The 69,362-nt window shown below is 51.6% G+C and overlaps 2 protein-coding genes across 4 annotated transcripts; both read left to right on the top strand.

Moving 5' to 3' along the window:
* The first annotated feature begins 16,413 nt into the window (after window positions 1-16,413).
* FAM20B (FAM20B glycosaminoglycan xylosylkinase) lies at window positions 16,414-48,264 on the top strand. Of its 3 annotated transcripts, none has more exons than XM_054587714.1 (8): window positions 16,414-16,442; window positions 28,708-29,214; window positions 34,682-34,768; window positions 37,875-37,984; window positions 39,017-39,188; window positions 39,383-39,574; window positions 41,691-41,750; window positions 44,434-48,264. In XM_054587714.1, the coding sequence occupies exons 2-8, from the start codon at window positions 28,838-28,840 to the stop codon at window positions 44,663-44,665; spliced, it is 1,230 nt and encodes a 409-aa protein (XP_054443689.1). In that variant the 5' UTR covers window positions 16,414-16,442; window positions 28,708-28,837; the 3' UTR covers window positions 44,666-48,264. The 3 variants fall into 3 exon arrangements, with proteins under 3 accessions (XP_054443689.1, XP_054443687.1, XP_054443688.1); XM_054587712.1 differs by lacking the exon at window positions 16,414-16,442 and adding an exon at window positions 16,541-16,652; XM_054587713.1 differs by lacking the exon at window positions 16,414-16,442 and adding an exon at window positions 17,216-17,440.
* Window positions 48,265-52,537: 4,273 nt separating this feature from the next.
* TOR3A (torsin family 3 member A) lies at window positions 52,538-63,968 on the top strand. Its single transcript, XM_054587711.1, has 6 exons — window positions 52,538-52,812; window positions 53,811-53,924; window positions 54,574-54,839; window positions 56,332-56,510; window positions 62,560-62,684; window positions 63,131-63,968. Exons 1-6 carry the CDS (start codon window positions 52,560-52,562, stop codon window positions 63,379-63,381), a joined length of 1,188 nt encoding a protein of 395 aa, XP_054443686.1. The 5' UTR covers window positions 52,538-52,559; the 3' UTR covers window positions 63,382-63,968.
* Window positions 63,969-69,362: the final 5,394 nt, after the last annotated feature.

Raw genomic sequence — 69,362 nt, 5'->3', positions numbered from 1 at the left:
AAGGGGATAGTGGGGGGTATCCCAGGCAAGGGAGGATTTGGCGTGAAGCTAAGGAATCTGGGGCTTCCGGACCCCTCGCTTGCAAGGATCTGTGCAACCGATCCTTCCTGGGAAGGGCCCTTAGCGATTGCTTAAAATTCGTGAAAGTTGGCAAAGTGACATATATTAACTATAATCAATGAAGACTTCAGCCTCCCCACTCTGCTGTCCCTTGGACAGTCACCCTTCCTTTGGTGTCAGGTGGTGCTTGGAATGGCTGTGGACATTTTAAAAAATGTATTGGGCTGAGAGGAATTAAATCGAAAGTGCATTTATATGCGCGATTCGCGGTCACTTCCTAGTAAAGTAATTTTTAGCGCTGTTTCCCGAGCGTAGAAGCAGCTTCTAGGAATATCCTTAGAAATGTGTTCCCTGTGCTGACTCACGACCAAAGGTTCTATTGCAATATGAATGTGGCCTATGGCAGCTGGCACTGGAAGTAGGTGGCAAGTGGAAGAGAAATAAGGCTCAAAATGTGCCGAGTTGGGAGCTAGTTTGTGGGAGATTTTTCCGTCGTCGTCCATGTAAGAGGCAGGGGTCGGCTCCCGTCAGTGTTCACGTTCTCTTCTGCCCGCAGTTTCTCTCCTTCGGGAATACACTTAATGCAACGTACACAATCATAAACACACCCTGTTTTCCCCCTCTTCGTTGGGATTGACAAAATAGAATGCATGATCCCGAGGGGCATGGCACCCCATCTTCCTACACCTGAATCTTCCCTGTCCCGGCAGACCTTCCTGCCAACCCCAGGTCGGTGCAAATGACGGAGTGCATGCAGTTTCTGAGCTGGTCAGCGTGGAGCCTGCCAGGGCGCGCATCCGGGCAAGGCCCCTGGCTGTTCTCAGTGAAACAGTGTGACTGGAAGAAATCGGCTGTTCTTCCTCCTCGCCCGGACCGCTGGGGCTAATGGGCCACGTGGCTCTCGGCCTTAGGGGAGACTTTCGCAATGAGCCAGAACTCTGCAGAAAGACAGCAAGGCGCAGCTGTGGGGTCCAGCTGCGCCAACCGAAGTATGAAAGGACACTGACCCCGTGTGGCCGCTTCTGGAAGTGCAGTGCCGTGAGAGCGGTGTCGGCACCAGTGCTCTTTGACCTCAGCCAGATGACCCCTTCACACCCTCCTTGACCACCCGGGCTTTGTCCCTACTCATAGCAGAGGCCCCCTGGGGAGCGAACTGGTCCTCTCAAATCCGCTGACTTCTCTGGTGACCTGCCTTTGTCAGGCGCTCTCAGCTCCGTGCCGTCCTTGGACGGGGGCTTCTGAACCATCTGAGCTCAGCATGGGCAGGGAAGGTACCGCGGGGGGACAGGCATGGGCCCAAAGTGCAGGAAGCACGTTGTGGGGAGGAGAGTGCCGTTTCTCACCCACCCTCGGGCCCCCAAAGCGCAGCGCACAGGGTCCCGAACGCGGTGAGTGCTCACGCAGTAATGGCGGAACACACGGACGCTCCTGTGCCCCAGGTGAGGTGTAGGCCCTGAGCAGAGGGAGGTGGGCAGGGATGGGGGCCTGCCTGGCGGCTTGGCCAGTGGTGCTGCCTCTCGAAGAAGGTTCCAGGTTGGGGGGAGCATTGGCGTGAATTCTCTATAGACTCTGAGTCCCCAGCCCCGATCCTGTGCTCTTCCCCGACCACAGAATTTTCTGGAAGGGAAGGGGCCCCCATGCTGCAACCTGGAATTGAGGAAAGGCTGAGTGTTCAGCCAGGCAGCTGTAGCATTTCTGATTCCACTTAGGTTCTAGCTCTAGACACTCATTCTTCCTTGCCACTGTGATCGAGGTCCCATGAAAGGAAAGTGCTGTGCTTGGGACAGACGAGGACAGAGAGGCTCAGAAAAGTTAAATGGTTATGTGTCAAGCCAAAGCCACTCCATTGGGAAGAAGCGAAGCTGAGGTTTGACCAACACAGTAAAAGCGTGGCACAGGCAAGGCCGCGGGGCTCCCGAGTCCACGCGCAGCTGCCTGCACCCTGCAGCTTCTAAGGGAACAAAGTCCGCTGGTTTCCGGGGCGCCTGTCTCTTCCACCTCAGCCCACTCTCTCCACTGCAGCTAAGTCGCTGTCCAAAGGCAAATCTGGTCACATCACACCATGCTCAAAGCTGTCACGGCTCTTCTCTCTGTCAGCGTGAAGTGGAGCACTGGTCTTGGCTTTGCAGGCCTTCCTAACCTTGTCCTCTGCCCTGGCCACGTCGCCGTTGCCTCCTTTCCCTGTCCTTCTCCGGTCACATTTACCTGACCGCTCACCCTCCTCCTCCAGGCCTCAGTTTAGGTGCCACTGCCCCTCCCCGCAAGCTCTCCTGTCCTTCCCCTCCATCGAGACCGGCTGGGGCACGCCTCATCTGTTAGAACTGCAGAGAGAGGTCTGCAGTGGGTGGAACGGTGATGCCTGAGATCAGTTTTTAATAGAAGCAAGAGAAGAGAAGAGAAAATGGGGCTAGATGAAATAAGAATAGCAGGATATTGTTACAATAGTTGAAGTTCGGTGATGGATACACGGGGTCTGTTGTACTGTCCTTGCAGCATTTGTGTATGTTTGGAAGTTTCCAGAAGAAGTTTTAGAAAACAAGCCTGGGTGAGGAGCCTCTCCCGTGTGCCTCCTTGCACCTGTCGCTGCCTGTCCCCACCTGTCCCCACCCCGACTCTAACACTTACTCCACTGCATTGTGAGTTGCATTGTTTTTTTAAGGGCTGAGGTTGTACAGTGTTTTGTTCACTTCGGTACACTGGCTTCTAGCATAGTAATTGACACAGTAAATCTCAACATATTTTTATTGCGTGATAGAAGGGAAATCTCTCCAGGTTGTATTAGGTAGCAGAAAAGCACATCATTGAAAATACATGGTGAAACAAAAACACAGAACAATGCCTATTGTCCTGCCTTACATAGAGCTGCGCTGCATCTGCTCCTGGAACCCTCTCGGAAGGTCACAGCATCCAGGAAAGGTTTGATGGCACTTGAGAAAAACAATGTATATGGTGAAGGAGAAAGCAGATGTAGACACTGGAACATCTTCAGTGCTTAAGGGAGAAGGGTGAATGGGTATGTGATTTAAAGCTGCTGGAACATAAATGCAATTTATGTTGATTCATTCATTCAATCACCAAATATAAGTTCCGTGTCTGAGTGTCCGAAATGTCTGCCACGTTGGAGACGCTGCTTCTCGCATGAGCTTGTATAAATGAGAATGTTAAAAAACAAAATGCAGTTTAATAAATTTTGAAGATCTTCTTGGCTCTATTCAAGCGTCCAACCTCGCAGACAGGAAGGAGCTCTGAGGAGCCAGACACAACGAAAGGCTTTTATACGCAGAGGGGGTGGGACAAGGAGCCCACACTAGGCAAAACGAAAGGGGGTCGGTTAGCACAAAGCAACTTTCCTTTCCGGATGCAGGGGTCTAACCAGCGTTGGTCAGGCACTCTCTGATTGGCTGGTTTAAGATGCCATTTCTGGGAGAAATCAAAGTGCAATTTATTTAGGTCTCCGTTTGATGACATCGGGCTTAGACTAGGCAACTCCATTTTGGGCCTGTTTTCTTGTTTTTAACAGAAGCTTGTGTTTGCTGGCCAAAGAAAAGGGCCAGACTGTTTTGTTTTGTTTTGGAGGGGGAAGGAGTGTTTTTCGGGGGGTTCTTTTTTTGAGAGGGAGAAGGACATTTAAAAAAAGAGAGAAAACAGGGCAGCAGACGGGATGGTGAGATCTCTGGGCCCCGCCCAGTAGGGCTAACAGAGTGGTTCAGGCAGGAGGATAGAGAGCTGTCTTTGTAGGACCCTGGGCTTCGACACAGCCGTCTCTGCACTTCATTTTCTCCCCCATCTGCTCAGACCCATCCTGCCTTAGCGCTCTGAAGTCTCAGGGTGGCCATTAGCAGCAGGGGGCAGGAGAGAAGCGTCCGCTCTGAGGCGGACAACAAGAAAGGCAACAAAGTTCCTTGTCGGCACATCTTTCACCCAGCAAGGCAAAAGCCACCCACCGAGGATCTCGTGGTCAGAACCGACCGGCTTCCGCTAAGCCATTCAATTTTTAAGGCCAAGCCCAATGTCTTTATTCATTTCTGCATGACTCTCCCCAGCCCAGTGTGTAGCTCAAAGTAGGCACTGAATCAATGTTTGAAAAATCAATGAATGAAATGAATGTGCTCAGAATGGTGTTGATTTTTCCCTCCGCCCCCAAGCTAGAATGGCCGCTCAAGCTCGGTCACGTTACGTGTTGTTATAATTATCTTGGTTACTGAGTTTACAGAGCGTTTAAGAACGCCCTTGTTCTCCCAAACTTGGGGGAAATTGAAGCTCCAGTAATGAGGGAAGTGTTTGTTCACTTGATTGTTTTCTGTGGGAGGCCAGCCTCAGCTCCCATCTGGCGGCCTCGTGAAGTCCCGTAGCTAATGGGGTTTTGTGTTTTTCCTTCTGCCTGCTAGATCGGGACCTCAGGGAAACAGACTCTCCCTATCTTCCCATGAAGGGGAAGTTCAGTCTCATCTCAGACTCCCTCTGGTTAGGGCCTGATTTTGGGTGGACAAGAACAGCCTTTGGAAAAGTCGGCAGAGTGGACAGAGGCCCCTGCTGTTTGGGCCAGGCTAGTTTTGCAGGGAGGGGGGGTCCCTGGGGCTAGAGGAGGAGGGACGTTAGCTGCAAACTTCGCCTTGGAGGCCTTACCTGTCTGGAATCTATCCAACAGGGACGTCCGGTTGGCCTCACCAGCTACTTAGTCTTTCTTCCCAGCTCCGTCCAGAGGCCTCTGGTCCACGTTTGCTCCCATTCTTCTCCGGACTCCTCCCCTGCTCTTCCACCCCCAGCCGCGTTCCCTGCACCCCACATACGGGACTGGGGCTTTCAACTTGTAAGCGGTGGCTGACTGTTGCCCTTTAAGCAACGTTCGTTCATTGAGGAAACATCAAGTCCCCAGCAGGTATCAAGCACTATTCTAAGCCTTGGGAACATAACAATAAACAAAGCAGGCAAAATTCCTGACCTCAAATAGCTTCTAGTCCAATGCGGGGGAGAGATGCTGTGCTGTTGCTAAATGAAGAAACATGCCCAGAACTTTCTGAGCACCTTGTGTGCATCCAACACCCCTCTCACTGTCCTGCAAGTTTAAACAGCTAAAGCCCAGTCCGCACAAACTGCTCTAACAATAACCACGACTGTGTCTGCCACGGAGGGACGGGCTTTCTGAGCACTGGACAGGCCCCTCGCGCGCTCTGCCTTCAGGCCCCCCGGGGCACAGCCACGGACCCAAGTGTTCAACTCCCTCCAGGGTGTCTCACTGCGTTAGAGGAGCAGTTGTGTCACTGGACAGCAGCCCGTCTCAGTCTGCCCACCGGAACAGTGCTCACTCAATAAAGGGCCTGGCTGGTTGTGCAGAGCGGCCCGCACCGTGGTCCAGGGGGAGAGGCTGGCCCCTCCCAAGACGCCAATCTCCCCGAATTTACCAACGGGGCCTGTGAGAAAAGCCAGGAGTAGAAAGGGCTTTCAGGATATTTGAGGTGGGCGAGCCAGCCACACCGCAGCACGAGGCCATGCGGGGTTTCGGGAGGGGCAGCGCCCCCTCCCACGTCCCCACTCACACCCCCAAAAGCACCTCTGGTCCCGAGGCCAATGTCCGTGTCCTCTGGGAGGAGGTCATTGCGTAGGTTGGAGACTTCACACAGCCCTCGCTCCCCTGCGAAGAACCCTCAATACGGATAACCCAACCTAACAAATGGACGAAAGATCGAAAGAGGTGCCTCACAAAAGGCATTCAAATGTCCAATAAACAAAAGCTCCTCAGCATCATGAGCCATCAGGGAAATGGGAATGAAAACCACAACGAGGTAGCGCTCTCCTCCCCCAGAATGGCCGCCGTGAAAGGGCCTGGCCAGGCCATGCGTCCGGACAGGATCTTCTGTGTTCCACCGCGGCTGTGCCTCGGTCCACCTGTTTGGAGATTGTTTGGCACCTTCTCCTAATGCTCAACAGACCCAGTCATTCTGCTCCTGGCTGTCTCCCCAACAGAAACAAGGGCTCGTGTCCACCCCAAACACCCGGAAACACAGAGGCGAGAACACTCAGAGCAGCTTTCTGCCTTGTAGCCAAACACTGGGCCCAACCCAAACGTCCATTCCAGGTGTGCGACTGTGTATCGCGAGCGTATCCATCCGGTGAGACGTCACTCAGCAGCACAAAAGGGAGTGCGATGCTGCAGCCCATGCCAACCTGGCTGAATTGCGTCGTGTGGGGTAAAGAGAAGGTGGACCCGAGGCGACTCACTGTATGATCCTGTTTCAGTGCAGCTAGAAAACAGGCGACACTAATCTGTAGCAATTTAAGTCGGGACGGTGGTTTCTTTGCGGGATCGTGAGGTATTTACTGGGAGGAGGTGCGGGAAATGTACTGCATCTTGGTCTGGGAGGTGGTTACACGATGTGTGTGTGTGTGGGGGGGTGTTCATCTGGATTTACGCTGAAGATGACATGGAAGGTATATATCAGTAAACATTTAGAAGACAGAAGAAACAAAGGAAAGAAGGAAGGGATAATGAAAGAAAGGTCAACAAAACTCTACCCTCTCAAATGCAAAATGGTGCAGCCATGCTGGAAAACAGGCAATCTCTTAAAAAGTCAAACTTTCACCTACCATGTGACCCAACAATCCACTTTTAGGCATTTAGCCTAGAGAAGTGGAAACTTATTTCACACAGAAACCTGTGTATGAGTGTTTATACCAGCATTATTCGTAATGGCCCCAAACGGGAACCACTCCGAACATCTCTCTGTGGTGAATAGATCGGTAGCCCCATTCAGGGGAATATCCCCCACGCGGGATGGAAGGGGGAGGGCTGCTGATGTGCACAGCAATGGGGTGGCATCTCAGGGGCGCTATGCTGAGTGAAAACCCAATCTCGCAAGTTTGCATACCACATAATTGTGTTCCCATGACATCCTGGAAAAGACAAAAGCATCGGAAAAGAGAACAGATCCGCAGTCGCCAGAGGCCTGAATACAAAAGGGGCAGCGTGAGAGACACAGTGGGCTCTGGGAATTGTTCTGTCTTACGTCTGGGGCGGCAGTTACAAGAATCCGCGCGTGCATCAACATGCATAGACTGATACCCCAAACAGGTGGCTTTTGCTGTATGCAAATTTTAAGATGTTTTAATAAAAGAAATAAAACCCACACCAACATTCGGCCCTGTCCTCACGGGCCCTGGCTCCGCTCCTCTGAGCTCAAGGGGGAGGCCGGCAAGCACTGAGGGGGGACCTGGCTCAGAGCGGACACTCAGGGGCTCGATTTCCTGCCCTGCCACTGCCGTGGCTTTGGGGTCATCACTGCCCTGTGAAGCGCCGTTTGCTCATTGTCCACCCCTGTGTGTTTGCTCTTTAACCTCAGACCTTCCCACTGAGAAATGGCCGAGGGAGTCGCCCCCCCCCCCCCCCCGGCGGCCCAAGGGAGAGTTTATTCTGAGGTCATGGCCAACGCGGAGTCCCTTTCGGGGGCACAGAGGAAAACTTGTTGCCCACTTGATCCAGGGCTCTTCCCAGGCAGTGGGCTGGTATTTAGAGGATTGCAAGGTTAGGGCCTTCATGGTCAGCTAGCCTTGGTCATGCAGGGCGCCCACCATCCCCCACGAGGCCGCATCCTGGTCACTCCTCAGCGCGTGTGCTTCTTTATGACCCCACTCCAGTGCCATCTCCTTTGTGACGCCTGCCCCGGCCACCAATCCTCTGTCTACACCGCGCTCCCCCTTCCCTCCCCGAACATCTACTGATTCAACAAGCAGTGACTGACTGCACACCGACTTGCAGGGGATTAGGACCATGAACAGGATGGAAAAGGTCCCTGCCTGGGAGGAGCTTCCGCTCCCCCAGCTGAGACTGACGAGGGACCATGCGTGCACACTGTCCTTGCAGGGTAACTCAGGTGCAGGGTGACAGGGTACAGGGATGCTCCCAGGGGTTGTGACGAGGGGACGCCACTGCGGCAGGGATCTGAAGGAAGTCCTCCTGCCTCCACGTTGCTCAGCACTGTGCGTTCTCCTAGGATCGGCTGCCAGACGTTGCCAACCCAAACGCTGCATGGGACATACTGATACTAAACACTTGTGCTTTGTTTTTCTGAAATTCCCATTTAACTGGCCATCCTGTGCTTGATCAGACAACCTCTAGCCCTCGGGTCTCCGCGTGCTGTGAGCTCAGGGCCCGGGAGGGGGGGCTCGTTCACGGTAGGTGCTCAAAAAACAGTGAAAGAACGACCCGGTAAATGGATCAAGGAGCAGCACTCGTGAGCCTGTGCTGCAACCTCAGACCTGTGTGGTGACTCCCCGGGACGCAGCGACCTCCCCTGAGGCAGGGCCCATGTTGGCCGCCGCCTTTGGTACCTAATGCAGGGCCTGGCTGCAGGCAGCCTGCGGGGGTGGCTTGGCGGGGACTTTAGCTGCCTCCTGCAAACTCCACCAGCACCTACCGTGATAATAAAACAAGAAAAACACTTTTAAGTGTGGTAAAATGTGTCATATGGAAAACTGGCATTTTCTCCATCTGATGTACATGAATTAGAGCGTCTTTGGAAGTTTTTGCTTATTTATGAGGGTGCAGTCCAAAAGGAGGCTGTTCCAGTTCCTGGCTACCTTCTTTGAACCAGAGGGGCTTCCCCCAGCCCCTCTTCTGTTTGAGCTGGCACGTACCAGCCAGCAGCATGAAAAAACATCTCTTGATCCCGGGTGTGCGTGTCTGTCTCCCCAAGGGAACAGATCCTGGTGCTCTGTTCCCAGGCCTGGCCCCGTGGCAGCGGCTCGGGCAATGCGGTTTGAAAGCCTATCAGGAGCCACGGATCAAACCTGACTTGCGACCTTGCGGCTCAGGAGGCTCCGTCCGAGGCGGGCCGCTTCAGCAGCAGCCCCCACGCTGCCCTCTAGAGGGCGGCGATCCCGTCGAGGCCCAGCTCGAGCCGGGGTGTCCCGCAGCCGCCCAGAAAGGGTGTGGGCCCACAGCCCCGCCAGTTCCATGAATGAGTCCAGTCTTCACTCCCGTTCATGAAAGGAGCACTGTCCCGGGACCGCCTCAGCCCCTCTTGGTTTCAGCTCAAAAGGAGAAGGTTGTTGCTTGAGTCTCTTTTGAGTTTTAAGAAGGACAAGGAAAGGCACTGTGTAGAGCGCTTTACTTCGGACTTTTTTTTTTTTTTTCATTACTGCAAACTGTCCGATGTTGAGAACCTTGCATTTACTTGTGAATTGCCCGGCTGTGTTCGTGGAGGGAGGTGGGGGAAGACGTGAAGGGTCAAAATTATTTTCACTCTCCTTGTAAGTGGCTCTGGTGCATAGCTTTCCATTGAGCATTCTATACTTCTGTGTAGTGCCGTCATTATTTCGTGCCTTTTATAACTGGGGATGCTGAAAGCTCCTCCCCCTCCCCCCGCCCCCGGCCCCTCAATTGTGTGCCGAAGTCAGCTGAGCCAAGATGGCGGCCAAGCACCCACCAGGAGAAGTGGGGGGCCCATTTAGCTGTGGGAGCCGGGAATGGGTGAGCCACTGGGTTAGCCAGGCAAGTGGGCGCAGACACCCTGTGTGCCAAGGTGTCGGACACAAAATTAGTGTTTGGCACACCATTTGCTGGCATGCAAGGGAAGCCAAAAATAGGTTTCTTTTGCATATCAAGGGCAAAATTTGGAGTTAAATGCAAAATACAGGAGGAGAAGGGGAAGAAGGAAAGATTGAAGACAAGTTGCCAATCATGAACTTTGCCTTTTTCCTGGGTGAGCTCCTGCTTAGCCCTCAGGGAGGAAGGTGGGTGGGGTGCTCTGTCCCTGGCTGCCGGATGGGGCATCAGAGGAGAGAAACCCAGTGGTTCGCGGAAGCTCCAGAGCCCCCGTGTGTGCAGCTGTGCTGTGAACGTGACACGCTGCTTGTTATGTGGTCTGCCCCATGGCCCTTATCAAAATTTGGCAGTGGCGAAGGAATGCAAATGGCCTAAATGGCCAACAAAGGGAAAACTGCTAAATGAATTACCGTCCAGCCACAGTCAGCATAGAACACCAAAGGTCTTTTGAAATGTTGTAGTGGTTTAGGGAACTGTTATAGTAAAAGAACAAGTAACAATGTGGGAAGTCGTTCATGATATACTGTTAAGTAAAAAATAAAGATTTTAAAATAATATGTACAGGGAGTTCTGGGTAAAGATGGCAGAATAAATGTGTGTGCTTTTTTGGTTCCTTGCCAAGCCCCACTAAAATGACAGTAAAAGGATTTTTTCCCCTAAATAAAATAGTTTATTAGAATCTTAGCAGTGATATTAATAAATAAAGAATAACAAGTTAATGAGAATTTGCTTTAAAGCAAGACTAAAGAAACATAAACCTGAGCCTGTAAGTAGGGTCACAAAGGGTGGTTTTTAAAGGCACATACCTGCAAAGACAGAAGGGAAGGAAGAGGAGACAAAGGACAAAATGTAGAAACATGTGGGTGAATGTGATGCACACAGGAGAGTCCAAGGAGACTTGCAGTGTGGTGTGCAGGCAGACCAAGCATAAAGGGCAGAAAAGCCTGCGTGGGAGCATGGCCAAGAGCTCCAAGGAAGGCTCTCTTAAGGACAGCAAACCTATTAGAAATAATAATACAGTTCAATTTATAGAGAAGAGAACTGGAAGAAGTTTCTGTACTGAAATAATAATAGAGAAAACTAAACAACTGAAAAAGGAAACCAAGCATTAACTCAAAAACAAACAAGCAAATACACACACACACACACACACACACCCCAATAACAACCAAAAACAAAAAACAGGTAATCAGAAAAGGACTATATCCATCAGGGTCTAATCAGGAAATAACAGGACAATATCCGAACAGAGGAAATTCAATAATGGAGAATTGTGAACTATAAGAGTGGATTGAAGTAAGGAGGGAGTAGCTAATAAAAAGTGAATAGAACTTTCTAGAATACAAGAATAGCCGCTACCACCAGCCTCTCCAGCTGAGACAGGGCGTCAAGGAGGACCTTCCCTTCCCAGAGCCGAGATCCAACCCCTTTGAGGGTGCAGTCCTGGGCTCACTGCGCAGCGGAGACATCGTCACGTGCCACGACCGAGGGACTTGCTGGAAATCTCCAAACTTGCTCAAAGCCCACCCTCCAGGATGATAGGGAAAGCCACTCATGGAGAGACGTCTTGCCAGAGGCACCTGGAGGGGTGATGGGGAAAGCAGCTTGGCCGCTGTGCACTACAGCGGCATGGCCATCTGAGAGGGGCACAGAGAACCGAGGAGGAAAGCGCCCTCCTCCTCGCAGTGCCTCTCCAGCGCCCTCTCCCGGCAAAGCCTAGCATGGTGCCACCCACCAAAGTAAAAAACCCTAAAAGGTCCAATATGATTTTCACAGAGCAGGCAACCAGGGGTTGATTGGAGTTGAGATGCTATAAATCGGTATTTGGCACAAAGAGAGACCTTAATATTATTGTGAGAATAAAATGAGATAAAGGGCTTGGTATACCAAATGAGTTCTAAGAAGTTAATGATAGTCGCCATACTTGATTAGCAAAGGCTGTTAGCAAAGAAGCCTTTCAGTCTCTTCTTGGGAAGCTAAATGGTTTATCAAAGACAACAATTTCAGTTGCTTTTAGATCATTCAGATGACCTCAGAAGTTCAAGGTGGCAGCCCATACTGTGGGTGGTATGAAGGATTTACTGAAGTAGGGGGAGACTCAGGTGAGAAAATCCAGTGGCAAATTATTGCAGTAGTGCAGGAAATAATAAGTGAGGAAGGCCCGGGTGATTGGTGGCCGTGGAGATGACAGTGAGGGAACCTGTGTGCCACTCCCTAAGGAGACATGCAGGCTCTGCTCTAGCTGGCCTCAGCCATGGCCATGGGTGACCCATAGGCTAGAAAACGGTTGGCCTTTAAAGGAGAGATGAGTTTCAGAACAAAGCACCCTGACCTATCCTCGAGTGCCTTAGCTGGGGAGCTCTGGGCTCCGTGTGACAGAGACTCTGACCAGCCATTGCTCAAACACTCCCACATGTTGGAAGTGGACAGTTTCACGTTAGGTTAATTCAATGACTCAGAAGGGCCCCCGGCGGCAGGAACATGGAGCTGCTGCACCTCACGCACGGCTGCTATGAGTGCAAGCTGAAACCGCCCCTTTGGGCAACTGGCACTGTACGGAGGCTGAACGTAAGCATGCCGAGTGACCCAGCAGCTCCACTCCGAGCCAAGCCCAAACATGCTTCATGGCACGCAATGCTCATGGCAGGGCTATTCATAACAGCCCAGACCTGGAAACCACCCACACGTCCATCAGGAATAAAAATCGAGAAATGGTAATGTGGTCTCCCAACGGAATTCTGTGCAGCAGTGAGAATGAAGGACCTGTGACTACACACGCCATGGACGAATCTCAGGAACATGATGTTAAATGAAAGACGCCAGACACAGAAGGGTGCTGTGCACCCAGAAAACGACTTACCAGGCAGGGGCCAATCAGGTTCCATCTACGTGGGGTACAAAAGCAGACAGACATCTGTGTTACATGTCAGGACAGTGTCTACACTTGGGAGCAGGCAGTGACTGGAAGCTGCTAGTTACACAGGTGGGTTCAGTGTGTGAAATTTCATGGAGCTGTATTCTCATCATTTTCTACATATGATACGCCAAAAGTATAAAAATTAAAAGGAAAAGTGTCTGGTGCTGTCAGTTTTCTTTTCTGCCTTCTTTGGAGGGCGGGCCTTGTTTTCAGGCTTCCACCCTGGCGGCCATCGGGTCTCTGGCGACCCCCAGCTCTGGTTCTGCTCTAACCGGCCGTGTCTCTCCAGGCGGGTCACTCCGACTCCAGACCTATTTCTACATCAGCAACAGGTGGAGGCGGGGCCAAAGCCAAGGTCAGTGCATCCTTGCATGAGACTTCATTACTTTAAGGTCCTCGCTAGGAGGACGTTGATCTGCTTTTGCTGGTGTTTTTGAGGTTGGTTTGTTTCCTCCTGTAAGCACTTTTTAAAAGCCACATTCCCAGAACAACTCTCCATACCCCGACAGTAACCTCCCCTTACTCCCCAGCAACACGCCACATGAGTACCAAGCAGGCCCTAGGAAGGGCCATAAGAATCAAATTTTTTTATATAACCAATACTTACCTCAAACTTGTAAAGACATGAATTGCCTACGAATTACTTACCTGTTACTGACTTCACCAAATATCAGGCATCACAATTAATGACGCTGTGACTTTAGTTCCACCCCCCATACGTCCTTCCCCAATGCTCCCAGATGGTGTGTTCCTTCTCCATGGGGGCACTTTCTTGAGGGGGTCTGTGTGTGTGCGCATGTGCGCGCACTTGTGTTAGTGTATGGAGGCACCTTGAACACAATAGTCCCCACAGACCCTGCTGATAGGGGCTGATAACGCCTTGATGCTCCTGATTTCCCACGTCTGTGGAACCTGGTCTCCTAAAACTTCTCTTTCGAGTATTGAGTGTCTGCCGCGGGCCACGACAGTGTTAGCGCTCCAGAGACGCAGATACAAATAAAACCCTGGCCTCATCTTCGAGTGCTCACAGTCCAGGGGAAGGCGTCAGGTTTATCCCCAAAGACATCAATACAAACCAAGGGCTGAGTCTCAGGAGCCCGGGAAAACACCCACAGTTAGAAAGGCTTCATGAGCAAATGGCTTTTGAGAGACAAGTCATGTTTTCACAGGTGGAGTGGGGGTGGGGTAAGGTGGGATTTCCAGAGGAAGGCCCTATCGCAACCGTGAGTGCAGGGAACGGGGTCAGCTCCTGAGAGTGAGCAAGCCCTTAGGGCGGGGAGGGTAAGGAATCAGCAGAAAATGGGCCTGGAAGGGTGGACTGGCGATGCCAAGCAGAGGAGTGGCCGTGGAACTGGGCGGGCTGTGGACGAACCGCTGGAGGGGTCTGCACTGGATCCCCTGCTGAGGACGAGTGCACACCGCCCCTGGCTGGAGGGCTCAGCCAGATTCCTGCTCTGATTCCAACTCGATGCACGTCAACACAGCGACGGCGAAGTCAGACTGTGTCTTTAAGTAAGAGCCCTATGGTTTGGGGACGAGGAAGGAGAAGCAAAGAGGGAGATCAGACAAGGATACCGGGAACCACAGTACATCATGTGAATCGTGAAAGAAGCATCATGGGAGTCTTGGCAACGTGCTCAGACCTTCCTAACGGGGGCTCTGCTGACCTTCCGTTCTATTTGTCAGTACTAGACTGTAAGCTTCCCAGGATGAGGGCCAGGCCTTGCTTGTCTTGGCTTGGCCCAGGACTAGCTCAGTGTCTGGCATTCGGTAGACAGTCACTGAAGGAAGGACGGAAAAAGGGGAGAGACGACGACTCTTCCATCACGTATCACCTGCTGAGGGTGTCTGTCTTTAAGTCCACCTAGCACTGCCTACCTTTTGTTTGTATTGTCCCTCTCTCCTCCCACCCACATATTGCTCACCTCAGCCCTCCATCCCTGGTGGTACCAGCCCACACTCTCCTCCTGGACCCGATTCTTTCAGCAATCACAGAGTCTGTGCCGCACCATTTAAGCCCCCGTATTCCTGGCCGCTGCTTCCTGTGTGCAAGCATGTAAACTCTTTGGAGTCAGAGTCCTCTTCTTAAATGATGGCATCCTCTAGACTGCAGTGCCTGTTGTTGAGTGGTGGGGAAACAAGGCCCGTCACAGGAGGAGAGGGCAGCAGCGGCATCCTGGAGTGCCAGGCATTGCGCTGGTGCTGTGCGTACATTCACAAAGAGCCTGCGTCCTGTGGCCTAGTGACGGAAAAACTAGGGGACAGAACAGTTCTGCTGTCTGAGAGCCTTTGACACAAAGGTCCCGAACTCATGGCTCTGCTTCCCTGAGGACAGAAGAAGCATGTCTGTCTGCAGTGTCAAGGGTGGCTGGGAGCGAGGATTTTACGAATGTGAAGTTAAGCATTGGAGGGGAAAATTCTAGAAAAACCGTGAACCCTTCTCTCTGAATGTCCTTAAAGGGGATCCCTAGTAAGCGCAGGCTGCAGGATGCACTGGCCTTCTCCCCAACCTCACTGTCCTTGTCAGAGTGACAGGCAAGAAAGGAGAGACCTTTGGGTAAAGGGTCTTAGAGGAACTGTTGGTTTGCCCTTTTGCTTTATGATCTGGACAACAAGTGAACGAGGTTCGGGGACAGGAGCTGGCTGCAGGCAGACGAATGCTCCTGTGTGGAGAAATAAGGACGGCTCTCGTCACCATCCAGCTCATTTTCCCAAGAATTGTGTATTCCACGGTCACACAATGACTCCCAAACCTTTCTGGCCCTTCCTTTCAGTAAGAGGCTGATGTAACTCTCCTGTATGTGACTGTGTACTCCTCACAGTAACGAATGTTTCCTGTGGAGGGGCTGCCTCCCCAGCTAGGTTGTCTGGGGCTGAGGTCAAGCCCAATTATTTCTGTAGCATCTCCTGAGAGTAAGTGCTCACATTTCCTAAGTTAGTCCTTACAACAGCCCCATGAAGTAGGCCCGATGATTAACTCCCATTTTCCACATGAGGAACTGATCCTCTGAGCTGGTAAGCGGCACAGCCAAAATCATAGTCTGTAAGGGAGAGTGCTTTCCCCGACCCTCTGCTGTCTGAATGAACTATGTCGGTTCAACAAAGCATCAGCTTGGTCTTTCCTGTCACACATCTTACCCCGTGGAGCAACGTGTACTATAACCATTCAGGGACAGGTACATGAAGTCCAAGCTTAGTACAGGGTGAATAAATGCATGGATGCGTTGTACGGTGGATGCTCTGTATGGAGTCGGTGGAAAAGAAACAATTTAAGGGCAGGGAAAATCAATCTTTCAGACCATTCACAGGGAGTCTACTGGGTGTGTGTCTGGTATTGGAGACCCAGGACTGCCCTGCCCTCATGGGGCTTCCTGTCCATTGCAAGAGCTATGTTAAACAACTAACATTACAGTAAACCAGTCACAGTTTCGTTACATGCAACTAAATGAGGCAGAGAGCTTTGCTCTGGTCGGAAGGAAGTGCGATGGGGGCTCACTGGAGGAAGGCCAGCCTATTTGGGGCAAGGGGATACATTGAGGTAGGCAGAAGCAGAAATCGAGTCAAATTAAAAGAGCAAAAGGAGGAGGGAATTGCTTTTCACAAATAGAATTTGACCAGGGGGTCCCCAGCTCTCCAGTACCACTTCTTGGTTAGGGAATCCAGGAAAGAAAAGGCCAGAGATGGGAGAGGTCAATCTCTGTGGGCAGGATGGGCCGCTGGGAGGAGCGACTTGAGCTGGCACGGAGCGAGTTAAGCGGCGCAGGCCAGGACCGAAAGGGTTAACGGGGGGCGGTCCCCAGTGGGGCCAGTAGGCCCGCCCACTGGAGGGCGGGGGTGCGGCCTCGGAGAGTGAGCCCTCGGATTGGCCGCAGGGCAGGCGTTACGCTAGGACGGTACCAACAGTCGAGAGCCGCGGAGGCGGGGGTGGGTGTGGGACAGCCGGCTCTGGCGCGGGGAGAGGTGGCCAGGGAATGGCCGGGCCAGGGGTAGGCGGGAGCCGCAGTGGCGGTGGCTGCTACGGCTGGGGGCGTTGAGCGCGGCGTGGGGCGGCCCCTCCCCGGAGGCGGTGGGGGTGGCCGGGCCGCACCGCACCACACGGCCCAGCGGCTATGGAGCGAGCCTAGGGCCCGGCAGGTGAGCGTGAGCGGGCGTGGGGGTGGCGGAGGTTGCGCGACCCCCGCCCCCAGCGCAGCGGGCGGGAAAGTGCGGGCTGCGCGCGGTGTGTGTGGCGGGCTGGGGGCCGCCTCGGGACGGGGCGCCACCCCAAGGGGCCAGGCGCTGGTGCTCTGAGCCTTCCGGAGCTTCTGCGGGCAGGTCCCAGAGGGAGAGCTGCTCGGGCCGCGCACCCCAACGGCTCCCAAGCGGGCTCCTGCGGGAGGTCGCGGCTGAAGGGGTGTTGCGCGTCCTCAGCTCTCCTGAGGCACGGGCCTTACCTGGGGCCTCCTCGGGCCGCCCGGGGTCTCTTTAGTGACCATCCCTCGCGCCTGGACATTGTCCCGTGAGGCAGCTGGCACTGGTGCCCTCCTTGTGTCTTGCCGGTGCCCGTTGCGGCTGCCCGGGGAGGATCACGCGCCTCGCGGGCCCACCTCGTGGCCAGGAAGCACGAGTGACCTGCAGGCCCCTGGCAAGAGGCAGGGCGACCGTGACCCCTGTGCCCAGGGGTCGGTGGTTTCCTCAGGGACTGTGCCCCGCGCTCGCCATCGGGGCGCGACTTGAGGAAATGATACGGTAGTCCAAAGTGGGTTGCGCTTGAGAGTTCATTTCCGGGTGTGACGGCCCTGCGATTAAGAAAGAACCTAAACGTTGCCATTAATGATGAAAGCAGGCAGTTGTCCAGCTGCGTCCTTGACTGTGGGGGCTGAGGAGAGTTTCATTCTCATCAGGCGTCTGTTACCTGCAGGTCTCCCGGGAGGAAGAGAAGGGTAGGAGGAAGTTGGAGGGAGAGCGGAGGGGACAGGGCACGATTGGTCGGTGCGGAATTCTGAGTCCTTTAATTGCCCAGGTTATCCCTGGGGTGGCTGAGCTTGTAATTCGGGAAAAGGAGAGATGCTTGATACTCCGGCCTGAGTGTAGGGCCAGGTATCAGCATCGTCTCCACTCAGCCAGTTTCTCTCCGGAGGCTCGACTTCTCACCTTGGAAAGAAAGTAGGAATTGTGGGATCTTCTAGCTTTTAACTTGTAGGACTTTGTAAATATGTGATCTAGTCATTAAGATCACTGTTTACGAATTATTCCTATGCTGCTTATGTTGTAAATGCGTGCATTTCCTTGGAGTTGATATGTCTTGATTGGGTTGGAGACCTCAGTGTGCTTGTGTATTACAAACAGTCCTTGACTTTATGCAGAACCTTTGAGCTAAGCCTTAGAGCACTTTACATACAGGGTGGGGCAAAAGTAGGTTTACAATAGTTAATAAGTAATACGAGAGTACACTGTTTTATGCACTCAGAACTGTGAACCTACTTTTGCCCCACCCTGTATATTGTTATTTATCATCAGGACTTGTCTTCAGACACTGAGGTGGTACAGGTGTGAAGATGCTAAATTGCCTAGACTTGCAGCCAGTCTGAGGTAGATTTGAAATTAAGCTAATGTTTTGTTTTAAATTAATAAGTTTTCTAAAGTTTGTGAAGGTGTTGGACTTTGGCCCTTAGAGCCATACAGTGGACTCAGTCAACAGGTGGGCCTTCCACATTGAAAGTGCTTATCAAAGGATAAAAAAAGCACATGCAAGTAATTCAGGCTCTCGGCCTCGCGTTGAAGTGCAGCGATAGGAATGGAACGGATGGAGGTAAAAGTCGATGGGGAACTCTCGGCGCTCACAGCAGTCCTACAGTGTGGCTGGCGAAAATGTGACAGTCAGTTGTTCCGTTCGTTTCCCTGGAACCAGTAGGAGAATAGCTGTGATTTGGTTAAAGAGTGAAAACTTGAAAACACGTGTCCTGCTTTTTTTCCTGGGTATTTTGAATTAGGGAACAGACAAATAACTGTACTGTTTCTATTACCTAATGCTTTATGTCATAGAATTATTTTCTACTGACTTGATAATTTGTTGACTTATAGTCTGTTCTCTTGACTTGCATCTGTGGACGCCAACTCTTTCACATAGCCTTAAAGCTTCTGCTTTTTATCTTTTCTGAATTTTGAATTCCTAAATTAAATTTCCTTTCCTTTCCTTGCAGGGCAGACTTCAGCTTCCCACACTTTGTGTGACCCTCATTTCAGTGGTAAACCCTGAAGCCAGATAGTAGCTCTTGAAGAGAGAAACTTTTTTGAGAGAGAAAAGTGGATTTGTTGTTCCACTTATTTCTGCACTCATTGGTTGATTCTTACACGTGCCCTGACGGGGGATCAAACCCGCAACCTTGACGTATGGGGGAGTGTGTTCTAACAGGCTGAGCCACCTGGCCAGGGCCTTGAGTTGGTAACTTCTTAAAGGAGTAACCACAGCAGTTGTCTCTTGGTCATTGCTGCGATCACATAAAGAGTCAGGAGGCTGCCCTTTGTTTTCTGTGGCCATCGTGGCAAACAATACAAAGGAGACAGTCTTCTGAAGCTGATGTCAGGTCCCCCTGGGACTAAGTGCCCTGTGGTTTTGTAGAGGGGGCAGGAAGTGCAGATGCAATGAGACACTAGAGTTTGTTGTAATAGTGATGCTCTTCTCTCTCTACCTAACAGTGCATAGCCCGTAGTAGATGTGCAGCAAGTACTTGATAGTTAAATGAATGAATGAATGCATGCGTGAATGACTGGAAAACAGTATGAAGGAAGGGAAAATATTCTAATGCATATACTAAATGTTTTGCTCACCTTTTTATGTAAGAAAAGATACCAAGAAAATGTGTTCCAGATTTCTGTTGAAAATACATGGTTGAGGTGGGTACCTATAAAGGGTGTGTTACTTGCTGGCGCTGCCTGGAGACTAGATTATGGGATTGGATGATGTTCTGGCTGCCTGCATCCCGGGGTGGACGGTGTCGGGGGGGCCACGGTCAGCTACGGCTTCACCGACCTGACTGTGGCCTTCTCTGCACAGGCTGCCCGAGCGGTTAGGTGGGGAGCCAGTATTTTGGCATTAATAGAAGAGCTATAGCTCTTGGTAATGGCCACGCCGGTAACATTGACCCTCACTGTCCACCTTCTTGTCCCTTACATTGGGGGTGGGAGAGGAGAGGCAGCCCGCCCTGAAGTGCTCCTCCAACAGCTCCTCACTCCACACCTACCGCTCGTTTCCTTCCTTGAACCGCCTCTGTATCCCCCAAGGACCACGGAGTTCATTTGCACAGACCTGGGGTGCGGAACCCAGGACCTTACTTCTGACCAACACAATGTCAGTGCGACTGCTGGGGCCGCCTAGGAGAGACCGCCATGCAAAGGTCTGACATAATTTTATTTTTCTTACCCAAAAGCAAAAGAGGAAGGGCCTGGCTCTGAGCATGGTGAGCCTTGCGGGGGGTGCATCTGTCCCCCCAGTTCAAGAAATGGAGGCTGGTGTCAGAAAGAGAGGCCAGGCTTTTGTGTGTGCCTGGGGTCTGTACTTCTGGTAAGGTACACAGCCTGTGCCGGGGAGGGTGTTAACTTGGGCAGCTTATAAAGGGAGGTCAAGGAATGTGAAATGATGAATGTGTAGCAGAATTAAGTGTAGGTGAGGCGGTGAAGTCTATCATTCTGTGCTCTCAAATGCTTTCTGCTTCGTGTATACAGCAATGTTTAATTTTTCTACTGTTAGGGAATAAGGTATTATGTGCAAAAAGTGTTATTTTAACTGTACTTTTCTGTGGAAGAAATTTTTCAGTGTATTATGTGCTTTGCCCTTTTAAACAGTGCGGTTTAACCTTTGTTCTGTTGACTCAAGGTCATTACTAGCATCCATTACTGACAGTAATGGATTGGGGTTTTGAGGCGATTGAAATATGTAGGTTGTTTGCCCCATCTGCTTATTGAATTCTTGAATCTGGTCTTGAGAGTCAACCTGTCTCTTCTTTGTGAGGGAAGGCTGTGCCGTTGCTGTTGTTAGTCCCTGCTGCCCTCTTTTTAATTTGCAGCTTCTGATCTTCTGTGGAGCAGCAGGGCAGGTGACTTTGCTTCCTGACACTGAATGTAAAACAGCAGAATGGGCTTAGTGGGTAGTGGGCCCGCAGCCTCTTCTCTGTTCAGGGGTGAACTTTGTAACTACTACTTGGGTTGCCAGAAGACCTTTCGTTTATTTCTTGTTTCTTACTGTGAACTTGCACTCTGTGTAGGTGCATTTATGTTCCTGTGGTCCTTTCTGTAGAAAAAAATAAAATGATGTGGAAGTACTGGTGTTGGTTCTTGCTTAGGGAAGCGTTGCCAACACTACCTGAAACTCTGGTTCCAGCCCTGCCCTGTGTCACTCCTGGGCAGAGTCCTGGGCCATCTCCAGTCCTCCTGTTAGCACTGCCAGGGCATCTTGAGTCCCAGCTCCGGCCTGTGCCAGGAACCAGGTTGATAGTAGCATTGCCTTGAAAGCTGGAAGCAGGGTATGCAGAAGCCAGCAATTTAAAATTGAGAGTAGGAGAGGAGACGGGCATACCAAAAAAAAAAAAGGGGGTGTGTGTGGCGGGTGGGGGTGTGTGTGGTCAGGGGATCATGGCTGGAGCCACTCAGCCATAATTCAGCACACACCTGCTTGAGGTTCTCCTTCTCAACTGATTTGTGGCCTGTCAGCTTAAATCCCTAGAACATAAGGTTAAAAAGTATGAAGTGTTATGGTTGCATAAAGTTTGTCTACCTTCGCGAGAACTGTAGTGAACTGAACAGTAAAGATGGAAAGCATGAACATCTGAGGGGAGATGTTAGGTGACTTGCAACCTGGTCCTCAGCACTATATGGGAGTTGCAGTCTTTAGTGCAGCCTTAAGTGGTCACACGCTGACAGCTGAGCAGTGAAATGCTTGGGGCTTAGGAAGGGCCATCATTCCTGGCCCATCTGGAACAGAATGCAGATTCCTAGGCATTTCCAGAGTGTCTGGATCTGTGAGCACCGCCTATGCTGGTTTTTGAGAACAGATCTCACTAATAGTAGGAGCTACAGACTTTCATTTTTCTTCTCATTTTTCAAGCAAGAGGGTTAGCAGGTTGCCCTAAATCAAGGTTTAAATGGGTCAGATTGCAGGAAATGAGTTTTTCCCAAAGAGGGAACAACCACTATTGCCTGTTTCATTTTGACTCTCACATGCAGGAAGAAAGGCTGCCTTAATGCTTCATTAGTGCCTAGTGGTGGTTCCAGGTTGGTTTCCCTCACAGGGAACTGTTGAGGGATTTCACCAAAGGGGTTCTGAGTAAACAGATATGAGCAAGTGTTTAAAATGTGGTAGTGAAGACAGGGAGGAAAATTTAGCACTCAGACCGATTTGGGTGATACGAGAATTAGATGTTCTATACCTGTAACTTGAAGTTACTCTTAAGGCTTAAGAGCCTAAGGACATGTAAAGCTATCATCTTTAAAGCACACAGCTAATTTTCTAAACTGAAGGATATTGTGAAAGGCATCCTTGCAGCATTTTTTGAGACATAGAGTAAGTTCATGTCCTCGTCTGTTCCGCTTAGATTGGCTGTGGTAGACCTGGACTTCGTGGAGGACGGGAACAGGTTGGTCCGATGAGGGACACAGCCCCCCACCCCCACCCGCGCCTCCCTCTCGGTGTCTGAGGGCACCCACTCTGAAACGCCTCCTTGCGGACAGGCTTAGCGGCTCCTCCGAATTAGGAAAGGATTTGCTTCTTCGTGACGCCACACGTGTGTTCAGCCCCGACCCTGTAGCTTGGAAGACGGCACAGCCCGCGAGGGTTCTTTTTCGTGTCGTTCGTTCTCCGCGCAGAACGTCCTCTCTGGGTTTTCGCTAGGGCAGCGATGGCTGACAGGCAACCGCTGTGGGTTGTCCAGGCACTACTAGTTCTAGCACAGTACGTGTGGCCATGCCATTCATTTTTAACACTCTGAGGTAGCTAACAGTGTTCTCGCTTTATATTTCGTATGAGGAAGCCGAGAGCCAGAATGGTTAGCTGTTAGATCGCTTTCACAAGTCCTGTGCTGGGCGATACAGCAGCAGTTCAGAATCCAGACCCCGCGCCCTCACCCCTCTGCTACGGACCAGCTTACGTTTAGAATAAGAAGATGAATTAAGAAGCCATTTCTTAAGTGGAAAATTAGCAGGGACAGGGACACTGTGCAGATACTGATTAACAGTATTTGGTATAAGAGGTTGTTTTTGTTGAAGGCTCCCATGTGAAGATGAAAAGGAGATGGAATATGTATGCTGCGTGGGGGCAGCCGGGGGCAGGGCAGGCGGGCTGGCCTCCTGGGGGTGCTCGGGGTAACACACGCTTGGTGCCGTTGGGTACAGGAGGCTTGGACTTTCTGGATAGAAGCTCACAGTGCTAAGTGGGAAGGTTTCTGAATGCTTTTGATTTTACTTAAAATTGCTACTAACAGTCGGGAGACTGCAAATTTCTAGGGGGCTGTTAATACAACGGCACAATGCTCTAATATCACTACCAATTAAAAATCAGAAAAGCAGTAAATCAGACCTGTTAGCCCAGGGTGAAAGTGTGGCTGTGTTTCTAATTGTTTTTATTAAAGGGTTGTGATTTTGGCTTTTATTTATGCTTTGGTTGAAGTATGAAGGTTAGGCTTTAGTAACTGGGCATCTGTAGTTTTGTGAGTCTGTGTGTGAGATCAGTCCTAATTGCTCTAACGTATGTAAATAGATTTAGTGATCCAGTTGAGATTCTATTTTTTTCTTGGTACCTTTAAGAGTCCTTAATTATATATCTTCCTAAACATCTACAATGAAGACAAAAGAAATAGAAATGGCATATAATTTTCATAATGAGTTTATTATTCTATAAGTCATTAATAATAATATGCAAATATGACCTAACATTGTGTTCAATCTTTATATTTAACAGTGAATTTAATGTTTCTCCTCTCCCTGAGTGAATTGTCTTTTGTTATGTAATCTGTTTCTCTATATCTTCTCCCCCAATGTTTTTAAGGTTCCCAAAATAGTCGATATGGACAGAATGTGAGAATGTTGGAATTTACAAACTACCTTAAAATTTAGTGGCTTGAGACACTGATTTGTTATTTCCTAGAATTATGTAGGTTAGCTGGGCTCAGCTGTTAGGTTTTTCTGCTTAGCTGGGCTCAGCTATTAGGTTTTTCTGCCCACAAGGTATAGGCGGGGGTCACACATGTGGCTGTGTTCAGCTGGCTCCTTAACTGGAGCTGTAAAGCCCTCGACGGCTTCACTTCCAGGTCTGGCGTCTCAGCTGGGGTGTCCAGAAGAGCCAGGGGCTGCCAGCACCTCTGTCCGTATAGGTCCCTCGTCCCTTGGAGGTCTAGCCCAGGCTGCTTTACCTAGTGGTTTGGTCCCAAGTGGAAGCTGCCAGGTCTCTTAAGGCCTACGCCCAGAACCGACATTGTCACGTCGGTTGGTCAATGCAGGCAAGGTTCAGAGGGAGGGAAGGTGGACCCCCCCACTCGATGGGAGGAGGTGTTTGTTGGTATCTATCTTTGCAGACAATCAGACACTCTTAATTAAGTTCAGGCTGTACCTCTCATGCTCACCACGCCTTCTGAAGTTTGCTGAAACCAGTAATTACTGAAGAAGTTTGTGAAAGGGTTCTTGTAATTCCTACTCAGCACCCAGGGCAGGGAGCTTGTGTAAGTACAATCGTATAGTTTTTTTAATAAATTCCACCCCCTTTGCCACAACGACTTGTTAATCGCCCTCTCAGTGAAGTGTTCATGCTGAACGTTTTCCTTGTGGAACTTCACACTCACAGGCATGTTATGTTCCATTTGTGCGGTGAGAACTTGATTTGACCATTGACTTAGAAACAAAAAAGGTTTACTACCAAAGCTTTCACTTTTAGTTGCTCTGAGCAAAGCTTAGGATTTCTTCACTCTGACCTTAGGGAAAGTGCTGCGAGGTTGTCCCTTGACCAGAGGGAGAGTCAAAGGGCACTGCTAGGAGCGGGGCTGGGAACCGCACTGGTAAGGTGGGGCGCGCTGGGCCCACTGGTCTCAAGTTCCTGAGGAGCCGCAAACATTACGTTTCAGCACATGGTGACTTACAGACCTCCGCACAGATGTGTTTTTCTGTATATGTTTCTCCAGACACCAGCCAGATTCTTGAACAGAGGACTTATTTGAGAACCTCACTGTTTTCTATGTTATCTGTCACTCTTCTTCTAAACAACTGAGCAGTCCTAAGTTTGTCACGTGTGGGATGGTGTGTGTGTGCGCGCACATGTGTGTAGGATGAAAGGAACCAGAGCCTCCGTAGCAAGCCTCGTTTAGCTGATGGAGCTGAGCGTGAAACCAGGGTCAGCAGGAAAATTCCATGTGAAGGTCTACCTCCCACAAATCACGTCTGGGAGTTTATGCCAACTTTTAGTGTGAAGATTAACTTTTACACTGCCTCTTTTCTTAAATTTAATGTTTTAATTTTTAAATTTGTTTATTGATTTGAGAGAGAGAAACATCAGTGTGAGAGGGAAACATTGACCGGCTGCCTCCCATACCTGCCCTGACTGGGGATGGAACCCACAGCCCACACGTGTGTCCCAACCGGGAGTAGAACCCCCAGCCGTCCGGTGCACAGGACCACGCTTCAACCAGCTGAGCCACACAGACAAGGGCTGCACTGCCTCTTTTATGGTTAACGTTTTTTGAGTTATGTTACTCCCATGAGTCTATTTGTTCTTTGAGGTAGGCTGTGTTCCACATAACAGAAGTATTTAAATAAATGACTGTCATATAACCGGACAGTGCTACACCGTCGGAGGCATTCACAAGAGGAGGCTAGGGCAGGCGGAGGCTTCTGGGAATGCAGGTGAAGTTTTCGTGAGTAATTTGGAATATGCCCAGTGATACTGCTTTAATTTCCTTAGTGTCTGATTACGGGGATCTTAGAAGCCCAGTATGCAGAGGGTGCAGTATGCTGCTGTCTCAGGTAGGAAAAGAAGATGGTATACCATGGAGGTCCTGGCTTGGGTGCCCTCCCCTCTCAGGGATGCAGTAGTGAGGATACCATCATTAGAGGATGGAATTAATCCATGTCATACATTTTTTTTCTGGAATAAGGGGATTCTTGCAAACCCACTAACTTTTGTAGAAATTCCACTATAATCTCCATGTTGTTGATTTCTAAAGTATCTTTGTGTTTTCTGAACTGTCAAGTGTTGGTAGAGGAGCAGGTCGCCGGAAAAGGGAGGGTAGCTGATTAGGGAGAGCCAGCATTGAGGTGCCAGTTGATACACACTCATTTGATACTAAATACCGAAGGAGATTAGCGTAAGTTGTAAGGTATTTGCAAAGCCTGGCGTAGCAGTTTGGGTTAGGTGAAGGAGTCACCTGTCCTTCCTGTGCTGGGTGCTGGAGGGAATGCCAAGACAGCCAGGACTGCTAAGGAGCCAAGAACCTGAGGGGGGGATTCGGAGCCATTACGAGAAGATACTGGACAAGGCCAAGTGTAGTTAGGTGGTGGTCTGAGGGAGAGAGGGGTTAGTGGAGAGTGTGAGGAGGAACCAAAAACGGCTTTGGAGATGGTCCTTGATAGACAGATCAGGCTCTTAACCAGGAGAAGGTGGGAAGAAGGGGTAAGAGCGAGAGGAAGTTTGAGGATCTCCAGTGTGAGGAATGACAAGGGCAGAGGTCAGCCACATGGGGAACTGGGGACCAGAGCACGTTCCTGGTCCGTTTAGGTTGAAGCTGCGAAGACAGTGACACGTAGCCAAGCAGAGCTGCTGAAGCCACGTACGGTAGGGCCGTAACGCTTTGAGGAATGCGGAGCGATGAAATGTGTGGTGTGTGATTAGAAAACTGCTTTTGCTTCATTATCAGTGTCGATGGGAGACCCTGGTGGCCCGGAAGGCGGTTCGTTCAGTGATCCAGTGGAAGGGGATGGGCACTGAATCGAATTGGCGGCTGTGGGGACGCAGGGCACCTGGAGAGAACAGTGCCAGATTGCGATCGTGTTTTGCCCGGACATGGTGACTGACGAGAGCATGAAAACTTGCTGAGCCTCTTCTTTAAACCTGCCCTCACTGCTAACCTGCAGAGTTGAATAGGGAAATAGTCTAACAGCCTCACTGCTAACCTGCAGAGGTGAATAGGGAAATAGTCTAACAGTTGAAGTCGTCACAGTTCACTCGATAAAGTGTCTGTCCCGATTGAGAGGGTGAATTGTCTGCAGCCCTAAATTGCCGGGTGTGTTCTGAGGCCTGTTCCAAAGGCTCACAAAAGCTTACCAGCACACACTCAGGTGGCAGGGTTGGACAATGTTTGTTTCACCTGAGTTTTGGAGCTGCAGGAACTTCGGATATTGGTGATTTTAAGAAAGCCTCAATATTTCTAACCTTCATTCTAAATGTTTGCATATGATATTTTCTGTAATGTGAGGGAATTTCTCTTCCTCTAAATGAAACAAGCAGCGTCCCTAGAAGTTTACGGGTTAACCGGACTTGAGTCCTGAAGAATGTTCCAGAGGAAGAGAAAGGCTGCTGAGCCGGGCCAGAATTGTACCAGGACTGAAGGGAGATACAGCTGAAGGTGCTGAGGCAGCAGTTCCTGGCACAGTGAGGTTTCCGTGTCCCCTTTTGTCACTGCAGCCTGAGGTGTGTGTATGTGGTTTAGGTCGTGTTGGAACTAGCAGAAGTCTCTGCAGTCTGCTCTCCCAGCATTGCTGTTAACAGTAATCACAGGGAAGTGTTTTACTGCGTTTCACACCAAACTTGATACCATCACAATTACATTCTGGATGCATTTGAATTGCCTTTGTTTCAGCCAATAGTGTTATGTACTCCCTGGGAAATGACGACGATGAAGCAAAACAGGTGGCTGGAGATAATTAGGACTTGACTTTGACTCTGACTTTCCACTTCTTGGAAGTTAAAGGGAAAAGAGAGGTCGGGTGAGCACTAAGAACACACTGCCTGTCAGCGGACTCGCCCTGAGAACCCCGCGGCTCCAGTGGGCCGTTCCGGCTGGGTCTCAGCTCTTGCTAGGGGAGCAGTCCCCCATTTGGAGGGAGTGTCTCAGACGGTCGTTTGCCCTGTCTTTCGTGTTGCTTCTATCTCTTTGATTAATGGCCTGAGTTGTTAAATGAATAGGAGAGGGAGGCCACACCCTGCCACCTCCTTGTCATCTTTGTCTTAGCCCAGCGCCCGTGCTGTCTCTAAGCACACGGCAGAGCGAGCTTGTGCATGGTTTTAAAAGGTCCTCTGGGGTGGGGAGCACCCTGTCAGTGTGCAAATGACATGAATGTCGTATGTTCTGGATGCCCATGCGCAGGCCTTGCATTTGGAATATTTCAGCTTGAGAATTGACTGAGTGTGGTTGGCCCCAGACCCCAAGCAGCACTTCTCCACGTCTGTGGTACCAGCGTCCTTGTTGCTTGCCTGCCCGGCCCAGACTTAGTGCTGTTGCCCTGGTACCGGGTGTCATTACCTGTCTGGTCATGTTCTACCAATAGCTAGATAATGTAGGGATGTGTTTTTCTCTACTTAATTTATCCAGATTTGATCATCCATATTTTACAGGGATTTTAATTTTAAAAATTAGTGGAAGGCTGGTTAAGTAGAGATGTGTGCCTGCATGTTGTATGTAAATACATGATCTGCTAATATGACACGTATCATATGGCAGATGTGATTGCTGGGAACTTGGATTCAGAGAAGGAGTTGTTAGTCCCCTCTGTACTCCCCTGGGCGCTTTTACAAGTTCCTGTCTTACTGTGTGTCGTAAAACTTATCTTTGGAGGAGATAGGAACTGGAAAGCGACCAAATGCTGGTGATTTGGAATGTTCAGAAGTCCTTTATGGGTTTTGAAAGGTAAAAATGAAAGTTAAGAAGTTGTGCATATCTTTATGTTTCACTTTCATTGTGCTTCTCCTCATTTTGGATTTTGGAACTCTGTAGCCACCCGCGGGGTTCCTACATGGCTCTGCATCCTATTAAAACAGGACTTACTTGCTTGTCATTGTGCCTGTTTCTTAAATATGAAGTCCCTCCCCAGACAGGTTCGTTTTAAATTATTAGGTCTTCTCAAGCATAGGACTAGCAAGGCTAAAAGGGTAAGTAATGTATTTGAGGCTTGCAAAAGCTGCAGCGAGGAAGGACAGAATTTCTGATTGAATTTTGCTCTACACTTGGGCCTGCAGGACTTGTGGGAGGCGCTCGAGTGGAGAGATGCACCAGTGTGTCTAGTCATGGGATCTCCTTGCTAACCGGCACCACCTGCTCTCCCTGGCGCATGAGAGAGTGGGTCGGGGAGGAGGAAAAGAGGTCAACATGAAGCTGAAACAGCGAGTCGTGCTCTTAGCAATTCTCCTCGTCATCTTTATCTTCACCAAAGTTTTCCTGATTGACAACTTAGACTCGTCAGCTGCCAACCGGGAGGACCAGAGGGCTTTTCACCGAATGATGGCTGGCTTGCGGGTGGAGCTGGCACCCAGGCTGGACCACACCTTGCAGTCCCCCTGGGAGATTGCCGCCCAGTGGGTGGTTCCCCGGGAAGTGTATCCTGAAGAGACGCCAGAGCTGGGGGCGATCATGCATGCCATGGCCACCAAGAAAATCGTTAAAGCCGATGTGGGTTATAAAGGGACGCAGCTGAAGGCCTTACTGATACTTGAAGGAGGACAGAAAGTTGTCTTCAAACCTAAGCGGTAAGTCCTCATCGTGGAAGTTGTATGTGCTGGGGGTTGATATGTGTAACTTGGGATTTATATAAAAGGGTTCATTTCCTTCTTTTGGTTTTCTCTTCAGTAAAATGAGAGGAGTGGACTGGAGGATCTCTGAAGCCTTTTCTATCTTATAATGTCCTGTGAGTCTGCCAGTGGGGGAGATTTATAGGAACATGATTTGTTTTCATATAAGACTAAATAAACTTTTACAGTTAGAGCTATCCTTCTGAATTTATTAAATACCTACTATGTGCCAGATGTTAAAGATACAGAATGAGTCAGTTGGGAGATATGTGGCTGTCCCCAAAAGCATGCGGTGAAAAACTAGATCACTACATGCTGTGGAGGAGTTACCCAGAGTTGGGGCGGGTTTTGGATCGGTGACCGAAGTCCCTTTTACCACTGAAGCTGTAATACATTCACCTAGGTCTTTTTTCCCCCCAATGTGGATATTATTTTTTTAATTTTCATTAATAGATTTTTTTTAAAGCACTTTTAGGTTTACAGAAAAATCAAAGAGGAAGTACAGAGAGCTCCTATGTATTCCCTCTCCTCAGTTTCTCCTATTATTGACATCTTCCATTTTGTAGTACATTTGTTACAAACAATAAGCCAATATTATTAACTACCGTTCATCATTTATGTTAAGGTTCACTTTGTGTTGTGTATTCTGTGGGCTTTGGTAAACATAAGATGACAAGCACCCACCATTACAGCATCATGCAGGATAGCTGCCCCACCCGCACCTCCCCTCTGTTCTACCTCCTCCCCCTCCTTCCCACCCCCGCCCCCGCCCCCGCCCCCACTGGCCTCTTCACTGTCTCCATAGGTTTGCCTTTCCGAGAATACGAGTGTCGTTGGAATCATACCTCTTCAGATTGACTCCTTTCACTTAACAATATGCATTTAAGGTTTCCCTTTGTCTTTTTGTGGCTTGATAGCTCATTTTTGTTTATTGCTAAATAATATTCCATTTAATGTGTTACCATTGTTTATTCATTCACCTACCAAAGGGCATCTTGGTTGCTTCCAAGTTTTGGCAGTGGAGAATTAAGTTTCTGTAAACATTTATGTGCAGGTTTTTGTGTAGATACTAGTTTTTAGCTCATTTGGTTAAATACCAAGAAGCACGATTGCTGGATCACATGGTAAGACTGTGTTTAATTTTGTAAGAAACTGCGAAACTGCTTTCCAAAGTGCTTACATTCCCACCAGCAGTGGATGAGATTTCCTTTTGCCCCACATCATCCTCACCAGCATTTGGTGGTGGTTGTGTTTTGGATTTTGGCCATTCTTGTAGGTGTGTAGTGATAGCCCTCTGTTTCTTTCACCTGCATAAAGCACAGAGCTGGACCATTTCCGTTACCTCAATCTCAAACGCGCACTAGTGAGTGGACTGTGTATGAGACAGTGACCCCTTTGGACTTCTCTAAGGATCTACAGAGATAATGTGTGTGTCAATTCTATAGTATAATTAAGTTTTAAAAAGTTTTCTGTGAGTCCTGGCCAGGTGGCCCAGTTGGTTGGAGTGCCATCCCATAGATCGAAAGGTTGGAGGTTTAGGTACATATCTAGGTCGCGGGTTTGATCCCCAGTTGGGGCAAATGTGGGAGGCTACTGATAGATGCTTCTCTCTCTCCTCGTCTCTCCATCCCCCTCTCTTGTCCCTTCCCCCCTTCTCTCTCTCTCTAAAATAAACAAACATATCTTCCAATGAGGAATAAAAAGTTTTTCTTTAAAGTTTTCTGTGAGTATATGAATTTGAAATAGGTTAACACAGTGATTTGTATTTCTTGGCCAGGAATTAGTTACCAGTGAGTTTTCTCAAAATTTGTAATGTCTGAAATTTTTTGTGTATTAAAAATTTTTTTTATTCCTCAGTGGAGCTTTTGAAAGAATTAAAACACATATCTCTGGGTACCTTGCTGGATGATGCTGGAGAAGTATGGGGTAAAGAGGTACAAAATTCAGCTGGGACCAGAGTGGTTGGCTTAGCGCCTTTTGTAACCCAGCTCTTGGTGGGTAGTAGGTGGCCAGAGACCTAATGTATTGGGATCCCAGAAACCAAAGGGATCTCTGTTTACCTGGAACTGGGAAGTATGATGATGTGTGGAAGATGTGGAAATTAGGAAAGTGAAAAGTGCAGCAGACTTTTGGAGACTAGAAATGTCTGATTGGCAGATAATGTGGAAAAAGCATGGTTATATGGGCCTTGGGATCTAATTTCCACTGCCACACCATTTGCCAGGCATTGCACTAATCACCTTGGTATCTACTAACGCCTTCAACCCACATCACAGGGTGGGCAGTTACAGTGCCTCTTTCCAGAATAAGAAACTGAGGCTTAGAGTGAGCAGTGAGCTTGACAGGGTCGCCCTGCCGTGATGAGTGGAGCTGGCATTTGGCTCCATTGGAGCAAGAGCAGCTGCTGTTGGCCGCACACATGTAATTCTTTTCCGTTCGCTTGCCTTCCTGTAAGCGTGATGGCATGGTGCGCGCATCATCAAAGATGGCGAGTTTAGTTTTGAAATGCGGTCCTTGGCCTCTTGGTTTTGTAGCCTGGGAGATCTGCTAAGAGATGAGTCGCGGGCCTTCTGTGTGTGAAGAAGAGGAGAGCCTCCCTGTGCCCCGTTGTGCACCAGGGAGCTGAGGGCGAGGGAGGCTGCAGGAGGGGCTGGAGGCCAGCCGGCTCTGAGAGCATGCGGTACGCGCACCCGCCCGGAGCTTTGCAGGTGGGCCTGGGCTGTTCCCGCGCGGTGCACGTGGAGGGCGGGGCGGCCCGGCTGGTGCCCAGGGGTGGGGACAGCAGGTAAATGCATCGGCTAGCCTCGGTCTCTGGTGCTTCGTGTCTTCTCCCTCACTCCCACTGCAGCCGCCCCGTTACCTTGCCCCCCCCAGACCCTGCTGGACACTGCTTTCCGTCCCCCCGACGCCCAGGCAGCCCCGGGCACACAGCCTTAAAACGCCCAGCAGCTTCTCATCGCCACACAAAACCCGGCGCCCGCAGGCCGGGCCGAACGGTCAGGCCCTCGCAGTCTAGTCACGCGCGCTCTCCTTTCCTCCTCATTCCTGCCACACTGCCGCCCTCCTCCCTCACCACCCCGTGTCCACTGCCAGCTCCGGGGGGCTGTCCTCCCCGGCACGCTGCGCGGGCCCCTGCAGCGGGGACAGCGCCCGCGTCCCTGAGCACACCGCCCTGTGCTCATTGCCCCAGCACTGTCGCAGGTTGGGGAGGGCGGGGGTCCACTTTGGTGCTCGTAGAAATTGACTCCTGTCCTGGAACATCTGGCGCGTTGACATTCTGACCTGGGACCTCCGAGGCGATTTAGTCCGAGTGTAAGTGCAAATTAATGTCCTTGGTCAGACTCTGATGTCCTTCACCAGAAGGGTAGGCGTGATTTATTGGCCGTTCCTGTATGAATTTTGCTGCTGTGTCAGGGACTCAGATGGATCGCTGTGCTGAGAGGGGGAGCTGCGTCCTCGCTGCTCATGTGCAACGGGCCAATTTCAGTGACAGCCACTTGGGGTTTCGGCGTTGCTGGAGCCTGCTTGTCCGTGTCCTGCTCTCAGAGGTGGAGGATGGGAGAGAGGTGACATGGAGGGATACAGAGGCGTTTTTATTTACACATTTTGCCTTACATTGCGAAAGTGATTTTTTTTTCCATTCTGCAACTAAATTGATTGTCACAGGCACGCACTGCAGTGATGGTGAGAAGGAGCAGGACGGCAGGGGCCTGGGAGTGGGTAGAAGTGAGGGGAGGTCTTAGGAAGAGCTGAGAGGGACCCCGGAGCTCAGCCAGCCCAGCTGCTCCTTTCACGGCGAGGAAAGGGAGAGCCAGAGCTCTGCCCCGCCCTGGTTCACACAGCCGAAGTGCGGGCCAAGGGCTCCGGCCTCCCGGCTCACCTGTGCCTCCTTCTCATTCTTATCCTCCGCCCGCCCGCGCCCCCCGCCCACTCCCAAAGCTCCTGGGTTCCCCTGAGGCCTTACGTTTTGGTCAGGCAGCCTTTCGACACATTTGAAAGCTCGCTGTCACGGAAAGGTGTGGATTGCACGTCACTGCATATATCCTGTGGCTCCACTGGAGCCTGAAACAGGAGGTGTCCAAGAACCGCCCCCCCCCCCCCGCCCCGCTCACCACCAGCATGCAGCTGTCATGGAGAGAGTGGTGCTTGAAGTGAGAGCTTTGCCTGCGGTTCTGTAAAAATTGAGAATTCTCATCTGGAGAGAGCCGTGTAATCCTAGATAGCTGCGTAGTGCTCTGACGCGAGAGACAGAAAACCGCGTTTGAGCGCACACAGTGCCGGGAAGAAACAGGCGGCCCACCAGGCGCTGGTGCATGGCTGTCTCCTAGCATGCAGCGCTTTGCTTCGATAAATGGGTTTTGTGGACAAGCTTTAAGCTTTCACTTCATACTCTACAGTCACTCAGGCTGAAGGTCACTACCTTTTCTAGTGCCGTTTCCCACTTCCCTGCAGCCTTTTCAGCATTGGAGAGCCATGCGTCCTCAGCAGAGCAGCTCCACTTCCGCCCCTATGTGCTTCTATTTGATGGCGCCCTGTACAGCCTAATAGGTGTCCTTTTCAACTGGGAAATGCAGGTGAACAGTAGAGGCCATAGGTGAATGAAACGTCTCTTTCTTCCTAATTGACAGGTTTCCATTGTATCTCTTTATGATTAGTAGAGAAAAATATACCAGTTTTCATTACCCTTTATGTCATGCACATGATGCAAAATCATCACAATGGAGTTTGAGATGAAACATCTTAGAAATTACCTCCTAGTCAAGCCCCTAATGCTGCAGATCAGGAATCTAAGATGCAGACAGAGGGTTTGCTCAGGTGACTCAGGGAGGTATGGCAGCAGCACACCGAGCCCTCCGGCCCGGCGTTTCTCCCATTGCCTCGGCATAAACTTAAAGAGGCAGAGAATGAGTATCCAAACAGCTTTTCTCAAATGCACCTTCACCTACATAATAACAAAAACTAACGTGTATCAGGGCTGTTTTTTCTTAAGAAATTTAAACTTCTCTTACAAGCCTTTTGCTGTAGCCATTCTGATAACCAACCATTTTAATTACTTTTTTCCCTTCATTTCTTCAGTTCAATCTAATAAACATTTTAGTAAACATTTGTTAAGCACCAACTACAGGCTTCACCGCTGTTGTGGAGAAACAAAGGTGGTCCTTGCCTTCCAGAAAAGTACCTTGTAGTTTTACTAGCGCCGCATCGGAAACCTTTAAAGGGGTAGAAACACCACCTTCCCTGCTTGATTCCTGGTGTCATTGCTGAGGCAGAGCTTGAACCCTGGCCGCTTCTCCACTGCATCCTTGCCCCCGGCCTCGGGCTGCAGGGAGGGTTAGGGCCAGAGCCAGGCTTGCTGAGGTTCTGGGTGCTGTTGCCCGTGGTGCTGACAGGAGTCCTGTCTCCGCGCTTCCCGTCTGCCCCGCAGGTATGACCGAGACTACGTGGTCGAAGGGGAGCCCTACGCTGGCTATGACAGACACAACGCCGAGGTGGCAGCCTTTCACTTGGACAGGTAGGCGTAATCACAGCAGGTTACGTGCGTTTTGTTTCTTTTTAAAAATATCCTGGAAGAGAGGGTTGTGGACTCCTTCTAAGGCTGTAACGCTAGTAATTTTGGCTTGTTACCTATTTTGCATAGCTGATTGACTGATTCCATTAAATTTTCCTGAGGCCCTCTTAATTCGGGTGGTACTAGGAGCAATACCAAAGTGAACTTCTGAGCGCCAGGCTTCTTAGGTCATCTCATTCTGGTCTGCCCTCTGTCATGATCGTGAGTGAGGGTGTAGTTAGTAAATAAAATGGCAGGATGAAAACCAAAGCTGGAACTCATGTTCCTGAGTTGCACTGGTTGTTCATTGAGCCTGGCAACATGGGTTTGTTTTTGTTTTAGGGAAGTAATACTGACTTATGCCCACATGCTAGAAACAGATAGCATGACATGTATAATGAATTTTATTATCCTTCCTATAAAATAGGCACAACTTCAAAAACCAGAATAATTCCAAAAAGAAAAATACACATGAATTCTGTGTGTATAAGTGAGCTAGGAAAATTCGTATTTTCAGCAGGAGCCTTGCAGGTAAACCCAGTTCTCCTGACCAGCTCTTCCATGAGGGCACACGGGCAGACTTTAAAGAAATGCTCACAGTATTTTTTAAATGAATCTGTAAGGAAATTGGAAGAAAATTGAGGTGAATTTTTCTCTTCCTCTGGATTGGGAAGGATTTTCTAAACTAATCTTTAAAAAAAAAAATCATGAAGAAAAAGCTCAATAGACTCAACTAGATTAAAAAAATTTACATGTCAAAAAACATTAAACAAAAAGGCAAACGAGAAGAAAATATTTGACTCTAATGTAATCTAAGCATTAATAGCCATAACATATAAATATTTATACAAATCTATCCATACGCTCAAACTCTAGTAGAAAAATGGTCTAAGGACGCAGTTGAGAGAGATTATTGATTGCTAATAAATATGGAATGGGTGGGGCACTCATTCTCAGCAGTAATCCATAAAGTCCAGTTGAAACAATGGGATACTATTTTGGTGAAAATGGCAAAGATTTTTTAGAAACCCACCTTCAATGGCCGGAAGACATCGAGAGCCCCGTGTTGCTTCTGGAATTGTTAATTGGTTGTCTTTCTGTTCAGAGCTCTGGCCTTAGGTGTCAGAAGCCTTACATTCATTCTCTTTGAATGAGTGCTACCTTGTTATGCAAATAATTAAGATATTTCTGGAAGGGACCCTAGAGAAATAGAAATTCAAAGATACATATACCACAGTCTTAGCTGTAGCATTTTCAGAATTGAAAAAAAAACTGGTGTCAATTTAAAAAACACGAAATGCTGTGGAAGAGGCTAAGCAAATGTTTGTCACAATCCCATGGATTTTCGTGGCCTCTTTCTTGTAAGGCCCAGTGGGAAAGAGGTGGGTAGCCCTGCTCCTCCCTGGATGGCACACCTGGGCCGGCCGTTCCCAGACCTCCGCTGCGTCCCGATTTCCTTCGTCCGCAGCCCCTGCACTGCCCTGTGCATGCGCCCCCGCAGCGTGTGCGGGGCATCTCCCCACAGCCGCACCCTTGTTTCATATGACCCAACACACCACCTCCTGTTCGTCTAACATATGTAATGTGGGATCTCAGTATTTTGCATTTCCCCAATTGTTGGCAACCTTTAGTATCTCCTTATCTTTTCACAGCACAACACCTATTTGCTAACTTACTCTGAAGTAGTCTTTGTACAGAAATCATTACTTTTGATGTTTACTAAATATAATAATGTTTCAACTTATGACTTGTGTTTTAAGAGGTCGTGTGTTTAAAAGTCCTTCTCTACCTCAAAATCTGGAAGCCGTTCTCTGGCCAGGCCCCTACCCCATTCGTTCCCTGCCGCCCTGCTTCTCCCCTTCAGCTTCCTGCCACCACTGTGGCGCGGCTCCTTGCCACTGAGCCGGCTGCTGGCAGTGGGCCCTGGGGAGAAACGCCCCCCCCCACCTTGCTTTCTCGCGCACAGCTCCTGGCGCTGCCCGCCCTGGGTTGCTGTTTCTCCATTTTATTAGGATTTGACTACCTTCTCTGGCCGCAGGAGGTCCTCTCTATTTTTATGTTATTTTGACAAATCTGTTGATCTCCTTGTTTTGTGGCTTTTCCAAAGAGTTTAGGACAAAGTCAGTCAACAGCCCTGAGGAATGGATTTTTATTACACTGCCTGTAAAAAAGTTTTGTTCTGTTAAAAGTATTGGGGTGACATTCGTTAGTAGGACTGTGTGTCGAGTGTACAGTCTGTAACACATCATATCATTTGTACGTTGCACTGTGTGCTCGCCACCCAAAGTCAGGTTTCTCTTCGTCACCACACAGTTGACCCCCCTCTACCCGCTGCTTCCACCTGCCACCCCCACCCTCCGGGAACCTCTGTGCCACGCAGCCATTTTTAAACGTCGTGCCCTGGGAAAGGCTCAGGATATAACGACCCGTGAAAAACGGTACATTATGGGTGGTCTTTATTTTCTTCATTATAAATTTTCCGTGTGTCCCAAATCCTGCCCCTCCAACTTTTCTTCAGTGAATGTGTATTTTTTAGACAGGAAATTTCACTGAAAAAAATTTTAGTTCTCAACCATAAGGTTGTACTTTTAGACCATTAGGGAGAAATATCTTCAAATGTATCTATGTTTAATTTGTCCTGTGGGTTTATCATTTTAGATTAATCTGTATCATTTCATGTCAATGTGCAGTTTTATCCAAAGCTTCGAACCCAAGTGTGGATTTAGACCCAGTTTTTTTAATGCTTTGTTAAAATGTATTTAAAATTTTTATTATGAAAACTTTCTAACAAATAAAAGTAGAGAGAATAGGGTAAAATGAACCCACATACTCACTCCTTGGAATAAGCAATTATTCACATTTTGCCAGATTTGCCTTATCCTTTTTGCTGAAGTATACATTATGTACATCTTGATACTAAACTCATAAATATATGTACCTCTAAAAAATACTTACCTGCTGGTCAGTATTGCTTTACACATTTAACATGATTAACCATGATTTTTAAGGCTACTATTTAAAATATATCCCTAAAGATTTTTCCTCTCTCTCCTTCAACCTTGTGAACCAGGATCCTGGGTTTCCGCCGGGCCCCCTTGGTGGTCGGCAGGTTCGTGAACCTGCGGACGGAGGTCAAGCCTGTGGCCACGGAGCAGCTCTTGAGCACCTTCCTAACCGTAGGTAAGAAGCTCGAGAGGACAGTTAGAGAGGGCGACAGTAAATGAGTTAAATGGGGCGTCAGCGAGCAAGCCAGCTCACGGCTTTTAGGAGTTGAGGAGCTGAAGGGAATACAGGAGCAAGGCAGGCAGCTTGCTCTCGGGTTCCCGGGTTCCTGGGGAGGTGGGACTGAGGGCGGATGGCAGGAAGCCAAGAGGTTCCATGCTGTGAAGTAAGGGTCTTTGAGGGGCCAGGGACTGAGCAAGGCGGTGGTCGGGGCAGGGTCACGGAAGGGCCTTGTGCACCAGCCTGCAGTGGAGACTTTCTCCTGAGGCACTGGGAGGCCGCTAAAAGAGGCTGAATGTGGAAAAACCAGACTTGAACTTTAGAAAACTCACTGTGGCAGCTTGTGGAGAATGAATTGGGAAGGGGAGCACTTGGGGCTCTCGGAGTGAATTCATATGCAGTGAGGGTCAGAAGTAAAGCCAGGATGGGGGTAGAAAGATTTAAGAGATAGTTGAGAATGGAAAGAATTTGGTAAACACATTAAATGGAACATTCCAGAAATAAACAGCTCGTAAGTTTTAAATCGTGCACCATTCAGGGTGGCGTGACGAAACCTCGCACCATCCGCTCCATCCAGCCTGGGACGTGAGCCTCCCCCTTGCCCAGCGTGTCCACACTGTGCACACTCCCCTCCCGCCCCATGCAGCCACCGCCCTCCTCTGGGCACTCTGATGAAACAGAAGGGGACAGTACGTGTTTCCTTTAGTAAAAGCGAGTTCAGAAAGATGCCAGTGACAGCAGTGGACTCCTGGAGAGAGGCCGGGGAGAAAGGACATGGAGATAAGGGAGACTGACTCTTCATGCATGTCCTTTCCTACCTTGTGAGTTTTTTCACACCATATGCTTTTATTACCTATACTGTTTTAAACGTAAGTTTGGGATCTTGGTTTTCACGGTTATCTGTTTATTACTTCATACTTCATTGCTTGGGGAGACTTTGGAATCTTCCTTTATTTTCTTAAATGTATTCGGCTCCTTTCTTTCCTTTAGGAAATAATACGTGTTTCTATGGGAAGTGTTACTACTGCCGAGAAACAGAGCCAGCGTGTGCCGATGGAGACACCATGGAGGGCTCCGTGACGCTTTGGCTCCCAGACGTGTGGCCTCTGCAGAAGCACCGGCACCCCTGGGGCAGGACTTACCGAGAGGGCAAACTGGCCAGGTAAATGCCCCCGTGCGCCGCTGCCCGCGCTCTGCTGTGCCGGCCCGGAGCCAGCCGCGGTGCGGCGGGGGGCGCTGCCCAAGACAGAGAGCAGCGGAGGGTTGGGGCCAGCCTGCTCGGTGGGAGTGTCCCCCGCGTGCAGACAGCGCCAGGGTCGGTGTGGGCCCTCAGGAAGCAATGCTGCTTGCCTCCAGGTGGGAGTATGACGAGAGCTACTGCGATGCTGTGAAGAAAACGTCCCCTTACGACTCTGGCCCCCGTCTCTTGGACATCATTGACACCGCTGTCTTTGATTACCTGATTGGCAATGCTGATCGCCATCACTACGAGAGCTTTCAGGACGATGAGGGCGCCAGTATGCTCATCCTCCTCGATAATGCCAAAAGGTAGGGCCAGCAGGACTGCCCTGGTCAGGCAGGGAGTTCTCTGTCTACAAGAAGGGTGTTTTCTAGACTGTCCCAGAAAATTCCAGAACACACTTCACAGAAGGCATATTTCCTGGTTCTGCTTGGGGTCTCTGCTGTTGGCGATCCCGTTCTTCCATCTTGTTCAGGTTTGCACTTCTCTCCATCCTCAGGGATCTGAGAACTTTAAAAAATAAAAAAGTGTTTTTTTCCCCAGGATACAAAGACTGTAATTCTGTTCATAGACAACTACAAACAAGGCCTTTGATTTATTGCTACTCAGTTATTTCTCTCTTAACTGTGCCGTTTAGAATCTTGAGAAATACATATGTAATAAAACATGAAATTTGATTACTGTTAAACTTGTTTCATCCAAAGGTTCATGCAGTCCTAAAAGGCAAACTTTTTGATACACTGTTTTGCTTTTTTTTTTTTAATTCTCACCCAAGGATATGTGTATGGATTTTAGAGAGAGGGGAAGGGGAGAGAGAGAAAAAAACATCACTGTGAGAGAGAAAGATCAATCAGTTGCCTCCTGGACACACCCTGATCGGGGATTGAACCTACAACATTTGGTGTATGGGATGACGCTCCAGTCATTTGAGCGTCCAAGCCCACCTGGCCAGGACTATTTTGCGATTTTTAATAGCACTCTGGGCCCAGACTTTTGCTATTTGTGAGAGGAGGAGGAGTTGCTTAGTGATTGTGTATAAAGACAAGTTACTTTTATCTTGAAAAAGATATTTTTTAAAAATTTTGAATAAATAGAACATCTTTATTTTTTAAGCCTGAGCTCCTTGAAGAACACAGCGTGTTCTCAGTTTGCATCCTGCAGTCTCCATGGTGCCCAGTTCAGCACCACACTCTCAGTCCACTGAAACACCTCTTTGGAGCCCAGGATTGGCCGGGTCACTACTGTGAACATCAGTTACTAAGGATAAGCTGGGGCATGGGTCCTCGGCGAGGAATGCTCGGGCAGCGTTTGCTTATGATGCCACCACCTGGCCCGGAGCCCCAGGTGCCTTGTGCTCCAACAGGTGCTGGCAGCTACAGAAACTGAGAGGCCAGCAGAGCAGGTGGCAGCCAGTGCTTGTACAGTCCTGAAACTCTTTGTCCTTGCTCCTAAAAATGACCCAGTTTTAAAAAGTTATGTGAGTTATGGAAATACTCACTGGTTGCCTTTGCCATTTATTATTTGTGGGCTTGCCCTATGCTGTGGTCTGCCAGATGCATCAGGTATTAGGGAAGCTTCCGGAAAAGACTAGAAGGTTAACAGTTTTTCTAGAATCAGTTCTCCTTTTCTTACTCTATGTTAGTCCTAAGATCATTTTTTACATCTGCTTTGAGTTAACTTTTCTCAGCTTCTGTGAGTAGTTTTTCCGGTTTGAATCTGTCTGTATACTTACTCGTAGGGAGGAGAATAATCCAAATCTTTTCTGATTGGTAATTTTGGAGTAGAACAGTATAACTTCTTCCTTTTTTTTTTTTTTTAATCAGTAGTGTTCCCTCCTCCCCATCTCTCTTTTATTGATTTTAGAGAGAAGGGAAGGGAGAGAAAGAAACATCGATTGTTTGCCTTTTGTACACACCCCGACCCGGGGCCGAACCTGCAACCCAGGCATGTGCCCTGACCGAGAATAGAACCTGCAGCCTTTCAGTTTGCAGGACAACAATGCCGCCACACCGGCCAGGGCTGTAACTTCCTTTTATAAGTAATGACTATCTCCTTGTTGTCAGGAACCTCACACAAAGAGCCTGTATTTCTCTCCCCCACCCTGAAATTTTTCCAGGTCTAGAGGTCTTCAGGTTCCCCTCTGGTCTGTGTTACCAGGGTTATGCTTTGGCACCTGGCTGTATCTTGTCAGAAGGGTCCTTGTAAATGAGTGTATTTATGGTTCAGTACTGTCATGCAAACAGTTAGGAATCCTGTGTGTAATCACTCACACCGGTTTATTTTTAATTTAAGTGATTTGAGCTGCGGGAGCAGGAGATTACTTAGGATCACATTTGGGTTTCTTACAGAAGTTGCTCTTGCTTTGATTCTAAGAAGGGAACTGGTGCTTCCACCTGACTCACCAAGGTTGCATTTCACTTTCAGCTTTGGGAACCCCTCGCTGGATGAGAGAAGCATTCTCGCCCCTCTCTACCAGTGTTGCATGTAAGTTACACAGTCCAGTGCCAGGCTCAGGTGACAGCACCTCAGTTCTCTTGGCCTTAAAATGTCCCAATACCTGAGCAGTGCTTTTCACGCTTGTCGGATCCAGAACCCCTCAGGGCCCTGAGATGGAGGATCAAGGAGAGGTGGGGGCCGGTGACCCAGTGCTGGGAATTCACTTTCAGTTTTGTGCAACTAGACAGTTTCAGTCTGTTCAGTAATGTATGTCCACGTCTGTGTAACATCAGAATATAGCCCTCCCCTCGGCTCCCCAAAAGCCTGTAGTCAGCAGGGGCGTCCAACCTTTTGGCGTCTCCGGGCCACACTGGACGAAGAGGAGTTGTCTTGGACCCCACATTAAATACATTGCAACACATGATCACAACAATAATCCCGTAATGTTTTACGTAAATGTAAGATTGCGCTGGGCCGCGTCCATAGCCGCCCTGGGCCGCCGGTCGGACAGCCCTGCCTTAGTGCGGCCCAGGTCCCTGGTCACTGTACTGGGTTTACCTTCCTCGTGGGTTCACATCTTCTCACCGCCTCAGACGTCCTGTGCGCTGTGTGTCTCAGTTTGAAATTGTATAAACCACAAATAATGTTTCCCATAGGTATTTAGTAACGGGATTTTTTTTAAGTCTGTATTAGAGAAGAAATTAAAAAGTAAATCAAGAAAATGAGATAAAGACTGGGCTCTAAGGAACACCTTTTCAGGTCATGACCGCTGGTAAAATTTTAAAGCGAGCACCGAGAGTTGGCTGGAACCCACACAGAAACGCGGCTCCAGGGGGCTGACCCTCCTGGTCAGCGCCAGGGCCTGGGGCCCTGTAAGGCTGCCCCGTCTGGCAGCTGAGCTGTTTCTCCTCCTATTCTCTTTCTTTTTTTAACTGCAAAAATATTCTGCAGAAAGTTTACCCAGGCAACCCTGAATTATCCTGATCAGCGTTGGGAAGCAGTGATATATCCAGTCAAAAACTGTATCTTTGAAGGAAGATGTTTTTATATTGACACTTGGTGTTACCAGTCGGGTCCATTCAGGACAGAGAAAAGACAGAATGGGTTAAACAGGAAGCTCAGTGTAAAGAATTACTAACTGTGATGCAGGAGTGACTAAAAGAAAATGAGGGCTGAGGGCGCCCTTGGAAGGGCACCCCTTCCCAAGGCCGAGGCCGGAGCCTCAGGGAGAAGGTGCAGTTCGGCCCCGGGGGAGGGGGCAGCCCTCGAAGCACAGGCAGGGGGCGGGCGAGGGCGGGCAGTCAGCACCTGGCGGCCTGGCGAGCAGAGTGAGGGCTCGGCAGAAGCCCTCTGGGCTGCAGGTGGGGCATGTCTGTGCGCCTGCAGCGGGGCGGGGTGCCAGCATGGCGGGTGGCCTTTGGGACGCTGGTTGCCATGTCAGGAGGGCCTCAGGACGGTTTTCACCAGGCCCGGCCGGCGCTCTGAGGTCCCCAAGGGCCTGCCCGTCCCCGGGACTGTGGCCAGGGCCCAGTGGCACCTGATGCCCTCAGCCTCACGCTGCCGCCCCGGGCACAGCCAGAAGCCGCTGGAGATCCCCCCGTTCTGGAGAGAGATGCTCAAAGGAAATCCATCCTGTAACTGAGCAGGTCCTCGCAAGTGGTTCCCTAGTCGCACAGGGGAAGTCTGATGCTCAGGGCACTTGCAGTGCGTTTTAAAATAGCAGAAGCTGCCTCTGCACCGGCCCGTCCCTTCCCCGCATTAGCCAGAGATCGGCGGTCCTTTTCCAGTCGTTGCAGAACAGGCTGCCGCTGGTGGAGTCCAGCTTTTCTGCCTCCCTCCTAATTCCCACAGTACCCCAGGGAGGTAAGTGCTTTCTCCTGAGATGAACAAAAGGTCCTCTTTAGTTGGTGAAATAATGAAGGAAATTCGGTGTCCTTACAAAAGATGTTTCTTATTCATACTATGGATGGTAGAAACTTCAAAATTCGGAAACATAAAAGGAAAGAAATTAAAATTACCCATTGCAACACAAGGATAACATATGTTAGCATTGTAGTGACTTCATTCTAATCATATGTGTCTGTGTGACCACATGTACACACATTTCTTCCCCCACCGACTTCAAGTAGAAGTCTTTTACTCACCGTTGTTTACTCACACCCAACATTATATATTGTGCACATTTTCCCATGCCACCGAATCGTCCTTATTGCTTCCAGTGTCTGCATGATATTTCCTTAAATGGACAAGCCAGAACTTACCAGTTATTGGGCAGTCAGATTGGTTCTCATTTTTCCTGTTATAAATGAACATATTTAAATCTTTGTATTATCTCTCATTAATTCCTAGAAAAGAATGCCAAAACATGGTATTGGGACTTATTCATAATGACTCTTTTAGTTGAGGTATTTTTATATAATTATTTCCTTTTTTTTTTTTTAAAGGTTTTATTTATTTAGAGAGAAGGGAAGGGAGGGAAAAAGAGAGGGAGAGAAACACCAATCAGTTGCCTCTTGTATGTGCCCCAACCAGTGACCAGGCCCACAACCCAAGCATGTGCCCTGACCAAGAATCGAACCAGCAACCTTTTGCTTTGTGGGACAACGCCCAACCAACTGAGCCATGCTGGCCAGGGCTATATAATTATCTTTGCTTTGTGTGCCAGGCAAGCTGTAAACCCCATTCAATAGCAAGGAGTTTTATGTAATGCATCCAAAAACTTTCCTTCCAGCATTCGGGTCTCTACCTGGAACAGACTGAACTACCTGAAGAACGGCGTGCTGAAGTCTGCCTTAAAATCCGCCACGGCCCATGACCCCATCTCCCCAGTGCTCTCCGAGCCTCACCTGGACGCTGTGGACCAGCGGCTCCTGAGCGTCCTGGCCACCGTGAAGCAGTGCACTGACCAGTTCGGGATGGACACTGTGCTGGTGGAAGACAGGATGCCTCTCTCCCACTTGTAATTCACAACGCAGAATAACTGAAACTTCTTTTCACAAAGCTAGAGAAACAGCACAATCACTTCCAAATGGTATGAGACAGATTGGAAATGGCCAGCAGCAAGTCCTGGTGACAGGGAACAGGGTGGCCTTAGATTTCTTGGGTGTTCCATCTTAGAAACTAAAGTAAGGACCGTAAGTTTCCAGCCGCAGCGACGTTCTTGCTGAATCTCCTGGCTGCCCCGTGCCGGCCCGTTCCGGCCGCGTGCATCCCTGTGGGTCCGTCTTACTTCTCATGCCAAAGGACAGGCAGGTGCGACGTTTGGGCGGGTCAGCCCTGGATTGGCTCTGGAAGGTGTGTTTTGAGTTCATCCTAATAGTCCTTTTACCACACCTGTGGATTTTCCAAGAACACTTTGCAAACTCTTGAGTCCTTTTTTACCAGGACTGGTCAAATTGGGGATTTTACTGCCTCCTGAGGAGTGGCAGCCAGTAACACCGGGCGTCCTGCGGAGCCGCAGGGCGGGCCCTGCGGGGCGGGGGTGCGTGTTTAAGGTAGTGGTGGGGGTAGAGCCAAAGCCGGTTTGGGCTTTGCGGTGGTTAGGCAGTAGTAGCACTTCAGATGGTTTCCAGAGGAGGGGAGAAGGGAGAGCTGGAGTCGGGGAGGTGACCGAATTGCTGAAAACAGGTTCCCCTGTATTTAAGTTCTTAAGGTGTGTAAAAGCTAACGTGACTTGTACCTAAGTAAAGTCTGCGTTCTCACAGTTGTGTTTAAATTAACCAAAAAATTGTCTCCAGAGAACTTACTGTTGCAACCCAAGCATGATTCTCTTATGGAGACTTTTTCCCTTTTGCCCAAAGGAGACAAACCCTTTCCAAATTAACAAAGCAAACAGCGCCTTGAGTAAGAGGTGGGTTGCCTGTGACCTCTGCCATCCTGGTTTCTTTTCTGAGGTGAAGTTCCACCTCTGCCTTTAAGGCCTTTGAAGCTGCTCTTCCCAAGAGGTTGGCAGGCCCGCCTGTGCCTTTCTCGTGAGACAGCCGGCCCCCTCCGACAGGTGAGAGCGCACGCCCCGCCGTGGCTGGGCCTGTCATGGTTCAAGCCACGTGGCTGACTGCAAGTAACGATTGAAGCCTTCTGAGCCTTAAAACTAAGGCGGTTGTGCCAGGAAGAGCCTTAAGATTTTGATTTATGTCAAACCCTAATTTCATCATTAACCCTGTTTGGAGTTTCGAACCCCATGCTCTGTTGTTTGTTTTTAGCTCTCCCCAGCTTCAGGATGCGAAAACTCAGGCTTAGTTCTGGGTTCTGGCGAAGAGATTGTGACATGTAAGCAGTTGCGGTAAAATACAGGGCCAGGGGACGGCAGTCCTGGCACGCCCATGTGGCGCGTCCTCAAAGCGGTGCGCCTGTCCCATCTGGCGCCGGCCGCTGCCCCTGGTCTGTGCTTCTGCCGAGCAGGGACTCGGGACAAACGGCGTAGTTGACCAAATCCAATGCTGGCCACTGGAGGCCAGTTTTAATCAGCCACCCTTTGCAAAGCAGGTTAGAACCGACCGATAACTGAGTATCCTGTGACTACTTCAGAAGAGCGTGACGTGAGGGTGCTTTTGTACTTTGTATGTACACTTTGAGATGTACACAAATATGGGCCGAGTTATTGGAAAAGGTATTGAATTGAAGACAGATATCAGCACAAAACACGGAACTAGCACTAACAGAGGGAGGCCTTGGCTCCCATGGCAAGGCTTGTGCCCAGGAATTGCCAGCTGAGCTTGGGGGCACCCTGGGAGGGCGCTTCCGGCGATGGGGCGGAGGGAGGCGGGGAAGGGTGTCCGTTCCACTCTCCTGAGTGTGTGCCGAACTGAGTGACAGATGAGTGTTCTCTCCGCACGGGCCCCATTTGCGCGCTGTCCTGGAGCGGGCGAGAGCTGCTCTCGGGCTGGGACGTGGTGTGCGCTGCTCGAGGTGGCACGTTCCTCCGCAGCAAAGAGCAAGATCTGCTTTGAAACTGTCTCATCTTTTCTTAAAACGTTGCCAAAAACGAATGATTTCAGTCCCTTCCCTACTACTAAAAAATGCATGCTCTCAAAAGGTGTTCAGACCTGTTCAAAAAGTGGTTAAAGTCAGGATCGTACTAATGACATGACATTGAGAATATAAATTTCTGTTCAAGGTCAGGATTAATAAAATTAAGCAAGAAAAGTATGTTTAGGTGAATCTTGGAGAATATCAGCCATAATAAACATATAGCCGTAAAATTCAAACACTGTTTTGTTTGAAAAAACAGGTAGATGTCTTTTCAAAGGTTTTCTAACCCTGTTCTCTTTGCGGTTTAGTTATTGGAGTCTAGTGCTATTACAGTCCAACACGTCATTGGAGGGGTTTCTGGTCAGCCCAAAGCAGGGTGAGCCTTGCAGCATCTAAAGGTAGACGCAGGTACATTTTAATATTATAAAGCTAGGAAAATCAGAACTGACTGCTCTCTCCTTTCTCCTACTTTTTAAATATGTTTATACCGGAGTTTGAGACGGGAAATATGAGGAGAAAGGTTTCATTCTAAAACTGTTCTTTAATATGAGTCTATATTGTGGGCTTGGCCATAAATAATTTCCTGTGCAAAACAAGTTAATAGGATCTGATTTGCTCAGAGTACTGTTCAGCGATATGTTCATAAGGTGCGTCTCCCTGTTTGCACTTAGGGTTAGTATGTCAAGTGAAATTTAACAAGGAAATGGGAGAATTTGGGTCTATCTACTGCATATTATTTTTGGGAAAGATGAAACCTACATGTGGCGGTTTTTCATTGTTACCTGAAGGCGACATGTTCTTCCAAAGAAACCCATCTTTTCTCAAAAAAATAGAAGGGGGGGCTTTTGGCCTCCCCTTTCCACCCATCGTCGTCCTCCCGCCGCCCCGCGTGATGGTCCCGCTGTGTCCTCGCTGCACCAGTAAATAACCAGGTCTCAGCGATGGGGAAAGAGCGCCCGTCAGTGAGCCGTCCCGTGTGGGTCGTCCTGAGAGCTTGGGCTTCGGGAAATGCGAGTAAAGGTGTATGTGTGTATATAGTCATGTCTGTATTCTAGCAAGGAAGAAACGTATTTATTTTGACGCAGGGAAACACTGATTCATGTTGCTGAAGAACTTGAAGCTAGTACAAGCTTCATTCTCCTCTCGGCCTCTGAGTGTGGGCCCTGCGTGCATGCAGACCACCCACTCAGCAGACGCCGGCCGCCGCCCGCCGGGCCCACACCTGGGCCGATGGACCTGGCGTCGCGAACCCTCCTGCGCAGGGAAAGCCTGCTTCCCTCGCTCTGCTTCCTCAAGTCTGGGTTGAAATGGCGGGGGCTGGGGCCTCTACTGCTGCAGATTTTTAAGGAACTGAGGTGTTGCAACTACAGAATGTTTGGGGGGAACTGGAAACGACTTACAGGGAAGCTAATTTATTTGCATTAAAGGGAAGTGTAAGAACCACCCCCGTCTGTTTGATCTGCCAGGGGTTTCCTCTCCAAGCTGCTGCACAAACAGAGGTGGTGCTTGGTAAGTCGCCGAGCAAGACAGAGGTGCACCTCAGCTTCTGTTGTGTTCTGTGGGTTCCAGTTCTGAAAAAAGACAATGAATAAAGATTTTAATAAGTACTGATGTATCATGTTTTCCTCCTCTTCCCCCTTCCCACTCCCCTCCCTTTCAGGATCTTTCCAGTGTTACCTAGTCCAATGCCCTGTTGTATTAGGGGACAGACGCTTACGTCTCACGTGTGTGCAGGATCTGACGGATAAGACCTTGGGCCTCGTCCGGAGTCTTCCAAAGGCCCGCACCAGGTTGTGGCTGGACCACGGTTTCCCACAGGGTAACTCTTGGGTGCTTGTTGGACGTGTACTAGTTAATTCTTGCAGCCGCTTTAGAGGCAAATCATTAGGAAGCCCAGGAGCTCGTCAGGGCGGTGGCACAGGAGAGGAGACTGGCCCCCGGGCGTCACTCTTAGGGCACATGGATTGTTAACTTCTGAAAGTGAAACCCAGCATCATAAATCTCAACCAGGCAACTGACCAGCGTCCCTAAGACTGTTTTACCTGACTGGTGGCATTTTAGTTTGTGCCTGTTTTTGTCATTTGTACTCGAACACCAACGGGAGGCTGAAGCCTAGAACAAGCTCTCACGGACTCGCCGCATCTGGTCTGATCCTTTCCCAGGCGACATCTCGGGCCTCGTTTGCTTTTCAAGTCTGTCAGAAAGCCTGGCAGCACAGCCTGGGAAAGGCGGCTGAGGGGCAGGAAGGCATGGCTCTGTTACGGGCCAGCCCCCGCACTGTGCTGGCCTGGGAGAGCTTTATTTATCGGCCCTAGTTCTGTAAGGACAGGAATGGCTGTTGCCACTGGCTGCTCAGGGGCGGGTTTCGTAAGGTGGGCCGCATGTACGTGCCAGGAATAACAGGCAGGTCAAGGTTCGTAAGGTATTTGATCTTTCTTCAGTAGACACTGGGGCATCGTGCCACGAGCTGTGGGTGCCATCGAGATGGTAGTGACTGTCCCTTTCCTCAAAGAGCCTATAGTCCTAGCAGGAGAAAGCTGCTCGTGAAGTCCCAAATGGCTCCTCAAGGATGTAAGTGAGCTGCAAGGGAAATGAGGCGCAAGAGAGAAGGGAGGGGTGGGGAGGGAGAGGCCGACAGGACCCTCGGTGCAGGGAGCTCCACCCAGGCTCCAAGGGCGGCTTGTGAAGAGCCTGACGCCAGAACGCGCAGCCTCCTGGCCAGTGCTGTCGTCAGTTCCTGGGTCACCAGAAATGTCCCTGCAGGGGTTTGCTGTGCTTCTGGCCCATTGTGCCCTGTCTTTTGAAAGAACAGCCTCAGCCCACTGTGGTGCCTCAGTGGCTCTGGGGCACAGGTGTTAATTAGCTGTGACACATGCATTTTATGTTTTCAGGGTTTGTTTTTCACACAAGTTTATTGGGAGATGGACTTAATTTTTACCCAAAGGTGGTTTTCAAGGCCGATGGTGTTTTCTGAGTGCACTCAGTGGGGTGGGGAAGACGTTTGCTGCGAAGGTAAGTCCCCCCAGGTGATAGGGCAGGTGCTGGGCGCCTGGTTTCTCATAGAAAGCTGACTGCTGAAAACACCAGTTTTGATGGAGTAGCTTTGGGGACTGAGGCTCTGCGTTTCAGACGAGCTCCCGGGCGGCTGGGCCGGGGCCAGGTGGGCTTCCTTGCTGAGGAGCCGCAGCCGCCTGCAGTTTTCACGAGCGCCTTCAGGTGTCCCCATTGTCCCGGAGATTTGCTCCCAAGGTTCCGCCAGCAGCCTCCGGGCTCTGGGAAGGGAATGCTGGCAAGGCCAGAGGCCAGTCTGGTACCGGCTGTGTGGACTCGTTTCTGCGGGACTGACTGGTGAAAAAATGTTTAGCTCTGCTGGTTTAAGAAAAGGAAATGTCTTCTGGAAATCAAGTGACTTGTCCAAGGATTTCCCAGCTACCTATTTACCAGGAAATGCTAAACTCAAGTCAAAATGTGTCAGAAATTAGAGAGTTATTTCCATAGTCTTAAAAATAGGGATTTAAAAAAAAAAAACAACAAAAAACTAGTGTTAATTCTAGTAATTTGATCACCACAAGTTCACCTGTAAAAACTTCACTAGTATAAGGGAAACCATTCCCGAGCCTCTGCCGGGGCAAGGCCTGTGTAGAAATAAGTGTTTCCATCAACCCTCATAGCATTCTACAAAGTGACTATTTTATATCATCCCCACTTTATAGGTGGGGAAACTGAGGCACAGGGCAGTTAACTAGCACCCAAGGTCACAGAAAATGGCAGGGGCCGTTCAGTTATCACCACAATAATAGATTACCTCTAGTGCTCAAATGAGGTTGATTCACTGAATGAATTAACACTTTCAGCTTCCTTGGTAGCTCTCCCCTGAGGGGTATCATGAGCTTGACGACACATAATACGGTGCTCGTGGACTGGCCACTTTTCTCTGGAAGGTTTGGGCTCGATTTTGACACTGCCCTGAGTGGCTGAGACACACTGTGCTCAGGTGGCAGTACAATGTGGCTCTGGCAGCTTGAGCTCTGCCTGAGCGAAAGAGGGAACAGAGCGGCGAGCTGTTGAGGAAGGAGCAGAGACGGTGGACAGGCGGGTCAGTGTGCTCATGACCTTGGTGAGGCGTGGCGCTGGGATTCCCCTAACTGTCCGGAGAGCCAGCCTCCGAGCCACGGAGCCGTGACAGCAGCCAAGTCCCATGAACTCAAGACAGCAGCTTCCTCCTAGGACAAGGTGGCTCTGAGACCAGCAGCTTCAGTGCGTCAGGTGACTTAGAAAAAACACACGGAGTCCCCCTGAAACCTAACAACCCGGCTGTGTGCGCACGCTGTGGGGAAGGAGGCCCAGGGAAGGGCCTCAGGCCCTTCTCCAGTCAGGTGGTGTCACCGGACTGGGCCTGCCCTGCGCTGGTATCCCGCCCGCCCCAGGGCCAGCTGGAGCGTGCGGGTTCTTGACTGTGTAGGAGAGATTTCACAACACAAGGCCAGGTGACTAGGAGGATCTGTTTTTTAAAGCTGGAGACAGTGAAACAAGGGAGGGCTTAGCACAGAAGCACCAGGAGAGCCCAAGGCTGGGCTGCCTTGCCTGACTGAAGTCAGAGAATGGGGGGCCTTGGGGACAGGTTCAGGGGGTCAGGCCAGGACAAGCTGCCAGCTGCCCGTTGCCTTACAGTTTAGGAGGCGCGTGCCTGTGAAGAAGCAAGTCGGGGAAGGAGAAGGGAAAGAAAATTGCGTGGGCTGCTTCCCAGAGGGAGAGTCCTCATTCGGAGGCTTTTGTGCAGGCCCAAATCAGGGGAGGGTTTCAGCAGAGTATTCATCAGCTTTCCAGGTGCATATTTAATGTGTTAATGTGTCAAAATGAGCACATTGGGGGGTGGAGGGGATTATTCTTCAGCCTGCTGTGTTTTACTTTTATCCTGGGTCTGCCTGGCTTCTAATAGGATTTTTGTTATTTGTGACTTCATCTGCCCTTGCATTTAGCTGGGACAAATGACATTAATTGGGTCTCTGTTCTCTCTCTCCCAGACCAGGGAGGAGAGGTATGAGCTATCTGCTTTCAAGTGTCCTTGTTTAGGGGAGATAAGATACTGCGATTCTTCAGCTGGCTGTAAGTTGTTCAAACTGGCCTTGTTTAATTTTCTTGTCTGCTTCCTCATTCCCCTTGCCCAGGAATGTTCCCAGCTTCTTACTGTCCTGTCACAGTGTCAGAAGCTGCTCATGGTCACCGTCACAAGCACTTAAACATTGCAGACACAGCCAAGAAAGTACACGTAGTACTTCTTTTTAATGAGATATGATTGCCCTGATGTGGGCCCTTCTGATTTTCCCATGACTCTGAGAGTTTCCAAAGCCCAAGTGGCCTGGGCAGCCAGGGCCCACAGCTTCCTGTTGCTCTTGTCCGGGCTCCCGGCTGTGGACACCTGCGGGCTCCAGTGCCCCACTACTGCGGTTCAGTCCCCGCCCCCGCCACCGTCAGGGCCCGGTCGGTCTCCCTCCTGCCAGTCCGCAGCAGCTGCCCCGCTGGCCCCCGCACGGGGCGGGGTGGCTGTGGGTCGGGCACCAGGCGGGGCACAAGGGGTGCCCTTACTTGGTAGACCTCGGGTGGGCCACCAGAGCTGCCCGGAATAACAGGGTGATGACAGTGGCTGGTTCAGGCCTGACTTCATGACCTCACCTTTGCGCCCGCAGTCCGCCCAGAATAGGCCGCGGCCAGCCCTGCCCAGCCAGGGTTTCGATCCGCCTCGCCCCGGGTCACGTGAGGTTGCTGTTCCCGTGGCAACGCCAATCCTGGGGCGACGGGCCCTGGAAGCCCCGGTGCCCGCCCGCCCGGTACTTAACCAGCCGGGGAGGCCGGGCTCCGGCCCGTAGGAGCAGCAGCCGGCCGGCTATGCCTCGCGGCCCGCGGCTCCCACTCTGGCCCTGGGTCCTGCTGCCGCTGCTGGCGGGCGCGCTGGGGCACCGCGGCCCTGCCGGGCCCGGGGCGGCGGCCGAGGAGCCGGGCTCGGGGCGGAACTGGCCGGCCTTCCAGGACCTGAAGGAGCGGCTGAGGGCAGCCGTGGCCCTCTCCAAACAGTACTGGGAGCGCTTCTGCTGCCACGTGTGGCCTGAGACCTGCCGGCAGGACGGGAAGGGCCCCCTCGGTAAGGCCCCCTTGGGTACGCGCAGCGGAGAAGCTCGCTCCTGTCCCGGGCCATCGGCCTCCCGACAGTGCCTCCTCTCGCCCCCAAGCAGGCGCCATAGGGGCCGGCGCTACTCTGCTGCCCAGCCTCCTGGGGACCAGGAAGCGCCACTGCAGCCGTCCCATCCCTTGGTGCGCCCGGCTTGTTCGGAGGATGGGCCTGCGCTGGGCAGCCTGCCCCTGCGCGGCTCGTTCTTGATCCCTCCACGCAGCTTGCACCCCGAGGGCTTAAAGCTCTCTTTGGACACCACCCCCCCCAAGTCCCTTCGCCGCCGCCTCTGTTGCTTAAGGAGGCCGAGCCTGGGCTGGGAGTCCCAGGCCTGAGTTTCGATTTCCCCTCGGCCACTGACAAATGGCGTGACAGGGTGATCACCTCACTGTCGTGGGTCAGATGACCTCAGGCTTCTTGTGGTCTCTTCCCAGATTCTAGATCCAGGAATAGCGCCGAAATGGTGATTCTGTAATGGAGCGCCAAACGTCTCTCATTTAAATCAAAAGATTTCTAACTTCCAGCAAATGGTTTCTGCGTCACTTTGATTTTGCCAGTGCTGGGTATATTCAGATTGGCGTTTGACAAAAGAATTTAGGGGTCTTTGGGCTTGGCTGTGATCAGGTGATTTTGGAATCCAGAGCACGTCCGAAGAGTGACAGTCAGCAGCTACCCAGTCTCGCGACTGGACTGCAAGCTCCTCGCAGGCAGGGAGGGGCTGGGCTGCGGCTCCTGAGGCTCGCCTGTGGCGTAAACCGAGCGTTTGCTGGCGCTGCACTAGTGTCGAAGCCATCTGCTTCGGTTGTGCCCCTTCCCTGGCAAGGCGCAAGGAAGGCCTAGGGAAGGGCAGCGAGGAGTGGCCTGGAGGGAGGACAGAGGACTCGAAGAGCCGGAAGAACAGCTCGGGCAGGGGGGCGGGCTCCCTCTTGGCCCCAGGCTCTGTCCCTGTCTCAAGGCATCTCCTTTCCTAGCCTGGAGCCTTCCGGTGCTGGGCCAGCAGTACCTGGACATCCTGACCACGTGGTACTGCAGCGTCCAGGATTGCTGCGCCGGAGGGGACTGCAGGATCTCCAATAACTTCACAGGTCAGAACCTGCCCTCCCCCGGGGGCCGGGGCCTGTGCGGAGGGGGCAGTTCAGTGCACATGGGTCGGGTGCAAAGGGCCTGCGTCGTCGTGCCCGCGGCTGGCAGCGCACGCCCCGCCCCCCACCCCGGCTCCCCATCACCCCATCACCAAACCCTGCAGCCCGTGGCTGCGAGGGAGGAAGGAAGCTGAGGCCTAGCAGAGGACTGCACGCGCCAGCTGTCCTCAGCTGTGTGCTGAATCGGAGTAAAATGAGGCACCCCCAGGAAATATTTATGGGAGTCCTGGCACTTCCAGGTGGGGGCGACCTCAAGGGCGTGCGGGGCAGCATTCTTTCTCTAGATAGGACTCTGCCGACCGTTCTGGGGGGCGTCAGAAAGGGCGGTTCATTCTCTCCCTAAAGAAACAGTGATTTCTCAAGATCTTCAGAAAATAACCCCTGGACCCCTTCTGCTGCCAGGTCTGCCCACTGGCTCATTTTGAGGCCAAATACGATGGCTAAGTGATCCCACCTCGCTGAGGCGTTCGCGCGGTGCCTGCTCTCCCGCTGCGACCCTCTGGGCTGTGGCCGGGCCTGGTGGGTCCGCGCCCCTGCGCCCCTCATGCGGCTGCCTCCCCCCCACCTTCCCCGCCCCGCCCCCCGCCCACAGGCCTGCAGTGGGACCTGCAAGTGCGCCTGCACGGCCAGCACCTGGCCCGGGAGCTGGTCCTGACGACGGTGAGGGGCTACTTGGAGCTGCCGCGGCCAGGCAAGGCCCTGGCCCTGTCGTTCCACGGCTGGTCCGGCACAGGCAAGAACTTCGTGGCGCGGATGCTGGCGGAGAACCTGTACCGGGACGGGCTGAGGAGTGACTGCGTGAGCGTGTTCATCACCATGCTGCACTTCCCTCACCCCAGGCTCGTGGACCTGTACAAGGTGAGGCTGGAGCGGCCCTCTGTCTGGGCAGGGGTGGGTCCTGGAGAAGCCTGGGTGGGGGGTTGGGGGGCAGGCCATTGCCAAAGACTCTGTAACCCACGGAGATGTCCACTCCACGCACAGGAGGCCCCGAACTTGTGGAGGAAAGACATGCTCCAAGCACCATGCGTCCCCGCGCTCGATCTCCTTGCTGCTCGCCCATGACAGGCCAGGCGCTGGGCTTACACAGGGAATCCGGTGCTGAGTTCTCTGTTACAGCGGTAGTGGAATGTTGCCAGGAATGTGGAACAGAGGAAGGCAAAAGCTTTGTCATAATGTCCCCACGCGGACACAAGCAGTTGGCATTTTGGCATGAGCTGCTTTCCATCATTGTAATTATACTGGACAGAATGTTGCATATCCTAGGTTTTTTGAAAGAGGTCTGTCCTAAGTGATTTCCCCCGAATCGCTCATTATAGGCCAACAATTGGAAGGACAAAAATCGACTTTGCTCTTCTGCTATTTTGGGTTTCATCTAATGAGATGTAGTATTTGAAGCGAGCTGGACAATGACAAAAGCCCCACTGCAGCGTGTCGGACGTGACGGCACCCGTGTGGCTTTTGTTTTCGATGTTTGCAGTGTGATGGCCCGGGGTGATGAGGCAAGCTCTGAGGACAGACTGGCTGAGTCACCTGGCCGCTCCAGGGTGGCCTTGGCAGGCAGGGGTAGGGCAGGGTGAACTGCCCTGAAGGCAGGTGGCTGGTCAGCCAGGCCTTCCCGGTGAGAGCCAGCTGGCTTTGTGGCAGAACTGGACCTCTTCGTCCCCACTGTGAAAAATGCCAGGCGCGCACCCTCTCACCTGCACGCGGTGAGGGCACCGCAGTCGGAATGCAGGAAGGCTGCCGGCCGACAGCCAGCGTGGGCGCTGCTGAGAACACCCCACCCTGGGGTAGGGCCGGCCCGGGTCTGCTGAACCCGCAAAGCAGCACCTTTTCAACTGAGGGCCATCTGGCCTGGATGGGGAACCCCAGTTCCAAGGTGGCTGGTTCCACACAGGTCCTCCCCAGCTTCCCCACCGAGCTCCCGGCCCAGTGGGTGCTCTGCTCCTAGAAGTTCAAGACGGGACTGTGGCCACCTCTGGACACTTGAGCCTGTTTCTGCCTGTCCTCTCTTATTAGTGCCTCAAGTGAGGTCCCTTCCCCCCGGGGCAGGGGAGTCAGCTCCTAGTTCTGGGACCTCATCCTGGAGGGGCAGGACCCGGCCGGGGCCTGTTCCCAAGGGCAGCAAGCCACCTCTCAGGCTGGCGCCACCTAGTTGGCTTTCAAACCGCAGGGTGCAGGAGAATCACCTGGCAAGCTCTGGAGTGCGGTCGCCTGGGGAGCCCCACCCCAGGCCAGGCCCTGCGGACGCCCTGGGGGACCCCCTGGGTAACAGCGCCCCCATCCTCGCCTCCTGGCTGGAGGTGCGCGCGCCTCCCAGCACTCCCCAGCAGCCCCCCCTTGTTCGGTGCAGGAGCAGCTGCTGGACCAGGTGAGGAAGACGCAGGAGCGCTGCCCCCAGACCCTGTTCATTTTTGACGAGGCTGAGAAGCTGCACCCCACACTGCTGGACGCCCTCGGGTCACACCTGGAGCCCCGGGCCCCTGAGGACCACAGGGCTGAGTCCCCGAGAGCCATCTTTCTTTTTCTCAGGTGAGGTCTGTAGGTCTGTGGAAACACAGGAGGCTGGGCGAGGGGAGGAACCTTCTGTCCTCTTGTCTGGGCACTGCGTGTGCCTGGCCCGTGGGTGGGTGGTGTGGAGGCGGGGCTGTGACCGGGTGCGCGCGCAGGCGGAGCCGCTCTTCCACAAGGGGAACCAACACTGCTGCGGCAGGGCGCACAGAGCCCTGCTGCCTGGGGCAGGGCAGGGGTGGGGAGCCTCAGGCCTCTTGCTCCTGCCCTGCTCCCCCCGGGGGCACTCGTGAAGGGCTCTGCCGCTGCCTCCGAGGGCCAGCCTGGGGAGGAGCAGCTGCCCCTCATCTGACCAAGATGGGGGCTGCCCTCAGAGCCACAGGCCCGTGCAACCTCTTCAGCCCGGGCCTGCTCACCCTGGACTCCCTTCTTAGTGGGGCAGTAAGGTTGCGGCTTTTGTTGTTGTTGTTTAAGTGGAGGTGTAATTGGCTTATAGCAGCATGTTAATTTCAGGCGTACAACATGGTGGCTGTTTGTATGTACAGGCATACCTCATTTTATTGCCTGCACTTTATTGCACTTTATGGGGGTTTTTTTTACAAATTAAAGGCAAGAAAGACTCTCCACCAGCAAAAGGACTATGAGTCGCTTTACTGCAGCACTTGCTTTGTTTGGAGGTCTGGAACGAAAACTGCAGAATCTCCAGGGTCTGCCTGTATTGCGAAATAGTCACCACAAAAAACCTAGTTAACATCTGGCACCATACATAGTTACCAAACCTTTTTCTTCGGATGAGGACTTTTAAGATCTCGTAGCGATTTTCAAATCTGCAATTCAGTGTTGTTATTAACCGTAGTCACCATGGTGTACGTTACGTAGCCAGGGCTTGTTTTTTATAGCTGGAAAGGTGTGCCCGTTGACCCCCTTTGCCCATTTCTCCCACCCACTGCCCCAGGCTCTGGCAGCCACCAATCTGGTCTCTCTATCTATGAGCTTGGGTTTTGATTTTTAGATTCACCACACAAGACTCTATACTGCCTCTCTGCCTGACTTACTTCACTAATGTAATTCCCTCAAGGCACATCCATGCTACCGCAAATGGCAAGGTTTTACTGTTTTTTATGGCTCCATAGTAGTCCATTGTATTATATAGTTTTGTTAATTCATTCATCTGTCAGTAGACACGTTGTTTCTATGCCATGGCTATTATGAATAATGCTGCAGTGAACATTGGGGCGCTCATGTTCTTTCAAGTTAGTGTTTTCATTTTCTTAGGATAAATACCCAGAAGTGGAATTGCTGGATCATGTGATAGTTCTATTTTTAATGTTTTGAGGAACCTCGAAACTGTTTTCCCATGTGACCATACCAATTTAGTCTCCACATCCTCACCAGCATCTGTCTGTCTTTCTGGTAATAGCCATTCTAGCAGGTGTGAGGTGGCATCTCTTTGTGGTTTTGATTTGCATGTCCCTGCTGATGAGCGATGTTAAGCATCTTTTCATGTACCTGTTGGCCATTGGCATGTCCTCCTTGGAAAAATATCTATTCCGATCCTCTGCCCATTTATTAATCTGGTTTGCGTTTTGTTGTTTGTTTTGTTGCTGGGTTATGAATCCTGTATAGGAGTTGGATATTAACCCCTTATGCAGGTATTCTCTGCTATTCAGTAGGCTGCCTTCTCTTGTTGCTAGTTCCCTTTGTTGTACAGCTTTTTAGTTTGCTCTAGTCTCAATTATTTTTGCTTGTTGTATTAGTCTTTGTTGTCAGATTAAAAGAAAAAAATCATTGCCAAGACCAATATTAAGGAACTTACCATCTGTTTTCTGCTTGGAATATTTAGGGTTTCAATATTTGGTATATTTAGAGTTTCAGTACTTATGTTCAAATATTTAATCCGTTTGAATCCATTTTTGTGTATGGTATAAGACAGTCTAGTTTCATATTTTTGCATGCAACTGTCCAGTTTCCCCAGCCCTATTTATTGAAGATACTGTTTTTGCCTTACTGGATATTTACATACCCTTTTGTCATATACTAACTGAACATATATGCACGGGTTTATTTCTGGGTTCTCTGTTCTGTTCCGTTGACTTGTGTCTGTTTTTATGCCAGTGTTATGCTGTTTTGATTACTGTAGCTTTGCAGGATCATTTGAAATGCAGCTCACACATAGGGAGTCCCCTCTTAGAAGGGTATTGTTTTCAAGTCAGCAAATTAGTTGAAAATTGAGTACAAACTGCCCTTAAAAATTCTTAATGTGGCCCTGGCTGGTGTGGCTCAGTGGACTGAGTGCCAGCTCTGCAAGCCAGAGGGTCACTGGTTCAATTCTGGTCAGGGAACATGCCTGGGCTGCGGGCCAGGTCCCCGGTGGCGGGGCGCGCGAGAGGCAACCACACATTGCTGCTCCTCTGCCTTTCTCCCTCCTTTCCCCTCTCTCTGTCACAGCCTTGGAAGGTCTGTTTCTCTGATTATGAGTAGTCTGGCTGGAAATTCAGGGGAGAATGTGTTAGAGGAAAAAGCACTCCCTGGCTCCCACCATGCAGGACCTTTCCTGTTTTGTTCAGCTGTGTGCCCTGGGCTCTGGAAGTGGCTTTGCTGAAAGCAGACTTAGAAATCAGCCTGTCCAACCCTGTTATCTTATGGAGGAAATGTGCTGCCCAAGGTCTGCTAAAAGTCAAGTCTGGGTCCCTGTTGCCTAACCTGAATGCTTCACAGCAAGCAGCTTCTTGCCCTCGGGGTGGAAGGCAAGCCAGTTGCTCCCTCCCCAGCTGCCTCCTGTCTGCAGGCCAGTACATGCTCGCTGGGGGGGTTCCCCAGCTTTAGGGCTGCGCTCTGTGTGGGCGGGGAAATAGAGGGGCTGGTTCGACGTCCACGGTTGGAGAGTGCGAAGGGGCAGACCCTGTTTCACTATGTGCCCACAATAGGAGGAGGAGCCGGTTTAAACTGCTGCCAGGTTGAGGTTTTGGTGTGGACGGCAAGCCCCCTCCCTGGTCTGTCAGGAAGGCTCTGGGGCACTGGCCGCAGTGACCTATGGAGGTGAGGGAGGCCCTCCGGGGGTTCAGGAGAAAAGCCGAGGTCCCCAGAGGACCGGCTGGCTGTGTGTGTGTGCCCCCCCGCCCCCCCCGCTGGCCCGCCTGCGGCTGCAGCTGCGGCTGCCCGGTCCTCCACGCAGGCTTGGCCCCGCTCTCCGTGCCGCTGCCAGGACTTCCTAATGCGACCCAGGTGACCCTGCTCTCTCTAGACAGATGTTTGCCTTTGTAGTATTTTGGCCATGATCCACCCCTACCCCCCGCCCAGCAGTGCCCTCATCCCCTCCAGTTCTGCCCTTTCCCCCAGTGACCCAGCCTTTGTGCACAGAGGTCACCAGGTGGACTATGACCGGGGCGGGGGTGCTGGGAAAAGCCACCCTGGGCGCCCGCGCTCCCCAGGAGGGCCAGCAAGGCTGCCGGGGCCACCCCGCCCTCTAAGCCTTGGAGGGTTTCAGTTACTTGGCGATGCGTGGGGAAAGGCAGTGTATTTGAATCTATTAATGAACAAAAATTCAATCGAATAAATTTGAAGAGCTAATTGGTTTTATTGAGCGATTCCTGAATCAGGCGGCATCCCGTCTAGTGAAGTGCGGTGCTCCGAGCAGCTGTGGACCAGAGAGGAGGCGTCTACCGGCAGCAGCTGGGACGTGCGGAAGTCATTGGCAAAAGAGGGGCCGTTGCTGGCAGGGCTGCCTTCCTTAGGGAAGGTGGGGCCATTCCTCGGCTTCCTCCGGGGACTTGGGCGGGGGGAGGGGGGGAGTGGGTCCTGTGCGACAGCTTGCCTCCTTGAACCTCCGAGGAGACCCAGGCTCAGGGCCAGGGCGTCAGCACTGTGACCCCGTTTTTTGGCCTGTGGTTTTTTTCCCCTCAAGTTCCTGGACTTGATTTCTAGACTGTGTGGTGGGGACTCGTGTTTGAAAGGAAAGCACAGCAGCTTCTCCCACAGAGACGCCACCCTGAGCGGGGCTGGCGCACCCAGGCCGCCATCTGGGCCAGGAACCCGAAACCAGCCGCCACTCCTACCAGTGGAGCAGCTCCCATTGGCGCGGGATGGGGCAGCTCCGGGGAGCACCCAGGGTCCTCTTCTCCCCGAGGTGGCGGACAGGAAGCGGAATGTGGTTCGCACTGGGCTGTGGTCAGGGAGAGAGGAGACAGGAAGGACATGGCTGGAAGCGCCTGCGTGTTCTCTGACCACGGCGTCGGAGGCGGCCCGAGGAGGGCGCCGTACGGTGTCGGGTGCTGTTCTCTCATTTTACAAACGAGGAAGCTAAGACTCACAGGCTCACGACTGAGTCGAGTTTTTACCTGTTCTTTTGGAGAGACTACGAGGTAGGGTAGGGGTTTGTTAATGGAGTTTCTGGAAAGGCCTTCGAGTCCCCTTCCTTTGGGGTCTTCGGGCTGGTGGGGTTACAGGTTGTCCTATCCCAGAGCCTGGGAAGAGGCCTAGTCTCTAGAAGTGATTCCTGTCCCTTCAGACCTCGTGGTCCGCAGGTGACCTGGGAGGCGGGGGAAGGCTGCCCCTGAGGGTGGGGGGCAGGCCACAGCCCCTAACGGAGGAAGGGGAGACGTTAGGAAGGGAGGTAGAGACCAAGGTGCAACGGCGTCCTGCCTGCCTTCCAGCCTGTGGGACTGCCTTTGCCCCTGGGGGGGAACAGGATGGGGCAATCTGTGGGCAGGTCTTACCTCAGCTGACGCAAGTGCGTGGCTGCGGCCTGTGCAGAGATGATGTCCCTGGCGGGGGCGGGGCGGGGGGCAGCAGCTTGCCTGCGCCGGTGTTGGGGGAAGTCTGGCTAAGCTGAGCACCTGAACTGGAGCAGCGGCTGACCTTGAGTGATGGGGTGGGGACTCCCCTTGTTGCTGCCAGGCTCCCCAGCTGGGAGGGGGCGCTGGGTCACTTGGCCATCCCACTCACCTGCTAGGCAGGGAGGGAACCACTCAGCGTCTCCTCTGTGGCAGGCAGCCCAGCACCCAGGCCACACGCAGATGCCAAATGGACTCATGTTAACGGCCTGAGAGCTTTAGCGAGCCAGTCCGAGCTCTGAGAGAGATGGAGGACCCGGGTCCCCACTCCCGCCCTCCGCTGGGCCTGGGGCGGGGGAGGGGCAGAGCTTGGATTGTTTAGGTGGCAGGAGACACGGAGGGGAGAGGTGGGCCAGTGCTGCCAGCTCCCCGTCCCTCCTTCCCAGCGTCCCTGTTGGTAGCACTAAGATTTCTTCTCCCCTCCTCTCTCCAACCCAGCCCTCTTTCCCGTGCTTCAGACCCAAAATTCCAGCTGCCTACTGATGTCGCAGCCCCCTAGAGAAACACAAGGCGAGTGCGAACCCAAGCTTTGCGCCCACCTCCTGCGGCCCGCTTCCGTTTTGGGCAGGGCAGCTCCAGGCCTGTGGGGCTGTTTCCGAGGGCCGCCTCCTGTCACCCTCACAGCCATCCGTTCTGGGTCCTGTCCCCGGCCAGCTTTCTGCAGCTGGTCGCGCCTCTGCGGCCCTAGACGGATACTCTCAGGAGGGACAGCTGACTAGGTCCCTGTGCCGCCCGGCCTGTCTCGTGCCTCCACTCCAGCCCCGGACCCACACACTCTCTGAGCGCCTGCCCCGCGTCTGATGGTGGCCACTTGGTCTGCCTTTTCTCAGAAGCCGCCTCCCTGGGCCTTGGCTGCTCCCGCACGAGCACCTGCCACACTGTCCTGGTGTGTAAGTGTCTGCCTCCGTCTGCCTGCCTCTGTCTCTCTCTTGCGCGACCCCGCTCCTTCCACATGGAAGTCAACAGCGGGAACCACAGCCCACCAGCTCCCTGCCCCCAGCAGAGCCTCAGGGAGCGAGTGTCAGAAGGGAACAGGTCAGGGAGGACAGGTGGCAAAGCAGGAGGGTGTCCTTTTCGTACAGACCTCTGAGCTGTGACAAGGCCCCCTGGGGGAAGGAGGCCCAGGCTGTCCACTCCCGCTCTTCCGGTCAGCCGCACAGCCGCTGCCAGGGTCAAGCCGTCCGTCCGAGACCTAACTATAAAAACGGAGCCTGTTACCAAGCCCTGGTCTCTTTCAGCAACCTCGGCGGCAACCTCATCAACAAGGTGGTCCTGGATCTGCTCAAGGCCGGGCAGCCCCGGGAGGAAATCGCGCTGGAACACTTGGCGCCCCATCTCCAGGCTGCGCTCGTCGCGGCCACAGGTAGCTGACTCCCGGCCCCACAGAAAAACATCCCCTGGGGTTAAAGTGTGTGTTTCTGAGGCAGACAGGGGCTCAGGGCCACAGGACACAGCGAGAAAGCTGGACCCCTTTTCTGAAAACGCTTTGAGAGACAGAGTTTGCCCTGGAGACGCAGGCACTGGCCCTGCGGCCTGTGGGCCTGTGGCTCGGCCCTCAGTCGGGGGGCCATCGAGCCAAACCCTCAACCTGGCAGCCACGCCCCACTCTCCCGCCTCACCGGTGCCCACGCCTGGTGTCAGCCACCACGCGCATTCCCTGAGAGCAGACCCACAGCGGGAGGTCCCGGCGCTCTGACAGCCCTCCTGGAGCTGCCGGGAGATCACGCCTGGCCCAGGCCCACAGGTCGAGGACACCAGTTGGGTGCAGCCCCCGTTCAGACGCCCATGTAACTCTGGTCTTAATTCCAGACAGTGGCTTCGGCCACAGCCGCCTTCTGAAGGAAAACCTGATCGACTTCTTTGTCCCCTTCCTGCCACTGGAGTACCATCACGTGAGGCTGTGTGCACGCGACGCGTTCCTGACCCAAGAGCTCCCGTACACAGAAGAGGTGCTGGATGAAATTGCCAAGATGGTGGTGTATGTCCCCAAAGAGGAACAGCGCTTCTCTTCTCAGGGATGCAAGTCTATCGCCCAGCGAATTAACTATTTCCTGCCTTGACGGCGAGGTGGAACGTCATGCTGCCTGCATTCCACCAGTGGGACCCTGGGCCGGGGGCTCCAGCACGCGCCCCACACATGCCTGTGCCTAACAGGAAGGCCTTCAATTGGGAGCTGGAGCCCGTCCTAAAATCACGTGGTGCCTTCAAGAGCCACGTGGGGGCGAGAGACACCCCCATGGGTTTATGAGCATCTCAGCTCTTGCCTGCAGAAGCTTGGGCTTGGGTGAGGGCCCCGAGGCGGCACGGCCCCCCGGGGAGGGAAAGGACGCCCTGCTGCTGCCTGGGGGCGGGTGGGGGCACAGCTCAGGCTTGCCAGCTGGGGGTGGAGGCGGCTTTCAGGTGGTTATTCCCAGAGGGGAGGCTGAGCAGCTCACATCTGTAAGCAGATCAGGGAAGGTCAAGTAAACAATAATTTTTTAAAAAAGAGTCAGCGTAGCCTAAGGTTTGTTCTATTTTAAAAAATTCTTTTAGGTTAGGGGCCCTGGCATCACTGTGCCATATGTAAATAATAAAATTCTCTATTTTTCTAAAACCTTCAGCCTCCTTTCTTAATGAGACCTAGAAATCCTATTCCGCAAAATTCTGAATGCCGGGCTATGCTGCTGGGCAGCGGGGACGGGGTGGGGGGGTCGGGGGGGCGGCGCGGCGGGCGCCACACTCACCGCGCTGCGGGCCGTCCGCCTCCTTCAGTTTGCTTTGCTGAGCTGGGCGAGCTCAGCCTCGTGCTGAAGAGGCCTCCTTCCACAGCACAGCGCGCTTACACATGACGACGTCACGCCCGTGCTCCCAGCTTTGAAAAGAAAAAGTCATTGTTGAGGACTGCACGGCCACCCACACTGAGCTCTAAACAGTTTCTTCCCGTCACCACACTTGTGAATTACGTACAGGTTGTTATATCTGTCATCACCTCAAGTGTCCCCTCTGACTTAAAGCCCTCCCAGCCTTCTGTTAGCCCTGGTGAAGTGACACACTTGTGTCATCGTCCTCCGCGCCCCAGCCCCCGACACTTCCTCACGGTTAGGAAGCACCTAGCCTGAACCACAGCAGGTCCCCGATACATACTCAAATGGATGAAAGGAACTTAGTTTCACACCGCTCATGGGACGTATGTCAACTTGCCCTAACTGCGCAGTAAAACGGGGGCCGGTTTTCACGGTCTAGAGCACCTCAGGAGCAGTAGGCCGGCCACCCAGCTCCAAACTCACCCACATTTTAAGAGGCACCTTCTATAGCCTCAGGTCTCAGCAGCTGCCATCCTGTTAGCACTGGCCAGCCACGTTTAACATCAGAAATACAGGTCTAAACCTCTTACCCGCTGGGAACCAACAAGCAAACAGCAAGACACAGAGGTTCCGAACGCTGCTCTGGGGTCGGACGGCCCAGGCCCTCACCACTGCGCGACAGTGGGGTCAAGGAGTAGCGCCAGTTTAACCTTGGCTCCCGCTTTTGAAAAAAGGAGCACAACTGTACTTACCTCCTAGGGTTGCTGTGAGGATTCAATTAGTTAACTAAGTGTTCAGGTAACAATAAAAGCCTGGTAAAACTCACTTTTGACACCACACTCCAAGGCTGGGCCTCCCCCTCTTAGTTCCTGGAGCCCCATCAGGCGACCAGCACACGAGGACTCACCATGTATCATGCCCCATGCCGAGCACTTACACCCTCTGTCCTGTGTACCTGAACCCTATGACTCGGGTTCCAACTTCATCGGTTTAGTAAATGAGAAAACCAGGGCTCCAAGAGGGGAAATGTCTTGGGCAAAGCCACGAAGCTCGAGGCAGGAGGGGGGTTCAGCCCAGGCAGTCCGACCGCAGCTCCTGTGCTTTAATGGCTTATTTCCAAAACCATTTCCAGATTTCCTCCACAAAAACAAAACGCTTCCTCAGCAAGAGCCACGGCCTCAGGTGTGGGAAATGTTTCGGAATACAAAGGGAAGGAAGACACAATGGGAGTATCTTTTCTAAAGACTCTCACACCAGAGTCCCCAGAACTAAACGGAAACACTGGGAGGAAAGGACAAAGGTGGCGCGAGCTCCCTCACCTGGGCGCCACCTGAGTGCGTCCCACTCAGACCTACTGAGAACATGGCTTCTAAAAGCAATGACTCATTTTTTGAAAAAATTTGAAGACCAAGTCAAAACAGAGTAGAATGTTCCGCGTGAGGGTCTACGCTTCCTCTTAATGCTACTTTGGCTCAAAATATTTTTAGAACTTATTTGCAGTTGTCCTCAGAATGGACCTTATGAAAATGAAGTCTCATTTTACAGTCACCTCACATTGGACAGACTGACAGATACACACATACACACAATTACCCACCTTATATGTACCAGCCGGGCTCCAGATGATGCCTTTGGCCATTTCCAAAAATGTAATCCATCAAAGGCGAGTGTTCGCCCCCAGAGAGGACATTCTAAAGAATGTACCAGAGGGGCAATGCTAAAATTGGCTGCTCGACCTTACAGACATCTAGTTCGTATAGAGAGAGACGAATTCTGCTTAGATTCCCTGTCAGTTAAAATTACGGGAGGAACACTCCAATCAAAAAAGCCTACTTTGCCAATAAAATATTGCAACCTTTATTTAAGATAAAACACGAGTTGGCAAGCCTTGTGAGACAGCAGGCAGACAGCGTTCCCCTTCAAGGGCCTCGTTTATTTACATCAAGTTTAACACTGTTAGCAGTTCACAGTCAGACAACAGGGTGAGAGAATTAAATTAGAAAACAAAACACCTGAAAATATATTACAATAACGATGAGGAACAAACACCTGACACCACTGGCAGAGAGGCCCACGACTGACGTGTTCAGTTAAATCCCATGTTGTCTCACTGTGTCCCTTAGCAACACACACAGTGCCAGTGCCTCCGGCCTCACCCTCGGGGCGCCCACCACACACACACCTGCGGAGCGTGACCTTTGGTATAACGTTAGATGAGTTTTAAAGGACCTGAAGCTCGTGTTTAGGGAAGAGTCAAACTTATTTTTGCCAAGTGAACAGAAGGCAGGGCGCCTCCACTGACAGTCATTAGAGATTCGGCTGCAGAGGAGGAAAGCCGGCACCGCCCAGGAGACGGCTCCGTGTGGACCAGCAGCCCAGGCAGCCCGTCCACGGCGCACGCCCCAACCAGGCACAGCTCCGGTCGCCACGGACACGCGCCCCGTCCCTCCTCCCACCCACCCCGCCTCCCCTCGTGAGCATGGCGACGGTACGTGTGTAATGTGGACAGAACGCGACCCCTCTCTACAGACCTGTGATGCGAGGGTTTTGAAACACACGCCCTCCGCAGCTACAAGATGAGCACCACACTGTTCTTGCCAGCTTCCGAAGGACAAACAGCCCAATCAAGGTGATTTCTCAAGATCTCAGGAAATTTCTCTCATGATGGAGTTCCAAAAACAGTGGCCATGGTGAAAAATAGCCCACCAAAATGGAGGGAGGCAGGCTTATCTGGCCCTCACCTACTAGAAACTTCTCTCAGCATTCTTGCCACTTGCAGCGTATGCTAAGGTACTGCCGACCCATGCAGAACAGTGTCTGGATTTCAACACTGACGACCCTACAGCAACACCGCGTTCTGTACTATCTTTTGACTCAAGAATACATTTGGCATACCTGTGTGGTTGTTTTAACTGCTGAAAATTATCCTTATGGACGAATATTTCATTAACCAGAAGTCCCATTTTCCAACTAAAGTTTATGGTGCTTAAATACATGATTTAAAACTATCTTAAGGCTCAGAAGCAAACTGAAACAAGCTCCAATCATACAAACCATATTTACTTTCTTAAAGCCTGCCAGCGTTTGACAGTTCATTTCTGCCATGTCCAAAAGAATTAACTGGAATGCTCCCAGACCTTGAGCCCTGTGTGCACAGCTCGGAAGTTCAGGGTAACTTGTAGGACCCAGAATTGTGCTGCTTCCAGCGCAATGATGAACGAAGAGCAGACAGAGTGTGTGCAGGATGCGGTCTGAGGACGGGGCTGGGCCTAGCCTTCAAGGGGCCATCCTTTCCCTTAGAGGGTCTGCAGGTTTGACGGTCCGCTCCCACACCATCTGTGACCGTGGGTCAGGTTAACAGGGCCTTGCTACTGTGTTCAGGTTGCTCAGCAATGAAGAGGTTAAAGGATATATTTTTTTCTTGGAGAGGTAAACAATTTCAAACTTATCATTGTACATAGGAGCAAAGAAGTGAGGGCACTTGGGAGGAAGGGAAGGGTCCGGTCAGAGGGTCCCCCCTGCACCCGCCACGCGGGATGGGGAGGAGCGCAGCGGTCCGCCAGACCAGCGCCCCACGCGGGAAGGCCTTCCGAGCTCTCCCTGACCAGGATCTGAGCCACTGCGACCCATCACGTTCACGTCCACCAGTTCAAGCTCAACAGCCATGCGCCACCAACCCGGCTGACCAGTCCTTTCTCTGCAAAACACACGGAACCCATCTCTGAAGGCACATCCTCCGGGAGTGACGGCCATCCTCCCAAGCTGGCCTGGGTGCCAGGTGGCCTGCCCAGATCTCCTCCCCTGGGGAGAAGCATGGGGCCTTCTTACCCTGATCACCACAGGGTGAAGCCTTCCCCAGTGTCCTGTCCTTTAGTGCCAGGACACAAGAGTCCTATCGCCTTGCACACGTTATCTCAAGATAGGACACATGCCTCGGCTGGGTGGCATGGAAAGCAGCAGAACCAGAGGACAGGTTCATCTTTTCGGACGCTGCAGTAAACGTCACCCAAGGCCGGCCGGTGCTGAGCTCATCACTGGGGCACTGCCCTGGATTGGGCGCTGCTGCCCACCCCGAGACCCACCCACGCTTCCCCCAGTAATGCGGCGGGCGAGCGGGAACAGAGCAGGTGCCTGTAGTCACCCCAGGCACTGTTGGCCTGCCTGAAAAAAGCAAGCCTTACGCTCATTTTTTCTTCTTCAAGTCTGGGAGTTGCAAAACTGAAACTCTATCCCAAAGATCCATCCCTCCTGTTACCTGCGGGACGTGGTTGAGAACCAGCTCAAGGCCTCCTCTCCGAACAGGCCGGGGCTAGCAGCAATGTCCCCGTTGTCAAGAGCCCTCGGAGGGGCCTTTGCTGCTTCTCTCCTGCTCCCATGTGTCTCCAACTGAACCAGGTATTTACAAACGAGCTGCGCTCATGGCTTCACAGAGGCAAAGACAGAGCTGTACAAGGCTGGGAGCGTATTCATAAACACAGAAGGAACTTATGTCTAGGGACCCACCTCCGTAAAGAGGGCTGGTCATACATGCTTAGGGCAGAGATGGGCCCCAGATCAAAGCAAGCGAGATGATGAAACCTGAACGCCGCCAAGAACAAATGCAGACAACCCTGTCAGCCCACGTGACCTCCTGTGGACGCGGCCTGACAGCAGCGACAGCAGCGCAAGTGGAAGGGGTGGGAGCCCTCCGAACGCAGCGCGGCTGCGCTCAGAGGCCACCAATGCATTTACTCCTGGGTATTTTATAATCCAACGGGCGAGTTATGTTCAGCTCCTCTTCTCAGGAAAAACAAGCATGGGTGATGAATGTCGAGCTCATTTACAACTAACAGGAAACCCTGGAATTTCCAGAACGCGCGGGTCCTACAGCCGTCCATGCTCCTCCTCTCACCCCCCCGCCCCTCAAAAACAACAAAAACAAAGAGCCCCACAGAGGACGTAGGTTAAAAAAGACACTGTCAACATCAACAGGTAATGCGTCTGCTCCCACCACACTGAGGATGCTGACTGCCCGTGGAGGGGACAAAGGTCAAAACTAAGAGGGCCTCCTTCTTCTGGAGTCCAGGTCCCTGGAAGAGCCGCCCTGTCCTGGAGTGAGGACCCATCGCTACTTTTTAATGATTGTAATTACACCAGAAAGTTGGTCCCTAGTTTTCTGAAGTGATTAGCACTGAGCTGCAATCTTAGCAAAGCACTCACTGGGCCTGCACAGAGTCCCTCAGCAGTTTCCTACTTACAAACGCCCAATTACAGCGGGG

This window comes from Pteronotus mesoamericanus, unplaced genomic scaffold, assembly GCF_021234165.1.
Source record: "Pteronotus mesoamericanus isolate MK-2021 breed Mesoamerican mustached bat unplaced genomic scaffold, CSHL_Meso_final scaffold_1186, whole genome shotgun sequence".
NCBI classification, from domain to species: Eukaryota; Metazoa; Chordata; class Mammalia; order Chiroptera; family Mormoopidae; genus Pteronotus; species Pteronotus mesoamericanus.
Note: the sequence above shows the minus strand (reverse complement) of the source record. Positions and strands in the feature narration are given on the sequence as shown.

Excerpts from the sequence above, each read along its gene's own strand:
- TOR3A (XM_054587711.1), top strand. The coding sequence starts at position 52,560 with ATGCCTCGCGGCCCGCGGCTCCCACTCTGGCCCTGGGTCCTGCTGCCG. Across the intron at positions 53,925-54,573 it reads GATCTCCAATAACTTCACAG|GCCTGCAGTGGGACCTGCAA; the intron begins GTCAGAACCTGC and ends CCCCGCCCACAG. Across the intron at positions 62,685-63,130 it reads TGCGCTCGTCGCGGCCACAG|ACAGTGGCTTCGGCCACAGC; the intron begins GTAGCTGACTCC and ends TCTTAATTCCAG.
- FAM20B (XM_054587714.1), top strand. The coding sequence starts at position 28,838 with ATGAAGCTGAAACAGCGAGTCGTGCTCTTAGCAATTCTCCTCGTCATC. Across the intron at positions 37,985-39,016 it reads GAGCACCTTCCTAACCGTAG|GAAATAATACGTGTTTCTAT; the intron begins GTAAGAAGCTCG and ends TCTTTCCTTTAG. Across the intron at positions 39,189-39,382 it reads CGAGAGGGCAAACTGGCCAG|GTGGGAGTATGACGAGAGCT; the intron begins GTAAATGCCCCC and ends GCTTGCCTCCAG.